Source organism: Carcharodon carcharias, chromosome 14 (genome assembly GCF_017639515.1).
Source record: "Carcharodon carcharias isolate sCarCar2 chromosome 14, sCarCar2.pri, whole genome shotgun sequence".
NCBI lineage: Eukaryota > Metazoa > Chordata > Chondrichthyes > Lamniformes > Lamnidae > Carcharodon > Carcharodon carcharias.
The window spans coordinates 26555759-26627847 of NC_054480.1; positions in this window are offsets into that span (position 1 = coordinate 26555759).

Below are 72089 nucleotides of genomic sequence, written 5' to 3' on the forward strand. Positions count from 1 at the left end.
GGTTCTGTCGACTCTCCATTTTCTGACTTTTGCCTCTTCTTTTCAACTTCCCCCTGCTCCTCAGCTGGACGCTTCACTGCATGTCCATCTGCATTGGGTACAACAATTAAAATGGGTAGGCTGGTGTTGGGATTCTGATTTTTAAGACTTTAGCTGCCTCCTGACTGACCTAAATCTTGCTAAATTTCTCCCTATCGTGTCCAAAACTGTATTAAAACATTACAGAAATCAAACCAAGCAGTTAATCACTGCTTTTTAAAAAAACAATAACTTTCAATAGTAATCTATCTGTAGTAATAGTAATCTCGTAGTCAAAACTAACCCTTCCAATCTGATCATTTCCTGAGAGAGCATCATGGTTAATTTTTCTTCCGTTTAAATATCTCTTACCATCTAAATTCTTGGATTTTTACGTGATCCTACACTGGGAAATGATTCACTGATCAATGTTGTTTTCTTTCTAAATGGTCTTTGTGAGAATTTGGATTGTATTTAAGAGAAAACAGTCACAAGGACCTCTAAGTTTAATAAGTAACTCTCCATCACAGTTAGAAGTTATTTTAAAAATTGAATCAGCCAACTGTCATTAATGTTTACTTAGAATATTAAATAAACAATCCTAAACACGGTCAAATTATTTCCAAGTGCCTAATACAGCAGAATAAATTGAATTTTGTGTAAAAAAAAAACAATGTAGATCAGATTGTACAAATTCTGAAAACTTAAGAAACATATCTGATTCTTTTTTAATAGCTTATCCTGTATTATCATTGTGGAACAGTTTTGGTACAACTGTGGGAATTCAAGAAGCCTCCATCAGTTACCTGGCTGTGAAGTTACAAATGAATTGATAAGTTATTGCAAAATAGATTTAATGAGCTGCCATTGTATTCAGCAGTTATCTTATCTATAAAATCCACAAAATAGGACCGACTTTCTTCTCTGTCCAATTTTTCTGAATTCCTGCAATACTTTCTCAACTGGTAAAAGTATTTTACAATTTCTGTAACCAACCATCCTCATACTTAGCTTACAAGAGGTACCTCAGCTGTAAGGCAAGGTCAACATTTTTTGCAACATATCTAGGAATATGCCTTTCTTGGAATACTAGATTTCTCAGTTGACCATCCATCTGTTGGGGAGGGGGATGTAGGGAAAATAGGTCATCAGGAACTCTTTCATTCCTTGGTTGCAGTAGTTCCAAGGTTACACAGCTAACAGTGGAAGTTCAGCAACAAATTTGTGGAAGCCTCAGTAATTATATCCCTGAAATGAGCAAGCCTGCAATACTTACCTCTCATTTCAAGCACTCTCACCTCACACCTCCATCGCCTCAGGGCCACTGCTCTCTGTTATCTCTTTCCACACCTACCTTCACTCTTTTACAAATCATTGACCATATTTCACTCCACCTCCTTTTCCTCCAAGCTACTGTCTCTGGACACCCTACTCTCACATTATTGCAACCCCCACTTCCTCACACCTCACATCTTGCACTTATCATCTGCACAAATCCACATGGTAGGCATATTCTCACAGAAGGTCACAAAGCTGAGACTAACACCTCCCCTCTCTCTTGCGCACAACATGAAGCAGGATTGCGCACATGCTACCAGCCATTTTTGACACTGAGGGGATGTTTTTATTTGTTCTTAGGATGGGAGAGGCACTGGCAAGGCCAGCATTTATTGCCCATCTCTAATTATCCTTGAGCAGTTGGTGGTGAGCTGCCTTCAACTGAGTGGCCCATGAGATAGGGCAGTTAAGAGTCTATTACGTTTGCATGGGTCTGGAGTCACATATAGGCCAGGCTGGGTAAGGAGAGCAGATTTCCTTCCTTGAAGGACATTAGTGAACCAGGTAGGTTTTTATGAGAATCCTATAAGTGTTGTGATCTAAAGATCAGATGTTCTAATTTAAAATATGAATGCCAATAGGCCCAAATATAAACCAAAAGCTATTAAGCATTTTGCCAAGCCCTTAGATATGGGAAGCATTTCATGAAACATAATCATACCTATTAAAACTGCACATACAAAATGAGGAAACTGATAGACAATTGCAGGTTTCCCACAATCCACACCTACACCTGAGGCACGATTGGGATTTAGTTTGGCAAAACACAGACTTCTCACCAAACCTGAGTGGAATTGTGCATAGCTAGACAGGCAGCAAAGGCTTAATTCCAGATACTCTTATAAACAATCACCAATTGCCTTTGAAAACTGACAAACACTATAAACAACAACCTTCCAATTAGACACTTTATTTGTTTGCAGCTACTGGGCCAGATGTACAAAGTAAACGGTTGACCTCTGCATCCAATTTTTCACTCCACTACGCAAAACTCTCATGAAAGCACAAAGCAATAGTTAATTTACAAGCTGCTTGTTCAGACCAACATAAGTCAATATAGAAATAAGCAAGCATTTTTACACAGAATGTAATCACTTCAGTTGTTTGATAACAAACATTATGAGTGGCTAAACTAAATTTGGAAATGCATGGAACACATTTGCATGACTTCAAAAATTCAAGAGTTATTGCAATAACTGTAATGACAGAATACGTTTGAAGTGTGCTTCAAAGCTTAGCATGTTGAGGAGAAATTTGTCCCAGCCATGTTAATTGTAAATATTTATGAAATCCTCCACAAGATGCAAGCTGACATCTTGCAACAAGGAACTGTGTTCATCATTGACTGCATTCCTTTCCTTAACTAAATTAGGACCAGCAAACTTACTCTTCCCCCTTTTCCAATGGACTGTTTGCTACATAGGCTTAAGTGGCCTGCCAGCATCAGTGAAACAGTTCTCATTCTTGCATGTTTTACAGATCAGCAATGCAACGGTAGTAGAAACATGCTGGAGCGCATTCCAAGTATATAGTTAAGTTGAGGCATTCTGATCAACTCATAAAACCACAGGCGTGGAAATCAAGCATCTTATAAATACAACAGAACCTCAGAATCTATTAGAGGTCTGGCACCCCTTTCGCAATTATGTTACTTTATATTGAATATATAAATGCATTAGTGTGTTTAAAAGGAAAATTTGCTTACAATCAGACTGCTATGAGCGGTGTGATTAGTGTTATGAAGTCAATAGGGAAGACTCACCTGAAGATGTTTTGTGTAAAACAACCAGCATAGTGTAATAATATAGTATATTGGCACTATAATTACTGGTTTATATATAAGTATACATTGTAAGCTTTGCCTCAGACAAGTCTACGATACTTCCAATAAAAAGTGAGAATGTTTATTCAGAAAATAAACTAGCCAAACTTTGAAAAAGAATTCAAATGCTGAAAATCTGAAAAAAGCAGAAAGAGCTGGATGTGTACAGCAGGGCTCGGCAGCATGTGGAAAAATGTCAACTGACAAAAGGTGTCTGCTCTAAACTTTCAGCTATCTTTGCTTTCTCAGCTGCCAACAGACCTATTGACCTCAATTTTACCAGTACAAATGTGGTGGGAACAGAGGCAAAGTGGCTGGTAAAATAGCAGGAGCCATGTCAGGATAACAGCCCCATCACTGTGGATGAGGTAGGGTGTGATTTGGATAGGCTGCCCAGCCCACGTAGGCAGAAACCCTATTAACATAGTTAAGTCACCTATTGGGGCATTAAGCGGGGTTGCTGGCATTTTGCTGGAGGCGGGGCAGCCCCCACCACCCACATCCCCCCCAAACCCCCCACCCCCAACCCCAATGCCCCCCTACGCCCCCACCCCCACACCATGGGGACACAGCCAGCAGGTGGCTTCCCTCCGGCAGCTGTGCCATTGGAACCAGAGGCTCCATGGCCTAAAGAGGAGGCTATGGACAGGAAAGGCTGACCCCATGACTTCAACATTCCCCAGAGGAGTTTCCCTCCGATTGGCAGAGCCTTTTGTCCAGAATTTTAAATAACACTTACCTTGTCACGGACTCCTAGTTGCTTCAGTAGCGACCAGCTCTCCATGTGGGGCTGTTGAGTTTCAGAGCTACCAGCCTTCTGATTGGGGCACCATCATCAGGAGTCCACCTGCCATTCTTAATTGGACAGTGGACGTGGAGACAGCCAACTATGGAGGCCATCTCCAATAAAATCACAGAGTCTGTCCTGCTGCCCAGCAAGTGCAAGTTCAAGACCCCCATTTGGTCCTCATGTTGGGGCCTGAAGCCTGTAGTAAAATTCAGCCCAATGTGTTACTTACAGCATTTTCTGTTTTTGCTTTAGAAGATAAGTGTTTTCAAAGGTGCTGTTTGGCAGCATCCAAATATCTAAATGTTTTTCTTTGGATTATCTTTTTGCAACATGGTGAGGCTCGATAATTCTTGGCAGTTTAATTTTGCAGAGTGTCCTCAGACCTCAGGCCACATAATGCAGGCTTTATGCATGTGTCCCCCGTAGGTATAATGGAAAGAGGCATCCATATTCCCTACTGCTGTTGATTGCATGATCAGACTGGTGCATTTGCAATCTGACTGCTGTCGATGTAAAGGTACAATTTCTTGATGTTGCAAATGAAGTAATTTAGTGATAAAGTAGGAGACACATGCCCCACTGCTGGCAAACCCATTATGGAGGGAAGAGGAGGGAGGAAGGGAAGGAGACGCAGCTTAATGTTTATTCCCAATTGCTGGTGGTGTAGAGACAATATTTACCAGAGATTCTCAGCAATACAGCTGAAGAGATATATCTGTGCAGGGTACCTCATAACGAGTTCTGGCAAAGGGCAATGCTTGAAACATTAAGATGCTTTACAGATGTTATCTGAGTGTTTCCAGCATTTTCTGTTTTTGTTTTGTTTGTTTTACGCTGACCTGTTTGATTGAAGATTATTAGCATTTAATTGGTGTGGAAACAAACATTTGAAACACTTGGGGAGTTAATAATAACACGATCCTAGGAAATAAATTCATTCAAAAAAATATTTCTTCTGAAGAAATTGGCTTCCATAATGAATTTGACAATTTCCATGACAGGTTTAAACAGCATGATGCATGTGTCCAAGTGGCCATTGGGGGAGGGGCCTGGGAGCAGCCGTACTATCTTCTGGGGACTGATCACCAGTAGTGTGGACAGGAGTTGCTGGAGGCCTCAGATGGGCCACTGTGGTTGGGGTGTGGCTTGTGGGGAGTACATGAGCGATCAGCCTCAATAAATGGTCTTCTACATTCTGCAGGCAAAAACAGAGAACAATCTGAGGGAGCACCCGAGGACTGGAGGTGGGCACGCCGTGCTGCAGCACCTCACCATCTTTGAGGAGCAGGCCATGGAGCTGGGGAGGAGGCAGGCGGCCAGGTTGGCAGGTGTCAGTGAGGCTGGGGTCCAGCAGCCCGGCTTTGAGGGCCACAGTCCCATCCATTCTGTCTGCCAACCATCTATAGCACTGATGCTTGCTGCAATCGTTAATGCTGCAACACTGCTCATTCACAGACTGATACAGTCTGATGTGTGGGACATACACACAGGTCCCTCGGCCCCTTGAGGATGCGCATCTCCATCACCTTCCAAAGTTGCCTTATCCCATTTGTGACCACTATCCCCATGGCCTAACATGCCATGGCATCGCTGCTGCACAGCCAAAGATGTTTTGCATCTTAGTGGGGTTGGTACCTCCACCACCCTTTCAGCCAGTGCGTCCCACATTACTCTGTCCAAAAGGTCCTCAGCACCTCACCTGTCAACCTCATGGCACTCAACTTAAATAAACGCCACCATGTTACTCATCCCTGCGCCAAGGGGAAATGTTGCCTTGTGCCCACCCGGTCTATGCCCCTCATAACGGTGTGAAGGTCAATAATGTGACCTGTCAATCTGCTGTGCAAATGTTGCAAGTCTTTTCAATGTTTCCTCAGGACCGCAACTCTCCAGGCCAGCATGTATCCAGGTCAGGTACCTCTTGCACTCTCCCCACTCCAATGGTACATAACATGCCATGCGGCACTCCTGAGCCATCTGACCTCACAGGCTGTCTGTATGCTCGTCTAATGTTTGGGCCTCCTCTTGACTCTTTTCCACCCCACCAATGTTCATCTCCTTAGGGTCTTGAAGGCTGAGCAACTTATGAGGCTGGGGGGAAAGGGGATGAAAGGTGTTACTGACTGAGCGCTAACTGATGCACTGTCCTTGTTGTTAATTTCAGCATCACCACCACATGGCCACACTCAAAGACACTGCAGCCCCCCCTCCACACCTGAGGGCCAAGACATGCAACTTATGGCACATCATTTCAGCCAGCCAGGCACCAGCGCAGACACACACACTTCGGTGGGGAACTTAACGTTGGCTGGTGTCCTGGGTCACAGTGGATAGGGCACTTCACAATTGCTGGAGGAGATGGCACGGACAGAGAGTGCCGATGGCGCCAGTAGCCGGAGGGCTGCAAGAGACCAGGCACATGCTGAGTTGGGCAGTGATGATGTGCCTCTGGAGATGTCACCAATGCAGCAGCTGCAGGACAAGCGGCAGGAATCGCGTTTGCATCTGGCAGGGTTGCATGAGGGTGTGCTTCAGTTGGTCTCTGTGATGGAGGAGTCCAGGCAGAGTGTCAGTGATGGCATGAACCTCAGAACAGAGCTTCACGCTTCCTCCACTGAGAGATTGGCGACTCTCATGGAGAGGGGCTTCGATCGGATGGAGACTTTTCTGATTGGGTTACGCTCTGACCTGCAAGCCCTCACAGCGCTAATGGCAACAGGTGGTCATTTGCAATGTGGGAGATATTCTGGTCACCAAGTGTCGCCGCTCGGTGCCCGTCCATCTGCGGTGAGCAGGGAGGTCCAATGGGACCTCAAGTCGGCGCAGCAGCTGCCTGTCGTCGCTGCGAGCTCCTCTCAGGGCGCTCCAGATGAGGGCAGCAGCTCCTCCACCCCTCTGCCAGTGACCATTGCATCCGTTGAGGCTGCAACAACTGGAGAAGTGTCAGTTCAGGAACTGGCCACTCCCTCCCAGGCGGGGCCATCACAGACTCCACGGGCCAGAGGACGCCCGCCAAGGTCATCAAGGCCAATAGGACAGCAGAGTCAGCAGGCTGTCTCACAAGCCACTCCGAGTGATGGGGCAGCACCGAGACATAGCACCCGCAAGTGAAAGCATAAGTCACGTTCGGTACTCCATGGGTATGTCACTGGTATTTTTGTGTTGGCCTTAGAATAGGGAACAAATATTTATGTTTGTCTTAGAGATGTTTCTGTTTTATGTTGGACAGAATAAAGTCCACTTTTCTGACCATGGCTGAGGGTGTTTCACGTTTCCTTTGTGCTGCATTTGTATGTTTCACAGACATATCATGAGTGTTTGAGTGGACATTGTTGTTTCTGCACTAAGCCCTTAGTTGCAGCTGATGAGGTGGAAGATGTAGCACCTAAGTGCCACGTGTGGAAGCGCCAGGCAATGCTGGTCCTGCTGATCCATGTGTGTGGAGCTAGCTAAAGGTTCATTGGATTAAATTGTCCCGGGTGTCCCTGCCTCCTTAGTGTAATAGTGGGTCAGCATGCAGCCCCTCATCATCACCCTGTGCTTCCTCATCCTCTGAGCCACTGCTGGATTCATCATGTGCAGCCTCATCCAATGCGTCAAGGTCTTCATCGTCAACTGCATCCCCCCTTTCCAGCGCAAGATTGTGCAGAGTGCAGCATGCTACTGCTATCACAGAGACGCGATCTTGGGGGTACTGGAGTGCGCCCCCTGAGTGGTCCAGGCAACAGAAGCGCATCTTGAGAAGGCCGATGGTTCTCTCCATCACAGCCATTGTGGTGCCGTGGCTCCTATTGTAGCGCTCCTCAGCTTCTGTTCTTGGCGGAGAGGCGTCTTGAGCCACCTTCTGAGGGGATAGCCCTTGTTACCCACCAGCCATCCATCCAGCCAAGCCAGAGCACTGAAGATACCCAGCACCTAGGAGTGTCTGAGGATGTAGGCGTTGTGGGAGCTGCCAAGGTACCTTGCACAAACTTGCAGAATCTGTATCCTGTGGTCACACACTATCTGCACATTCATGGAGTGGAAACTCTTCCTGTTGACGAAGGCACCCGGCTCACCTGCTGATGCCTTGATGGCCATGTGTGTACAGTCTATAGCACCCTGGACGCAGGGGAAGCCAGCAATGGCCGCGAAGCCTCTGGCTCACTGTGCCTGACTTGCCTGGTCACAGTGGAAGTGGATGAAGGTCAATACCCATCTGAACAGAGCATCTGTAATCTGCTTGACACAAGTGTGGACAGCCGATTGGCAGACACTGCGAAGGTCACCCACCAAGCCCTGGAAGGAGCCAGAGGCATAGAAGTGGAGGGCAACTGTGAGCTTCAGAGCCGCTGGCATGGGGTGTCCACCCACACAGTTAGGGGAGATCTCAGGGCCAATCATCTGATAGATATAGTTGACTGTCTCCCTTGAGAAATGGAGCCTCCTTCGGCACTGCACCTCAGTCATATTGAGGTAGCTGCTGCGCCGCCTGTAAACCCTGGCAGCAGGATAGTGGCGTCTTCTGTGGCCGCTTCTGCCTTGGACTACCTCTTGGTCCTGCACCCCTTGTGCCTGCGCTTGGCCTCCCAAAGGTGGCTCCCCTGGAGGCTGATTGTCCACTCCTGGCTTTCTCCTTATTCTATCCTTCCCTTCCTCCCCAGAAGAGCTGCCTCCAGTGGCGATGTCAGAACCCATACCCCCAGGCTAAATGGAGGCCTCCGGAAAGCTGCAGACCCGAGAAAGATTACTGTCTGCAGACTGGTTTTCAGAGTACACAAAAAGCTCTTGGAAATCGATGTGAACTGCTAACAATCACACAGGCAAATTTAAAACACTTTCTGCATTAAATACTTCAAGAAAAACACGACGAACCCCTCTGAGACCACATATCCTGCCTGTGCATGACTTTTAATAAAAAATCGCCTACCCGTCTGTCTGTTGGGTCCGTGCACCGAGCCGAAGTTCCCATAGGCCCCTCAAAATCATCGGCAACTGGCAAGTTAAGGGCCTTAATGAGGGCTTTAATTAATGGAGGGTGAGCGTCCCGCTGCTGTGCGTGCCCGCCCACCTAAATATCGCGATGCCGAGCGCTGACATCAGGACATCCAAGCGATGTCAGTGCTGACGTGTGGGGTCCGCCACCCACATGTCAACCAGAAAATTCTGCCCTGTGTTGTCAATTTCCCACTTACAACATCAATTTCATTCCAGAATCACCTGTCAGGGATTTCTGCAGATTAGGAGAAGCCAATCAGATTGAAAAATTCTCATAGACTGCAAGCCAGGAAGTAAAGAGGAAGGATTACCATTCACTTTTTAACCATTTTACAGAGAACAAAATAAAGATTGAGTCACAAACATGGGATTAAGAAACAAGGTGAAATAACGAACAGAATGTTTTTTATGTGATCTTATTTTTATTTTGAATAACTAAACAGCGACTGGGGAGATGCCAGCTGTGCCATTGGCCACTCCTTCCCAGTCGGAGCCAGCACGGCTCCACAGGCCAGAGGACGCCCGCCAAGGCCATCAAGGTCAATAGGACAGCAGAGTGAGCAGGCTGTCTCAAATGCTGGTGCCAGTGAGGGGGGTGCACCTAGATGAAGCATCTGCAAACATAAACGTAAATCACCTTAGGCACACACGGGAGGTTTACTTTTGCCCCCAACCCTCCCCAGTTTCAGTTGTTTTTAAGTAGGTGTGCTGTTCAACACCTTTTAATGGACTTTGATTTCTGTATGCAAGTTGGCAATCATTAAATGTTTTGGTTCTCAACAAGCCACTAGAAGCTTCATTGGTTCTGTAGGTGAAGGAGAACCCATGATGTTATGAGTGACTTGTTTGTCATTGAGCTTAATTGACAAGGCACATAGTTATTGTTCCTGACCAGGCAAATGTTGCTCTCAGGTATCGAGTATTGAGCCTGCAGCCCTGGCATGCGTTGGTGGCTCATCTTTGGTAGGCTAGCGGAAGGAGCATTGGATTAAAGTCTCCCAGGTGTCCCTGCCTCCCTGGAGGTTGCCTGGGTCAGCATCTATCCCCTCAGCATTCATCTGTGCGTGCTCATCTTCAGAATCACTACTGGACTCATTGTCTGCAGCCAGAGCATCTGCATCTACATCGTCTTCCTCCACTGCATCATGAGCCACCTTTGGAGGGGATAGACCTTGTCACCGAGCAGCCAACCATCCAGCTGAGCTGGAACACTGAAGAGCACTGGTACCTGGGAGTGTCTCAAGATGTAGGCATTATGGGAGCTGCCTGAGTATCTTGCACAAACCTGCAGAATCTGCATCCTCTGGTCACACACTATCTGCATGTTCATGAAGCGGAATCCCTTCCTGTTGATGAAGACTCCCGACTCATCCGCTGGCGTCTTGATGGCCACATGTGTGCAATCAATTGCACCCTGAATGCGGGGGAACCCAGCAATCGCTGCAAAGCCTCTGGCTTGCTCTGCCTGGCTGGCCTCGTCCAAGTGGTAGTGAATGAAAGTCAATGCATGTCTGAACAGAGCATTTGTCACCAGCTTGACACAACTGTGGACAGCTAACTGGGAGATTCCACAAAGATCACCCCTGGAAAGGGCCAGAGGCATAAAAGTTGAGGGCACCCATGACCTTCAACACCACTGGCAAGGGGTATCCATCCACACAGCTGGAGCTGATCCCAGGGCCAATTACCTGACAGATGGAGGTCACTGTCTCCCTTGAGAGACAGAGCCTACTTCGGCACTGCACCTCAGACATATTGAGATAGCTGCATCGCTGCCTGTATACCCTGGCAGCAAGATAGTGGTGTCTTCTGCAGCCTCTTCCACCTTGCACTTCCTGTTGGCCCTGTGTCCCTTGTGCCTGCGCCTCTCCTCCCAAAGGCAGCTCCCTTGGACGCTGAATATGGACTCCTGGCCTCCTCCCCCTACTAGCCCTCGATTCCTCCTCAGCGGACGTGCCTCCAGTGGAGTGCACAATCCTCATTCCCAGGGTAAGGGAAGGCTGTTTGATACCTGCAAGGACTCAGGTGTTATGATTTCTCCAGAGTCCTCAAAATGAAGCTTGTTATTTCTGTCAAAGCAGCTCTGAAGAGAATTGAAGTTGTCCTGGTCACACAAGCAAGTAACAGTAAGTTTAAAAGCTAAAGTACTAACAACTCACATTAGCGAGCCCACTCACCCCTCTTATCCTGCCCATGGATGAGGTTTTTAAAAATGGGGCCTACTCGCCTGCCTGTTGCGCCTGTGTGATGCACGGAAAATCACATGGGCTGCGAAAAATTGTTGTCAATTGCTGTCTCAAGGACCTTAATTGGCCCGTTAACTAATGGCGGGCATGCCTCGGAACTCATAGCACAGCCGCCTTCCAAAATATCACAATGGCGCGCGGTAACGTCGGGACACACACCCGATGTCATCACGCGTCATTTTACACATCTGCATGTCGGGCCCGTCCCCACACACTGACCTGAAAGTTCTGGCCCTTACATTGTTATAGTCTCCAATTTTAAGTTATAGATGTTGCTGCCTTTCCTGCTGCTGATTCTTGCTGTGTTGTTTGTAGCCTGACTGGTTTCTTTGAAAACAGTTTTGATCTGGTGATCACATGATCAATACTTCTATTATCCGCCTAGAATGATTTGAACTTCAAAGCCATTGCTGCACAATGGGAGATGGATGGTGGCCATTCACACCTGTTTAGGGTTATTGGTTTCTGCAGCTCTCTTTTGTTAAGTATCAAGGTTGGAAACAGTGGATCTAGGAATCCATAGATTTTGAGTTTTGGGTAACTCCACAAACAATAGTTTATGTGAATTCCACAGGTGGTTTTGTTTCAGTGAGTTAATTCAAGTGAGGCACTCCACTCATGGTCATTCAATTAGGAACTTTCTGAAGACTTGAAATACTTCAGAGTCTATGCAGAAATTGCAAAAATCACCTGACCCTCAGCAGCCTCTTAATGTTCATTTGTAAAAAGAAACGTAGTTCCTGGATAGTCCATGTTTAAAGTTATGAATATGATATGCAATTACTAGGCATGATAGTATTATTAACAGCAACTTACTGATTTCTGTTTATAGCTGCACATATGCAGATGTCAGAAGTGGTTGTCAATTTTACACATTAATGACAGTGAATGCTGACAGTTTCACATCTTTTCAATGCAAATTCCGGACCAACGTGTCTGCAGCACCAGAGCAACACATATTATAAGATGTGTACAGGTTGCATTTAGCACAACTAGTTGTAGACCTACAGAGGCAAGTTTACAATGATCAACATTGGAGAATAAAACAACAGCATGAGCCAAACCCAAACAAAGTGAAGTAAAAATTCATGAGCACAAGCTACTACAACAGAAAAATAATAGGATTCATACATTTTAGGCACTATGGCATCTCACAGAAATAAGCTAATTGGTTCTATTTTTGGAGCAGTTCTGTGCTGCAGACTCATGTTTACCTAGCACTGAGTTCACACTGTCTGGAACTTCCTCAGGCTTCTTGATAAAAAAGAGCCCTTCATATGTTTTGTGTGATCTTTGAAAGGAGAAAATTGAAATCTACCTCATTATGGGAGGCATGACACTCAGCTAACATACAAATGTATGAATTAGGAGCAGGAGTAGGCCATTCGGCCCCTTGAGCCTGCTCTATCATTTGATTAAATCATACCTCATCTGAATGTGGCCTCAACTCAACTTTCCTGTCTACCCCCGATACACTTTGACTCCCTTGTCAGTAAAGAAACTATCCAGCACAGCCTTAAAAATATTCAATGACACTGCTTCCATCCCTCTCTGGGGGAGAAAATTCCACAGACTAATAAACCCCTGAGAGAAAAATTTCTCCTCATCTCCATCTTAAATAGGAGACACTTATTTCTAAACTGTGTCCCCTACTTTTAGTCTATTTTTCTGTTTAGTTTGCGTACCCAACAATTAGGGCTCTAGTGTGTCAGTCATTATTTCCAATCCCAAAAATAGGGACACTGTTGTTTCAAAGTTTGGATAGCATTGTTTTATGATCCTCAATGAAAAGATGCTTCTTCTCAATATCCATTTTGACTTCTCCAGTTGAAAAATCTCTTTATGACCCTAGTTCTTTGGAGTTCCAGCCTTCTCCTTTTATCCAGGGTTACCTGATTCTGTAGACTACCATGCTGCTGTATGGTCTTATATTGCCGCTCCTTCCATTCTGATCTTCATGGGCAAAGACTCATAGAATGGTCAAATACTGTGGCAGAATTTTTATCCCAGGGTACAAATCCTAGCGTTGGGTTGAAATCTGGGACAGGAACCCTGATATGCCAATGGTGGGACCCCAAGGTTGATTTTGGAAGTGGCAGCCAATTAAGTAGCCAGTGGTCACCTCCAGATCTCCATCCAATTAAGGACAGCAGGTAGGTTCTTGAATCTGGAGGGTCAATATGAGGCTGTCCAGCACTGAAAGACTGGCAGTCATGTTGTCACAGGTAGCGGTGCTGAAGAATATGGGGAGGCATGTTGGCGCCTCCATTCTGGTGGCCAGCTAGGAGTGGGGATATACGAAGAGCTAATAGGGTCCAGGGCATTGGACAGGAAAGTGAAAGCCCCCACAGTGACAAATACTGCCACAGTTATAACCGTTTATTATTGTGGCACCTCTCCCATTGGATGGAGCCTCCAACTCCAATTGCTATCCAGCCTGCCACCATTTCATTGACAGCCTCCTGATTCAACAGATACCCTGTATGCTAGTTTGAAAATCCAGACAACGTTGGGAGTGTGCCCATAATTAGCGCTCAAGGGCTTAATTGGCAACCCACCACAGCCAGTTGGGTAATCAGTTCTGTCAACAGTCCACCTCCTATAGAATCCCTCAGAGGTAGGAACGTGTCTTAGGGCCAGCCACATGGGCTTTTTCTCCTATCTTCGGCACCCCACCCCCCTCCACAATCCCTCCACAACCCCTCACTTCACCAACCTCCACATGTCCTTGAAAATTCTGCCCTCTTAGTCTGCTTATTTTTCTCTATTACACCATTATTACAAAGCCTTTCAACTAGCACAGCCCAGGTCTCCCAAATTCTCTTCCAAAATCCTTGCATTTTCCTGCAACTTGCCTCATCTCAGAAAACTCTCAAAAATCACTGACTTTGCCTTTGGCCATTCTCCATAGGCAATTCCTACTCCAATCCCTGTCTTCCTGTCCAAATACCACACCCTCACCAAACACTTATGAAGCACTTTCGGATGTTTCGCTATGTTAAAAGATGCTATATAACATTAACTTGTCCTTGTTGTACTGTATCGTGTTAACTCATTACATTGCCTATACATGTATTTGAGGCAGACCCTACCTCAAAACAGAAACTGAACTGAAAAAGAAACTGAAAGGGGAGCAAGCCAGGTAAGCCTAGAAATGAAATGGAATTTCCCAGTTTCTAAGGAAATCACAAAACAAACTAAGGTTGCGAGACTGAAACCTTGTTGAAAGATATAAAAAGGACACAGGCAGTAGCAGTTGTAGAGTCCACTGGTGCAGTGCAAACAAGCTGAAGAAAACTGAAGAAGACAGTTCCAGTTCAGAAGCTGAGAAATTGGGAAGCTAATATTGGTGGGATTATTCCATCCAGACCCAAGGTGAGCAGGTTCTACAGACATGTGCTATTTGTGGTGAGACCATGCCACTGGAATGTGTGTTGGTTGTGTGCTGCTGTTAGCTGGGATCACACTAGCTCCTAGAAAGAGTGGAGCTGAAATTCTTTGTGAGGAAGACAGACTGCTGAAGGATTTTGTGACTCACTGTGATCACTGAAATCTGAGTGGAAAGCAGTGCCAATTTTTAAGATTTGTCTTTGTTGTATCTGCTATTTAGGGTGCAATTTATAGTTTATATTTGACCACAATTTGCCTGTTAGTTCATGTTCAACTCACATTAATTCTGGATGTTAGAGTATAGGATAGATAGTATTTAGTGTTTACTTTGATGATTCTTGTACAATAAAAATTCTTCAGCTTTAAACAGTGGAATCTTAAGGCTTCATTCTCTTAGGAAACAACTGGGATTTCAAATCTTGTCTATTTTTAAAAAAAGGTTACTGGTCTCTAATAAGGTCACAACACGATCCTGAGAATGAATTTTTAAGAAGAGGTTCTTGGATACTTCAATCACAAATTCTTGCTTCAACTGCCCTAAACTTCAAACATTTCCATCAGTTTAAGGAATTTCTCCAAACAGATTTCTTGAATATTTTTTATTGATTCTGTTTCCCTTTCATTCTCGGAATTTTTAAACAGTAGTTGAAAGTAAAGCTGGAACATAGAGATTTCTGCCTATTTACAGCTAATGTTTGCGAATGTCAATAAGTCCACCTGAACAAACCATGCTGCATTTAGTCAAACGGACATTGGGCAACATTCCCCCCCCACCCCCCACTCCCCCGTCGGGTTCCCAATCGGCGTCCCCAGTTGGGGGCGTGCCGCCATTTTATCCGGACAGGCCAATTAAGGCCCACCCAGTGAGACATCCACCAGGATGCGCTATGTGCTCCCTGTGCAGGTGGTGGGTGGGAGGGAGATCCCCTGAGTCTGGAGTGCGCTCTTTCGGGCACATGCGCACAAAAGAGCAAAGTGCTGCCTCACAGAGATCGGCTCAGGTTTGAAACATTAAGTAAAGATGAGAAAAGAAATTACTGACATGTCCCCTCATGTGCCACTGTCACATGAGGTGGGACATGTCAATTTCTTTTATTTAGAGATTTCAGACAAATTCTAATACCCTCATGAAACCTCATCCTACCCATGGATGAGGTTTCATGTTTTTTCGGAAGGCCGCCTGGGATCCCAGTCTGCCCACCAACCTTAAGGTTGGACGGGCAGGTCCACTAATCACTTTAATTACTTTTTGAATGGCCTTAATAGGCCTTTGACAGTTCGGCGGGCCTGCAGACAAATTGGCTGCACGCCCGCCAAACTGAAAATCTAAATGACGTGGGGTGACATTGGGACACACACCCGACATCACCCCATGTCATTTTACGTGCAGCAAGTGGGCCCCACCCCCGCTCACCGATCGAAAAATACAGCCCATTGAGTTTGCTCAGCTTGGCAAATAAAGCAGGAATACTGCCACCCAGGATCTAGGACTTCTCACAGGCAAGAAGTGCTAAGATTATGCAGTCCTCCAAGCCTAATGATGACAAATCAACCGGCCACCACCGCCCCTCCCCCTCACCCACCCAATCAAATCATCATATAACCAATTCCCATGACTGCTAGTCACATCCACATGTCCATCATTGCTGGAAATTTTTTTTGGCTATTCTTTCATGGGTGTGTGCATCATGGGCATGGCCGCCGTTTGTTGCCCATCCCTAAATGCCCTTGAGAAGGTGGTGATGAGCCACCTTCTTGAACCGCTGCGGCCCTTGTGTGGTGCTGGCGCATACACAGTGCTGTTAGGGAGGATGGAATTAAATGCCCTGCCCCATGGTGAGTTTGGTGGCAGGGGCAGGTGGGGAACCCACCATCTTCCCGCTTCCATCCCAATTAAGTCCATCGTGGTAAGACCCAGATGGTCTTCCTCCCCCACCACCAATTACGGCCCTTAAGTGGGCAATTAATGCCTACTTAACAGCCTCATGCCCCTGCTGCTGATGTTAACCCAGCGGAGGGTGAGGGGGCTTGCCCAGCGGGTACATGACAAGCAAACCCATGCAAGGTTGCATGCAGGCTCCCTCGTTCAAAGGCATTCAGTGCCTGATCATGATAGTTGGCATTGGGAACACTGACAGCCACCCTCCTGTTCTTGGATGGAGAATCCCCTAACTTCACCCCCTCCCAGCAAACCACCACCACTACCGCCACCCCCCCACACCCCCCCCCCCCCCCCCCCCCCCCCCCCCAACCCCACTCCCCCACCACAGCTGCCCCACCATCATTAAAATCTGGCCTGGACTCCAGCAACAACCCTAGGCCTTGGATGGGTGCTGTACCGGCAGCAACCACCAGTGCTCTGGCAGCACTGCCATTCAATAGAGCTGCCACCCACTGATACACTTCCGCCCCTGGAGCTCTTGATCCTGAGGTAAAGCCCACCACTGACCTGTCAAGTGCCTGAGTGGAACAAGACATGGCACGCCTTCCCAAAAAGAGGTGCATGGAGCTCTCACTGGCTCTCCAGTCAGTGGTCGAAACCCTCGTTGTTTCGACAAGATTCTGCCCAAAGTTCCAAGATTTTGGCCAGGTGACAGTAAAGGAATAGCGATATATTTCCAAGTCAGAATGGTTTGTGGCTTGGAGGGAAACTTGCAGCTGGTGGTGTTCCCATGTGCCTGCTGCTCTGTCCGTTCCAGGTGGTAAAGGCCACGGATTTGGAACGTGCTGCCCAAGGAGCCTTGGGGAGTTACTGCAGTGTTGCTGCCACTGTGCACCTCTGGTAAGGGAGTGAATGCATAAGGTAGCCATTTCCTAAGATATTCTCACAGAGTTACAAATTCATGCCACCTTCTCAGAACAAGAGGAACTAAAGCATGTCCCTTGCATTTGTGAACCTTGTACTAAACAACCATGGAATAACATTAACAGCACAGAATGGATTGATTACATTCCAGAATACTTTTTGCCTTTCTTAGCAAGGGTAATATTGAGTGGTTACAATAGTCAGAGAGGACAAACAGTGCAAAATAAAACATTTTTAAAAAGGACAAGCGCAGGATCAGTAAGAGGCACATGATCAATAAGGAGAGACTTAGATCCCAGTAAGGGATTGAGGCAGAGACCAAGTGAGTATATTTGGGAATTTGATTCAAAGTGCATAAGGGGAAACAGGATCGATATGTAAGGTACTGAAAGAAGTGTGACATAGATTAGAGTGCTGGGAGTTGAGTAATTAAGGGAGTTGGGGAAGGAAGGGAAAGAGGTGGTCTTTTGTTTTCTGCTTTCTAACTTTCTCAGCCTTCAGGAAGTGGTCATACTCTGCTCCAGGAGAAGAAGCTAGTTATTTGGTGAGTACCTGGTAAGTGATTAATATTTATTCTATTCCTAAAGCTCAAAATAGACTAGCAATGGGTGGTAAGGTTAATAAAATATATAAAAACAAATGTAAAATATGTAATTGAATAAAATAATTAAACAGTTAATTAGAACACATTAATAATGTCAGGACAGGTGATGTGTCACCGCTGCAGCATGTGGGATCTCCTGGATGCCAGTCTGACCCAGGGCAAATGCATCTGCAGTAAATGTTTGAAGTTTGAGCAACTTCTGTTCAGATAGCTGAATTTTCCGCCCCACTGTGTGGGGGTGGGCAAGAACGAGCACAAACCCGATCGACGCCCCCAATCGGGTCTGCGCCACCATTTTATGTGAGCGGGCCAATTAAGGCCCACCCAGCATGATACTCACCCAGGAGCACTGAGCACTCTCTGTGTGGGCACGGGGTGGGGGGGGATTCCCCGAGTTGGTGCCTGTGTTTTTTCGTGCATGCGCGCAAAAGAGCGCAGAAATTTCCCTGAGGCACCTCTGTGCCTCGCGGAGCTCAGTTTAAGGCTTTAAAATTTAAATAAAGATAAAAAAATCTTTTAAAACATGTCCCCTCATGTCACAGTGTCACAAGAGCTGGGACATGTCAATGAATTTTCAAAATAATTTTTATTGAATTTTAAAACATTTCATGAAACCTCATCCCGCCCGTGGATGAGGTTTCATGAAAAATGCAAAGGCCGCCTGGGCTCTTCTCCTACCCGCCAACCTTAAGGTTGATCAGGCAGCTCATTTAATTGTTTTAATTTGTTTTTAACGAGCCTTAATAGGCCGTTGACAGTTCGGCAGGTGTGCAGCCGAGTTGGCCGTGTGCCCACCGAACTGAAACTCTAAATGACGCGGGGTGACATCAGGATGCCCGCCAAACATCACCGCGCATCACTTTACGTGTCGGTGAACGGGCCCCACCCCCACTCACCAACTGGCAAATTCTTCCCAGAGTTAATGAGCTGGAGGCTGAACTACTGACACTGCAATGCATCAGCGAGGGGGGTTCTTTCTACCAAGGGGCAGTCGCATCTCTTAGGACAGGGTCTTCTGATTTGGTCAGTGGTCAGGGACAGGACAGTGTGACTGCAAGTGAGGCAATGCAGGGGACTCAGATGGCAGGACCGCAGGAGCCTCAGCCTTTACAATTGTCCAACAGGTTTTAGGTTTTTCAGCTTGTTTGGATGAGAGTGGGGGCTGCAGGGTGGATGAGCTAACTGGCCATGGCACCGTAGTAGAGGAAGCCATTCAGGTGTGGGGAGCAAATAGGAAGGTAGTGGTAGTAGGGGATAGTATAGTCAGAGGGATTGACACTATTCTTTGCAGCAAACAGCGTGAGTGCAGATGGTTGCATTGCCTGCCTGGTGCCAGAGTTTAGGACAGCTGTTTGTGACTGGATAGGAACTTGTAGTGGGAGGGGGAGAACCCATTCGTCATGGTCCATGTAGTTACCAACCTATGTAGATACCAATGACATAGCCAGGACAAAGAAGGAGGTTCTGCATAGTCAGTATGAGGACCTAGGCACCAAATTAAGAAGCAAAACCTCAAAGGTGAAAATTGTTGGATTATTACCTGAGCCACGTGCAAATTGGCATAGGACAATTCAGATTAGGGAGATGGATGTGTGGCTCAAAGACTGATGTGGGAGGGGTAGGTTCTGGTTCATGGGGCACTGGCATCAGTACTGGGGAAAGTGGGATCTGTACCATTGGGATGGTCTACACCCAAACTGTGCTGGGACCGATGTTCTTGCAAGCCACATAACTAGAGAAGTAGAGAGGGTTTTAAACTAAAAGTAGAGGCAAGGGATCAAATTTGGGAAGATGTCGTAAATCAAAGAGCAGAGCCAAGGCAAGAGAAAAAGGTATTATTACGGGAAATAAAAAAGCAGACCGTGACAGGAAGGGATAGAGGCTACAAATCTAACAGTAAATCAACAGATGAAAGTAGAGGTTATAAAAAGAATAAAAGGATAAAACTAAAAGCTCTGTATCTAACTGCATGTAGTATTTGAAACAAAACAGATGAACTGAGAGCGCACATAGAAATAAATAATTACGATTTGATGGCCATTACAGAAACATGGCTGCTGGATGGCATGGATTGGGACCTGAATATTGAAAGGTACAGGATATTTAGGAAGTACAGGAAGTGAGGAAAGGTGGAGGGGTGGCTCTGTTAATTAATGAGATGGATGACCTAAGTTCAGGAACCAGGATGTGGAAATGGTTTGGGTAGAAATGAGAAATGGCAAAGGGAAGAAGTCACTTGTAGGAGTTGTCTACAGGCCCCCTAACAATAACCACATGGCAGTGTGGAGAATAAAGGAAGAAATAACTGGAACTTGTCAGAAAAGCACAGTGATATTCATGGGAGATTTTAATTTACGTATAGACTGGAAAAGTAAGATGGGTAAAGGTAGCCTAGATGAATGTTTTGGGAATGGTTTCTTAGAACAGCATGTTCTGGAACCAACCAGAGTGCAGACTATATTAGACCTGGTTAGTACAATGAAATTGGAGTAATTAATTAATTGTAGTAATGAAGATGCCCCGAGGTATCAGCAACCATAATATAGTTGAATTTTACATTCAGTTTGAGGGAGAGAGGAGTGGGTCCCTGACAATGTTTTCAAACTTAAATAAGGGAAATTATGAGGGCATGAAAGCTGAGCAGGCTAAAGTGAATTGGCAAATTAGGTTAAGGGATAGGTCAATAGAGATGCGGTGGCTGATATTTAAAGGGATATTACAGAATGTGCAGAATAGATACATTCCAACGAGTAAGAAGAAGTCCAAGGGATGGAACACTATCCGCGGCTAACTAGAAAGGTAAAAGATAGTATCAAAAGTTTTTAAAAAAGCATATATTTGTGCAAAGACAGGTGGCAGGTCAGAAGATTGGACAGAATATAAGGAACAGCAAAGAATGACTAAAAGACTAATAAGGAGGGAAAAATTAGAGTATGAAAGAAAGCTAGCCAGAAATATAAAAACAGATAGTAAAAGTTTTTATAAATATTTGAAAAAGAAACGAGTTAACAAAGTGAGTGTTGGTCCTATAGAATGTGAGTCTGGAGAATTGATAATGGAAAACAAGGAAATGGCAGATGAATTGTACAAGTATTTTGCTTCAGTGTCCACTATAGAGGATACAAGTAACATCCCAGAAGCAGCTATAAACAGGGAAATGGAAGTGGGGGAGGAAGTCGGGAAAATTACAGTCTCCCGAGAAGTGGTATTGAATAAATTGTTGGAGCTGCCGGCTGACGAGAGTTGACTTCATCCTAGGGTCTTAAAATAAGTGTCTAGTGAGATAGTTGATGCATTGGTTTTAATTTTCCAAAACTCCCTAGATTCAGGGAAGGTCCCATTAGATTGGAAATTAACAAAAGTAACTCTATTATTCAAAAACGGAGGGAGACAGAAAGCAGGAAACTACAGGCCAGTTAGCTTAACATCTGCCATAGGGAAAATGTTAGAAGCCACTATTAAAGAAATCATAGCAGGGCATTTGGGTAAATTCAAGGTCATCAGGCAGTGGCAACATGGTTTTGTGAAAGGGAAATCATGCTTAACCAACTTATTGGAGTCCTTTGAGGAAGTAACATGTGCTGTGGATAAAGGGGAACTAGTGGATGTACTGTACTTAGATTTCTAGAAGGCAGTTGCTTAAAGTGCCACATCAAAGGTTATTGCAGAAAATAAAATCTCATGGTATAGGGGGTAACATATTGGCATGGATAGATGATTGGCTGGCTAACAGGAAACAGAGAGTAGGCAAAAACGGATCTTTTTCAGGTTGGCAAAATGTAACGAGTGGTGTGCCACAGGGATCAGTGCTGGGACCTCAACTGTTTACAATTTATATAAATGACTTTGATGAAGGGATTGATGGGATGGTTGCCAAATTTGCTGATGACACAAAGATAGGTAGAAAAGTAAGTTCTGAAGAGGATACAAGGAGGCTGCAAAAACTTATATAAAAACAAAAAACTGCTGATGCTGGAAATCCAAAACAAAAACAGAATTACCTGGCAAAACTCAGCAGGTCTGGCAGCATCGGCGGAGAAGAAAAGAGTTGACGTTTCGAGTCCTCGTGACCCTTCAACAGAACTTCTGTTGAAGGGTCATGAGGACTTGAAACGTCAACTTTTTTCTTCTCTGCCGATGCTGCCAGATCTGCTGAGTTTTTACAAAAACTTATAGATATGTTAAGTGAGTGGGCAAAGATCTAGCAAATGGAGTACAATGTAGGAAAATGTGAAATTGTTCATTTTGCAAGGAAGATAAAGAGAAGCATATTATCTAAATGGTGAGATATTGCAGAGCTCTGAGGTACAGAGGAATCTGGGCATCCTAGTGCATGAATCACAAAAAGCTAGTATACTATCGGTATACTAATAGAATGTTATCATTTATTGCGAGGGAATTGTATACAAAAGTTGGGAGGTTATGCTTCAGCTGTACAGGGCAATAGTGATACCACATTTGGAGTACTGTGTACAGTATTGGTCACCTTATTTAAGGAAGGATGTAAATGCGTTGGAAGGAGTTCAGAGAAGGTTTACCAGGCTAATACCTGGAATGGGCAGGTTGCCTTATGAGGAAAGGTTGGATAGACTAGGCTTGTGTTCGCTGTAGTTTAGAAGAGTAAGAGGCGACTTGATTGAAACATATAAGATCCTGAGGGGTCTTTACAGTGTGGATGTGGGGAGGATGTTTCCTCTTGCAGGAGAATCTAGAACTAGGGGTCATTGTTTAAAAATAAGGGGACGCCCATTTAAAACAGATGAGGTGAAATTTTTTCACTCAGGGTCATGGGTCTTTGAAACTCTCTTACTGAAAAGGTGGTGGAAGCAAAGTCTTTAATATTTTTAAGGCAGAGGTGGATAGATTCTTGATATGCAAGGGGTGATAGGTTATTGGGGGTAGGTGGGATGCAGATTTCAATTACTATCAGGTCTTATTAAATGGCAGAGCAGGCTCGAGGGGCTGGATGGCCTACTCTTGTTCCTTGTTTGTATGTATTTTTTCAGCTGTAACTTATTTTTGTAATGTCCTTTAGTCAAACACTATTGCACATTTAGCTAAATGTAACGCAGTACTGTAATTCATAGCATCTTAATACAATTAACTAACTCCAGAATAGGAGTCAAATAGCAAGAACACTAAGATCAAACATGGAAGAAAAATTCATGGATGTTCTTGTGGTTGGATGTGCAGCAACACAGATATGTCCTGGGTTTTGAAAACATTGACTATAAACTTGATAAATGCCATACATTTGTTTCTATATTTTCCTCCAACTCGGATCAGCGACAACTCTGAAGACCACACAGGTTAAAATATCCATGTTGTCATTACAATACAGTTTATGAAACTTTATCAGACAGAAGCATATTGCTAAAATAATGTCAGTAAATGTGTTTGCAAATAGACATCTCAGAACAGGCTGCAGGCTAAAAACAAAAATCAGTTTTGTAGTAGTTGTCAAGTTTGCCACTATTATTCAAAGGATTAAGGTAAAGTTAATCTTCAAATAATTGATAGGTGCAAATGTTTATACCTGTCTTATTTTTAAGATTGTTTTCATGGAATTGGTCAAGAAATCATTCGTTTCTAAATTTAGTGGTAGATTTGTCCTCCAGCCATTATCTACTTTTTAAGATATGCCAGTGCCGTTTAAAGTAAGCTGCAACTTGAGACTCTGTTAACCTGGTTGCAACACTCCTGTTCCTAATTCGTATGTTCATATGAGGAGTGGTATCTCATATTTCGAGAAGGTTTACTTTGACTTTCCTCATGGCAGTTTGCAATATGTGACAAAGGACACATATGATAAGAATTTAAGTGGAATGTTGAACCATTGTCATGATTGAAAATTTTATACAGTAACAGGAACAAGAACATTTGCAGAATTCCTTTGGGATTTTGCTTTTGTTTCTATATATTCCTCTAACTGGGATCTGTGTCAACTCTAAGACCACACAGGTTAAAATATCCATGTTTTCATTAGGATCCAGTATATGAAATTTTATCAGACACAAGCATATTGCTAAAATAATGTCAGTAAACTTGTTTGACTCGTAAGTATGTGGGGGAAGGTAGGGGCCCACACCATACAGTGTTCATATTCAAAATTCAGCTGAGACAGGCGTGATCATCATAACAAAAGTAATGTTTTGGAGATACGTGGTAGGGAGTCAGGTAAGGTAATGAGATTGAAGGTAATCAAAGGTTATTGCAGAAAATAAAAGTTCATGGTGTACGGGGTAACATATTGACCTGGATAGAAGATTGGCTGGCTGACAGGAAACAGATGGTAGCCATAAATGGATCATTTTCTGGTTGGTGGGATGTAACAAGCAACGTGCCACAGGGAGAAGTGCTGGGGCCTCAACTTTTTACAATTTATATAAATGACTTGGATGAAGGGACCAAAGGTAGGTTTTCTAAATTTGCTGACAGCACAAAGCAAGTTGTGAAGGAGGCTACAAAGATCAGTGGGCAAAGAGCTGGTGAATGGAGTATAATGTGGGCAAATGTGGAATTGTCCATTTTGGCAGGATGAATACAAAGAAGTATATTAGCTTTTTTTTTTGATTCATTCATGGTATGTAGGCATCACAGGCTAGGCCAGCATTTACTGTCCATCTGTAGTTGTCTATTTAAGAGTCAACCACATTGTTGTGTGGTCTGGAGTCACATATAGGCCAGACCAGGTAAGGATGGCAGATTTCCCTCTCTAAGGTTTTGTGGTCATTATCAGACTTTTAATTCCAGATTCTTAATGAATTCAAATTTCATCATCTGCCATGATGGGATTTGAACCCAGGTCTTATGAGCATTACCCTAGGTCTCTAGAACACTAGTCCAGTGACAATACCACTATGCCAGCACAGATGGAACTGGATATCCAAATGCATGAATCACCAGAGGCTAGTATGCAGGTACAGCAAGAAATTAGGACAATCAATAGAATGTTATCAGTTATTGTGAGGGGAATTGATTACAAAAGTAGGGAGGTTATTCTTCAGTTATACAGGGCATTGGTGAGACCACATCTGGAGCACTGTGTACAGTATTGGTCTCCTAACTGCATTAGAAGCAGTTCAGGGAATGTTTACTTGTCTAATACCAGGAATGGGCAGTTTGTCTTTTGAGGAAAAGTTGGACAGGTACGCCACTGGAGTTTAGAACAGCGAGAGGTGATTTCACAATCTCAGAATCACACAGTGCAGAAGAGGTCTTTCAGCCCATTGGGTCTGCACTGACACTTAAGAAACACCTGACCTACCTACCTAATCCCATTAACCAGCACTTGGCCCATAGCCTTCAATGTTATGATGTGCCAATTGCTCATCCAGGTACTTTTTAAAGGATGTGAGGCAACCTGCCTCCACCACCCTCTCAGGCAGTGCATTCCAGACCATCACCACCCTCTGGGTAAAAAAGTTTTTCCTCACATCCCCTCTAAGCCTCCTGCCCCTCACCTTGAACTTGTGTCACCTCATGACTGACCCTTCAACTAAGGAGAACAGCTGCTCCCTATCCGTCCTGTCCATGCCCCTCATAATCTTGTACACCTCGATCAGGTCGCCCCTCAGTCTTCTCTGCTCCAACGAAAACAGCCCAAGTCTATCCAATCTCTCTTCATAACTTAAATCTTTCATCCCAGGCAACATCCTGGTGAATCTCCTCTGCACCCTCTCCAGTGCAATCACATCCTTCCTATAATGTGGCGACCAGAACTGCACACAGTACTCCAAATGTGGCCTCACCAAGGTTCTATACAACATCAACATGATTTCCCTACTTTTGTAATCTATGCCTCGATTGATAAAGGCAAGTGTCCCATGTGCCTTTTTCACCACCCCACTAACGTGCTCCTCCTCCTTCAGAGATCTATGGACACACACACCAAGGTCCTTTTGTTCCTCAGAACTTCCTAGTGTCATGTCGTTCATTGAATACTTCCTTGTCAAATTACTCCTTCCAAAGTGTATCACCTCACACTTTTCAGGGTTAAATTCCATCTGCCAGTTATCTGTCCATTTGACCATCCCGTCTATATCTTTCTGTAGCCCAAGACACTCAACCTCACTGTTAACCACCCCACCAATCTTTGTGTCATCTGCAAACTTACTAATCCTACCCCCCACATAGTCATCTATGTTGTTTATATAAATGACGAATAATAGGAGACCCGGCACAGATCCCTATGGTATGCTACTGGACACGGGCTTCCAGTCACTAAAGCGGCCTTCTGTCATCACCCTCTGTCTCCTACAACTAAGCCAATTTTGAATCCAACTTATCAAATTACCCTGTATCCCATCTGCATTTGCCTTCTTTATAAGTCTCCCATGTGGGAACTTGTCAAATGCTTTGCTGAAATCCAAATAAACTACATCAACCACCCTACCCTCATCTACACACCTGTCATCTCCTCAAAAAATTCAATCAAATTTTTTAGGCATGACCTCCCTCTGACAAAGCCATGCTGACTATCCTTGATCAAACCTTACCTCTCCAAGTGGAGATTGATTCTCTCCTTCAGGATTTTCTCCAGTAGTTTCCCTACCACTGATGTGAGACTCACTGGTCTGTAGTTCCCTGGCTTATCTCTACAACTCTTCTTAAATAGCGGAACCACATTAGCTGTTCTCCAGTCTCTGGCACCTCCCCTGTGGCCAGAGAGAAATTAAAAATTTGGGTCAGAGCCCCTGCGATCTCCTCCCTTGCCTCCCTCAGCAGTCTGGGACACAAATCATCCGGACCTGGAGATTTGTCCACTTTTAAGCCTGACAACACCTCCAATACCTTGTCACTCCCTATATCAATTTGTTCAAGTACCTCGTGGTCTCTCTCCCCAAGTTCCATCCCTTCATCTTCATTCTCTTGGGTGAAGACGGATGTGAACTATTCGTTCAACACTCTACCGATGTCCTCTGGCTCCACCCATAGATTGCCCCTTTGGTCCTTAATAGACCCTACTCTTTCCCTGGTTATCCTCTTCCCATTGATATACTTATAGAATATCTTGGGTTTTTCCTTACTTTTACCAGCCAGGGCTTTCTCATATTCCCTCTTTGCTCTCCTAATTGTTTTCTTAAAGTCCACCCTGCACTTTCTGTACTCCACTAATGCCTCCGCTGATTTGCTCCCTTTGTACCTGCTAAAAGCCTCTCTCTTCCTTCTCATTGTATCCTGAATATCTCTGGTCATCCATAGTTCTCACAGCTTGTTACTCCTTCCTATCACCCTAGAGGGAACATGATGAGCCTGTGCCCTCCCCATTTCCTTTTTGAATGGCCCCCACTGCTCTTCTGTAGATTTCCCCACAAGTAGCTGTTCCCAGTCTACCTTGGCCAGATCCTGCCTTATTTTACTAAAATCCGCTCTCCCCCAATCCAAAACATTTTTTTGCAACTTGTCTATTTCTTTGTCCATAACAAACTTAAATTGTACCAGGTTGTGGTCGCTATCACTAAAATGCTCCCCCACCAACACCTCAGCCACCTGTCCGGCTTTATTCCCCAGAATTAGGTCCAGCAATGCACCGTCCCTTGTTGGACACTCTACATATTGACCTAAAAGGTTCTCCTGTATATATTTCAAGAAATCTACTCCACCCACAGCCCTTAACACTATGTCTATCTCAATTAGTGTTGGGAAAGTTGAAATCACCTAATATAATTACCCTATTGTTATTGTTTTTACAGACCTCTGCAAATTGTGCACATATTTGCTCCTCAATTTCCTGCTGACTATCTGGGGGTCTATAATAAACACCTAATAATGTGGCTGCCCCTTTTTTATTCCTAAGCTCTACCCACAAAGCTTCATTCGATGCCCCCTCCAAGATATCATCTCTCCTTAGTGCAGTAATGGACTCCTTAACTAATAATGCAATACCTCCTCCTCTTTTACCCCACCGCTGTCTCACCTGAAGATTCTATATCCCAGAATGTTAAGCTGCCAATCCTGCCCCTCCCTTAATCGTCTCTGTGATGGCTAATATATCATAATAACACGTGTCAATCTCTCCATTAACTCATCCGTTTTACCTGTAATACTCCTGGCATTAAAGTAGAGGCCATCCAGCCTTGCCTTATTCCCTTGAAGATTATTGCAGCTGTACTCTCTCTGACTTGATTGTTTTACTGTATTATGATGTGTCCCGATTCTGCTAACATTCTGTGTCCCCTCCTCCTGCCAAATTAGTGTAAACTCCTCCCAACAGCACTAACAAACCCGCCCGCAAGGATGTTAGTCCCGCTCTGGTTCAGATGTAGACCGTCTTGCTTGTACAGGTCCCACCTTCCCCAGAAACAGTCCCAGTGATCCAGGAATCTAAAACCCTCCCTCCTGCACCAACTCTTAAGCCACGTATTCATCTGCGCTATTCTCCTATTTCTGTGCTCGCTAGCACGTGGCACTGGGAGTAATCCAGAGATTACAACCCGAGAGGTCTTGCTTTTCAGTCTACTACCCAACTCCCTGAATTCTTGATGCAAGACCTCATCTCTCTTTCTACCTATGTCATTGGTACCAACACGTACCATGACTCTGTATGTAGTATCTACAAGATGCACTGCAGGGACTCACCAAGTCTCCTTGGGCAGCACCTTCCAAATCTGCGACTGTTACCATTTAAAAGGACAAGGGCAGCAGACACATGGGAACACAACCACCTGGAAGCTCCCCCCAAAACCACTCACCTTCCTGACTTGGAAATATATCGCTGTTCCTTCATTGTCGCTGGGTCAAAATCCTGGAACTCCCTCCCTAACAGCACGGTGGATGTACCTACACCACATGTGGACTGCAGCAGTTCAAGAAGGCAGCTCACCATCACCTTCTCAAGGGCAATTAGGGATGGGCAATAAATGTTGGCCTAGCCACATCCCTTGAATGAACAAAAAAAAAAGATGCTTTCTTTACCATCTTATCCATCTTTCCTGCCACATTCAGGAACCTGTGAACATGCACTCCAATGTCTCTCACTTCCTCAGCCCCTCTCAATATCCTCTCATTTATGGAGTATGCCCCTGCTTGATTTGCCCTCCCCAAAATGCATTACTTCACACTTCTCTGGATTGAATTCCATTTGCCACTTTTCCACCCACTCAACCAAGCCATTGATATTATTCTGGAGACAGCAGGTGCCCTCTTCACTGTCAACCATATGACCAATTTTTGCAGGATCTGCAAATTTCCTAATCATGTCTCCCACACTTAAGTCCAAATCATTAATATGTACGACAAACAGCAAAGGCACCAGCACTGAGCCCGGTGGAACTCCACTAGAAACCGCTTTCCACTCACAAAAAAAATTCCATCGCCCATTATCCTTTGTTTCTTGACACTGAGTCAATTTTGAACTCAACTCACCACCTGCTCCTGTGTCCCATGGGACCTCACTTTTCTGACCAGTCTGCTAGGTGGGACTTTACCAAAATCCATGTAGACAACATCCACTGTATCACCCTCATAAATCTTCCTTGTTACTTTCTCAAAAAACTCTATTGAATTAGTAAGACATTATCTTCCCCTAACAAAACCATGCTGACTATCCCTGATCAATCAATGGCTTTCTAAGTGACACTTTATCCTGTCTCTCAGAATTGATTCTAATTATTTGCCCACTACCTAAGTCAGACTGACCAGCCTATAATTTTCTGGCCTATCCCTGGCACCCTTTTTAAATATTGGTACAATGTTTGCAGATCGCCAATCCTTTTGATTGGAAAATGATCCTCAGAGCATCTGTTATTTCTCCCTGGCTTTCTTTAACATCCTGGGATACAATCCATCCAGCCCTGGTGATTTATCCACCTTCAAGGAAGCCAGAACCTCCTGTATTTCTCTTTAATTACACTTATTGTATCTAATATTTCACACTCTTCCCCTTTAAGTAGAATATCTGCCTCATCCCTCTCCTTAGTGAAGACAGAGACAATGTACTCATTGAGCACTTTCCTCACATCTTCAACATCAACGCACAAGTTATGATGTACATCTCGGATAGGCCCTACCTTTTCCTTAGGTATTCTCTTACTTTTAATGTACTGGTAAAACATCTTAGGGTTTTCTTTGACTTTACTTGCCAATATTTTTACTTTGCTTTCCTAATTTCCTTTTTTTATTTCACCCATGTACTTTCTGTGCTCCTCTAGACTTTCTACAGTATTAAGCTTTTTGTGACTGTCATAAGCTCTCTTTATCTGCTTTATCTTACCCTGTATGCTTCTGGATAACCAAGGGGCTCTAGATTTGGCAGTACCACCATATTTCTTTCGGGGGTCATGTCTACACTGTACCCATAGAATCTTGCTTTTGAATACCTCCCACTGATTTGACACTTCTAGTAGTTGTATCCAGTCTACTTTCCCCAGTTCACCTCTCAGCTTTGTAAAATTTGTCTTCACCCAATTTAGAACTTATAGTCCTGTTCTAACTTTGTCCTTTCTGATAATGATGCTAAATCTAACTGTATTATGGCCACTATCTCCAAAATGATACCGCTACTTCATCTATGTGCCCAGTTTCATTTCCCCCACTGCTACTTCACCAACTTGCCCAGCTTCATTTCCTAAGACTAAACCTAGAATTGCACCCCCTCTCATTGGACTTGTTACATGCTGGCTGAAAAAGTTCTCTTGCATGCAGTTTTAGCATTTTATGCCCTCTGTGCCTTTCACACTGTTTGTATCCCAACTGATACTTTAAAAGTCTGGTGGATTAACACTTTTATAGGTTATAGCGACAGCAGGTTCTCCACGAAAGTTGGGAATGGTTGTTTTTTCTAAGCTTTTCCACAAATGACATTGTTACTAGCATTCATTAGTTCTGTACAGTGTTTACTGGATGAATGGGCTTGGAGTGCTATGAGTTGGCACGGTGAGTATGAGGGACGATTGGGGGTTAGTGGAGGGGCATGAGTTGGCATAGAGGGTGTGAGAGGCCATTGGGGATGGATGGGGACATCAGATGGAACAGAAGTCATGGGTATTATCTTTCAAAGGTTCCCTCATCCACACTATGGTTCACAACATCTCTGAGGAGCTGTGAACCATGAGTCCTTGAGAAGCTGGCCTGACGTCATGAAAATTGTGGGGGGCTAGGAGATGCCAACACATACAAGTGAGCTGGCCAGTTCGAGATTGCAGGGTGCAGGCTCATTGTCCACACCCTTCTCCCACGCTAACATAAATTGGGGGCCCCAGAAGGGGAGCAGGAATCACAGAATCGGGTCCCATTTGCCATTTTTAAAAGTCTGTGGAGTTTCCCTGACTCTGTGAAAATCCAGCCCTATGTGTTTGTAGGGATGCAGAAATGTACTATACCACATTCAATTCTAACAGTAGCTTGTTTTAGAAAATTTCAGGGAGTATGGTTATATAAAATGTAATATTTTAAACAAAAATTGCAAGTTGCTTGGGTGGAAAATAAAACAATTTGCTTCCTATAGGTTCCAGGAAACCAATGTGGTTCCTTGCATATACAAAGAAGAAACTGCCTCAACATAAAGTGGATCGCACACAAAATGCTAGTCCAGTTAGATAAATGGTGGTCAACGCCATAGGCCCAGTCTATGACAGTTAACAGAAATTAGCTGTAAAATTAGACAATAGCTCTATATCAATCAAAAGAATTGAAGCATTAAACTTGTGACTACTAAGTACACCAGATGTCAAGCACAGTCAATGCCTATTCAACATTGCTGTTGGTCTCAAAATTTACTAGGTCATAATTCATATCAGGTGATCAGATCATTTTTAATGTAGATACTAACTTCAAAGACTATGTGAATTGAAGTTGAGCAATAGAGCAGCATATTAGATTAGTCACAAGTAATGCAAGGTATAGAGGACAAAATTGGATAGACCCTAAAATGAGCTCAGTGTTCACAATACACAATTAACTCACACCTGTTGCTTCTGATGCAGGCAGCACACAAACTTTGCGCTGCCTGTTCATTTAAATTATTGTAATGTGCAGCCCAGTTCTAAATGTGCTGTTTGTGGCAACAGAAGCAGAAGTCACCCAATGGCCTGGATTTTGTCGGTCAACGGGGGTCTTGCCCAACAGTCGGGAATGGGTGGGGAATCCTGTCAGTTCCGTGGGGGAGGCCCAATGGAATAATAGGGCATTTAATTGGCTGCCGTTGCACCTTCTCTGCTCCTGAGGTCCCCAGTGGTGGAATTCTCACTCGCTGAGAGCTGCCAGGCAATCAAAGGCTGGTAGCTCAACACTGCCACCAGTGCCAGGGGGAGCGGTGGCTGCTGGCAGCACTACACCTACCCGAGGCAGAGAAAACCCAGGTCATAGGTGAGTGAATGGGGTGGGGGTAGTGGGATTGAGGCAAGGGCAGGGAGGCGGCTTTCTGTTGCCACCTGCCTGCCCAATGCAAAGTCCCACGGAGTGCCTGATAGTGAAGGAGCACCTCATGAGGCCATTGGCAAACCCAAACGGGTTTGCTGGGCAGTCTTCCGAGGGTATGGGAAAGCTGTGCAGCCCCCAGTTAATCCCTGAGCCACCACTAAATTGTGGTGGGCTCAGGCAGAATGGATGTCAACTGATTCATGAACGAGCCTAATTGACATCCCACTGGCAATGGTCAGGAATCCCATGTCAGCCCCTTCCACCCTCCAGTTTAATTTGGGCAGGGGAGGGGGTCTCCCCTCTGCGACGGGCTCCATAAAATCCAGCTCAATCTCCGGGTGCTGCAGCGGAAGCATGGATTGAAATTGCACAAGCTCAGCTTGATGCCACCAATGCTACCATCATCACCATCATCACCCTTATTGCTGCCGTTTTAGCTGCAGATATCAGTGTTTAAAGGGACGTGCAGGATGCCACAGCAGTCTATCAGTCCAGCAACCTGTCCTCCAACACATCGTCAGGATTGAAGTGCCTCCCCAAGGAAACACCAGTGGCTCAGGTGAGCACAAGCCTGTTGTCTACTCTCAACAGGAGAGCATTTGCCCTCCCATTCTTGTCACTCCACCTGTGTCTTTGGTGCTTGTTGGGTTTGTCAATCATGAACATCCAAGTAAGAAAGGGAACATATTGGTTGCTTCCTCCCTTCCTCCCTTCCTCCTCTTCCTCCTCTTCCTATTCTTCAGTTGCTCTCGCTGATGTATTGTTGGTTGCAAGGGTGCACCTTCATAATGTTGAGCATACAGCAGACCACAGTGATTCTTGGCACCCGCTGTGATGAATATTGGGTAGTTCTAGTGGAGACCTGCAGGCAGCAGAAGCTTTGCTTCAGCACCCCAATAGACCGCTCTATTATATTTTGTGTGGCAGTATGGCTTTTGTTCTACGCATGTTGTCCATGTCTGCTTGGGTTGCACACCAGAGCCATGTAGGCAGCAGATAGCCTTTGTCAACCAGTGGCCACCCTCTGGTTTGTCTGGTGGCTCAAATGCAGATGGTAATGTGAACTTCCACAAAACGAAGATATCATGGCATCTGTCGAAATACTGGATATTGGCCTACATGATACATTCAGTATGATCGGACATCAGCTAGACATTGATTTAAGTGAAATCCCTTCTGGTTATGATACATCTCTGAGTTGGCATGCAGCACCTACAAAGTGATGTGTATGCAATCAATGCTCAAAAAGCCTCATGCTCACTCAGCCTGGTTCTCATTGGCAAGAAACAATGAATTGTATTCAGCTCTCTTTGCAAAGAGAGCCTCAATGATCTCCATTATGTAATGGTGGGCAGCATATTAGGGGATGTTGCAAATATCTCCTGCTCCAGCCTAGAAGGGGACACATGGTCACAGGAACTTTCACAGCTATTAGCAATGCCTTCATCTCTCTGCCCTGAGACTGTTGTTTTTAATACAGTAGTGGCAGATTTCAGTGAGCTTCTCCTTGGTGAAGTGGAGGCATGTTGCACACATTGATCCCTGCTGAAGTTAAAGTAGAAAAATTGCTTCCCGAACATACTGAGCTGATAAGGTCTCCTGCTGAGAGCTCTTCTCCCCTCCTTTTCCTCCCACTTTGGGCAGCCTGTCCTCCATATCTGTTTAGTCACCCTGTCAGGCTGTAATCCACGGGGAATGCAACACCTGACAGCAAATGTTTTGTGCAGAAGTCAGGACCAAGTCCTTCAGCATCTGCCACATAACTCCACTGTTAAAGTATTGTACAAATCATCAAATACTTTAATAAACTTTATGAACATGGCTCAGGATGGTTTTTGGCATGACCAGCACTAAAAGCATGCCGCCAAGATTATTTGGGAACCAGAACAGCACTAGTAATTCTGAAGAAAGAGGCGCTATGCAACCATTTTATGGCCATAATCTCCAATTATGAATCCTTTATACATTCTTCAACCTTTAACCTGCAAGTTTAAGAATTAATCTTCACTGACAATCTAGTTTGTCTTGATTTTGTGCCAAAACCTCTGGAATGGGACTTGAACCCACCACATTTTGACTCAGAGATGTGGATACCACTGAGCCATGGTTAACTGGCAACTTACAGGGCAAATTAATATATTGCAGTTTCAATGCACATGGTTATGAATGGGTGAGAGAATATTTTTGCTCATGTGGTGGACAAATGGTCTGAATGTTTGTTATTTTTGTACAGACTAGAGACAGGCGGAATTGGTAGAATTATGCACTGTTGGATGGGAAAATAGGTGCAGACAGGAGTCTGAGTTGAAAAATCTATCTAGTGAATCTTCATTTTTAGCACAAAGAATAGCTTTAGAATAATAAGTTAAATCAAATAATTTTCCCTGACTTGTTGCCACCCATAACAAATTCCATCATCTCATCAGCACTTCCCTTGCCATCTTGCCACTCCTTCCCTCACATTCCATTCCATCCTTCCCATGCCATCTGCCTCATGCCAGCCCCATCCCAATCCTTCTATCCCTCCCATCCCTCCTCTCACAGAAATAACATCTCTAGTCAGGGTAACTTTGCTGTTCAGCTTCCCTTAGATTCTGCTGCTCTCATTCTCCATCAACCCCCCAACCCCACTGTCACTGCCATCGCCAACCACTGGCAGCTCATGTGCATCACCTGCTCCAGTCCACCAATGCCCCTTGTGCCTCCATGTGTGGCAGGCACCACCCAACAGGAAAAGCACCAATGGGCACGCCCTTTAAACTGACCAATCAAAACAGTATAGACAGTCAAAAAACATTTATTATTATTATAGATACACTGTGATTTCTTCTTGTGCCAAACCAAACCTGATAACTTCACACCTTCTCTTCATTTTAAAGTTTAAAACCGATACTGGGAGAATATAAAAGAAAACCTGCAACAAGTGTTCTTTTTTCCTACTGGTTAAACGAAAGTATTGAAGAGTTTTCCAACGTTGCAGGAAACAGCAACATTTCATCCAAATTATCAAAATTACTATTTTTCAGCTTTGATCTCTTAAACCATTCTCAACAGTGAATCACTGGGTATGCAACACCATTGAAAAATCTGCATGCAGTAAATTTGGGGGCTGGTTTTTGTGCGTGATAAGGAAGTTAGATTAATAGGACATGTAAGGTTAGGGACAATTATCTGCACTATTATTTTGGGCACTGGGGAGAGAACTAACCAATGACACTTTATAAAGTTGCTATTCTCAGAGGTACAAGCATCAGGATAGCCAAAATTCATCAGAACAAAGAACTTCAGTATTTTATATTTGTCGCTGAGGTACTTGTCCAACAGTATTTGATTCAAAACACATTACTTGGAACCACTAAGTACATTGAATGTGGTGCATCTTTATCGCCAGTACTAATCCTGACTTCAGCAGTTTAAATGGCCTTTTGTAGCTCTTCTGCTGCATTTCCTGAACATTTTATGGGCAAATCCATGAATCTGAGCAATACTGAGCTGCTCATTTTGAAGAGGACAGGAAATATATATCAGAGCAAAATATAATCAGACACAAACAATATTGCATTTTAAACAATTGAAACATTTGTTACCATCCAAAAATGTTCCATTAGAATTTTTAAGGTAGTAGTTTTGTGATTATGTGGAAGGTGAGCGGTACGTCAGCATCCCAACTTCCAACTCCAGAGCTGAGCCACTGGGGGGGCAATCCCTGCAGGGCACTTAATTCCTCACCATCGGAGGTCATCGGCCTGGGAGGAAGCTGGGCCAGGGATCAGTCGGTCCTGGGGGCCCCATCGAGACAAGGGGTGAAGTCCTCAGCAGGCTATGGTGAAGCCTGAGTCCGGAGCATGGGCTGAAGGGGCAGAGCCAGAAGCCTCATGGAGAGAGAGGGAAAGAAGGGCAGCGGCAAGGAGCTGGAGCAGAAGTTCTGCATGATAGAGCTCTTTGCAAGACATTGCCCCCATTTGGAGAATGAGTGTGTCCCTGCCGAATTAAGAGTTCATATGGCTTCTAATGGAGCAGGCATATGGGCTTGCTTGTGCCAAAAGCCTGCATCCTTTTTCCTTCCAGGTGCCAGAGGTCACAGGAATATGCAATGCTATACAGGTAGTGTTGTGCTTCTGCTGGCACTGATGCTGCAATGTTGTTAGAGAAACACATTTTGTGCAAGTGGGATGTTTTGTTTCAGGTTGGGCTGGGATCACAATACCAGCAGTTTCAAAGTGGAAACATAAAATTTAAAACAGCCACCAGAACATAAGAACAATGGAATGAAACACCAGTTCCCAGACAACAGAGGATTAGAACCCACAGTGTAATGCAGGTATTGGGGCCTCACTCGGCCTGGAACCTGGTGGCGATAAGACTGTCACAGGCCTGTCTGCACCATTGTTCTGTTTTCTGCCGCCACATCCGCAACATCCACTCCCTCATCAGCAGCATTTTCTTCCCCTTCCTCCTCCTCAGAGGAGACATCTGGTTCTTCCATCTCCTCCTCTGCAAAATCATCCCGTCTTTGCTGAGCGAGGTTGTGCAGGGCACAGCAGACCACAATAATCCTGGACACTCTTTCTAGTGGGTACTGAAACACTTCACCTAAGCGGTCCAAGCAGTCCTATCGTCTGCTCTACTGTTGCCCTTTTTAAGCATGGGTGGCATTGTACCTCTCCTTGGATGCACTCTGCCGGTTCCACACTGGTGTCATCAGCTATGTCCTCTGTGAGTATTCCCTGTCACCCAGTGGGCCAGCCCTAGTTGATGTGGTGAAGCAAACACTTATGGCACCTGTGAGTTGTTCAGGGCATAGGCATCATGAGGCTTCCGTTGGTAGCGCGCACTCACCTGAAGGATCTGTTTTCTGTATTCACATACCAGCCGCACATTTATCAAGTGAAACCCCTTTCCGTTAATGAATGCGGTGGGCTGATCCCAGGGAGCTCTCTAGTGCCACATGTGTGCAGTCAATTGTCCCTTGCACTTGTGGGGATTCTGCGAATGCAGCAAATCTCAATGCTCTGGCTGCCTGGCCTTCTGATCCTGCATTGAATTTTACAAGATCATTTGCTCTTCTGAAGAGGGCGCCTGTCACCTCCCACCTACATTTGTGCGTTGGAGATGGGATGTTCCACACATGTCCCCTTGGAAAGAGTCACTGGCAAAGAAGTTCAATGTCGCTGTCACTTATAACGCTACCGGCATTGGATTGCCTCCCAGCCCTTGTGGATGCAGGTCTTCATGGAGCAGCTGGCATATGCGAGTTACCACATCCCATAACTTCCTAAGCTGCTTCCAACATTACCTCTCAGGCATCTGTAGGTAGCTGCACCGTCTGCGGTATATATGGTTATTCACCATTGCACAGGCCATGTCCAGCATCCTGCACTACTTGACCCTCCTATGTCTCTCCCACTGCACTACTTGACCCTTCTATGTCTCTCCCAGTTGATGTTTTGGCCACTGGTCTGCCTAGCCCTGGGCCACCCTCTGGCAGTTCCTCCACAGCTGCAACATTGCTATCAGAAGTGCCCGGTTGACTTGCTGCTTCATCAAGTCTGCCTGAGGTTGTCTGTAAACAAAATTGCAGGGATCAATCTGGTCAGCATATTCTTTGAGGCCTTCCCTTTAGTCTTGGGCATTTCTGCCCAATGGGAGGCCCTATACATAGCAACAAGCACACCCTGGCCTCCACTCACCCCACCTTGATCACTCCCATCCTGGAGGATCAATGCCTAGATCTCTTCTTATTGATGCAACCATGACAATGCAGCCTCCTATCACTGCTGAGCTTCCCTCCAGCACACTCAAGCCACAGTCTGACACCCTTGCGTTAACCTCAGATAAGCTATCAGCCGTGACCAGCATTCTGGGAACCTCGAGGTTCCTAAACAGCACTGTGCCACACTCCCCCACCCTCAACTTGTCAGCCATCATTCTATGCATTCCCTCTATCATCCTTGAGTTTCTCTCCCTATTCTCGAGTTCAGAACCTCAGGAATACCATTCCTAGTATGTCCCTTGCTCTTCCCACAGTCGTTCTGAACCTGCGGACTTCTGGCATTGAGGTTCCCTACATGATCCAGTATCTTCCCTAGGATCCACAGCCCCCCCACCCACCCCTTCACCCCACCCACACTTGAATCTCATGGTGTTGCCAACTCCTCCCCTCCCTGTTTCAGTCAGCAGAAGCTGCCATTCAGCACATACTCTCCTCCAGCTCCAGACCTTGCTGGGATCTCACTGGATGGAGACCCCATGTCAGTCATCAATGCTATTGTGTTTGGAGGGTGACCATACAGAGGAGAACAACCCTGAGCATGACTCTCATCCAGTTGATTCATGATTATTAGGGCATCCCTTTATTCGGCCAATTGTACTCACCATGAACTCCACCCACCCGAAAAAACCCTCCTCCCACTTTGTTGCATCACACTTTCACAGCGATTGCATTGAGACTAAAAAAAGTTGTGCGCATCACCTTTCAAACACATTCCACCTCCTTCCACCCTCCCCATCAACCACTAATTTCTTCTCCTTGAACCCCCTATTCCTTTGGCCCTATAACCATCAACCTCCACATTCCTTCTCTCTGCTCTGAGCTTACACCCATTACTGTCCCCATGCCCACCCTGTCCCTGACCCATCACAATTCCCACGCCGCCAGTTTTTTCTGTTCCCATGACCCGCCCCACCATGAGACCCAACCATTATGCTGGACCCAGTACTCTACTGCACCCCACTTTTCCCCTAGCTGTCACTGTTCCCTCCACTGCCCAGTATCCTCAGTTTAACACCCAGGATCCCACTGTAAACAGTGCTAACCCCACCCTTTACGACCATCTCTTTCCCACCATCCCTGCCCAGAAACCAATCCCCACCAACATTTTCCCAAGACCCTAACACCCAAGACGCAAGGCCCTTCCTTTCTTTCCACTTCCCTGCATCCTTGCCTTCCCTCCCCATCTCCCTTCCTATCCTGGATTCCCTCCCGCTGTCCCTCGGCTAGCCTCACTGCCCCATGTCCCTTAGACTGATACCACCCGATCTCACTCATCGCCTCATTGAACAAAGCTCCTCAAAGGGGGAAAAAAAGTGCTACTCAGTCCAACTCCAGCAAGTTGGCCACCTCACCTGCTGCACACTACTCATATATAGTTGTATATCTGAAGACAAGCATTGCTTGATCACAGATAACTTAATTGGGAAGGGGAGATTAATTCTGGCAAGGTTGCCTTTTAATCAGCATGCATGATGTGCAAACGCATACAAAAGGGCTTCCCGACGCTTGCTGTCAGGTCAGGAAGATCGACCCACCTTCAAACTTCCATGAAATTAGTTTCCACCCTCCATTGGGAAGCTGGTTTTGGTCTCCAGGGAACAGCACAAGATTCCTCCCATGGTGAATGAGTTGACCAGAACTGATTTACATTACACTTTTTACATGGAGAAAGCCATCTCCAGAGCAGCAAATTTATTGCTCAAAGAATTAGAGAAACTCAAAGTTACCAAATTGGATGTCAGAAATTCTCACCTTATTTTTCCAAAATTCAAAAGGCTTTGCAACCCCAAAAAAGGAACCGATTATTTTAATGTTCTCTTTCTTCATTCTTACTTCTCTTCAACCAAAGCTGTTCAACTTGATTTCCTATAAAGCTGTTCAATCAGCGATGCATTCACACCCAGGTTTAATGTTATGAAAAGCGGCTGAGTCTTTGCACTGATAGTAAGCTCGCAGTAGAAATCTGGACGATGAGGTCAACCTGACTCCAGGGAAACCAGAATGATAGCTGGAGAAGCTGTCTCACATCATTTTATTTGACATGACAGCATAGGATGCAATTCCACCTGAGTTTACAGAGTGTTCAGGAGGCCCACTGGACTTTGTAAACTCACCTAACCTCAATCTAAATTGTTAGAAAGTGGAGACTCTTCGCTCTCTGCTTTCTAAGCATTTTAAACTGTCCAGGATGTTTGCCCACGCTGTACCCAGCCTTGCACACAGCTCCCTCCTGAACATGACTTTCACACTTCCAGCCGGACAGGAGACAGGTTTTCTCTGCCTGGAATCTGAATTACAGCTCCTAATCTCAGGTAGCAGATGCAAGAAGCAAAAAATTTCATTCTGAAGACAATGGTCTTTATTTAATTGTTAGCAATAATCACAGAATCACACAGTGCAGAAGAGGCCCTTCGTCCAATCAAGCCTGCACCGACACATGAGAAACACCTGACCTACCTACCTAATCCCATTTACTAGCACTTGGCCCATAGCCTTGAATGTTATGACATGCCAAGTGTTGGCAATATTTTTTCATGAGAAGAATTGGCGATGTATGTAAAAATGTCTTTAAAAATGCAGGCCTGAAAGTATGCAAGAGCTGTAATTCTGACAGTTAAATTGGGATTACATCCAGTATTAGGATAGGGACCAGGAATAGCAGCCCTTTAGTGATTTGCGGGTGCATCAGCATGAGCCCCCACTCCTCCAGATTAAGAGACTAGTAACACCAGAGATTTCTAGGTCAAGTGAATCCCAGCTCTAACTTCCAGAATAATAGTGTGGTACCTCATGGTATGCTTGAAAAGTATCCTCAAGTGGTCCCCTTGTAGACCCTAGGTCACCAGGCTTACTGACAATTACCCAAAGGCAAGTCCTCACCAAAGCTGTCAAAACTAATTGGACATTTTGCGGGAGGTTTCATCACATGACTGTTATTGCTTCTGAGTCAGAGTTACATTTGGTTTATGTTGTAAGGTGGGACAGCTCTAGCCTTCTAGTGGTGCCGTAAGTTTGTTTTAGTTCTTTAATGAGATGCGGGTGTCGCTGGCTAGGCTAGCATTTATTGCTCATTCCTAACTGCCCTTGAGAAGCTAGCTTCTTGAAGCACTGCAGTCCATGTGGTGCACGTACACCAACAGTGCTGTTATGGAGGGAGTTCCAGGATTTTGACCCAGTGACAGTGAAGGAACACGATATATTTCCAAGTCAGGATGATGCGTGACTTGGAGGGAAACTTCCAGGTTGTGGTGTTCCCATGCATTTGCTGCCCTTGTCCTCCTAGATAGTAGAGATCACGAGTTTGGAAGGTACTGTCAAGCCTTGGATTCTGTGGCAAGTAACTCACCTCCTGACTCACCAGAGCCAGTTCACCAATTACAAGACACAAGGAATGTGATGGAATACTGTCCATTTGTCTGGATGTGCCATTGAATGTCATGGGGAGTTGGTTAGGTTCTCTCTTTTTGGAGATGATCATTGCCTGATCCTTGTGTGGTGAATTGCCACTGAATCAATCCAGGCTTGAATGTTGTCCAGTTCTTGTTGCTTATGGGCACAGACTGCTTCAGTGTCTGAGGAGTCAGGAATGGTGCTGAACATTGCACAATCATCAGCGAACATCTCCACTTCTGACCTTATGATGGAAGGGAAGTCATTGCTGAAGAAATGGTTGGGCCCAGGACACTACCCTGAGGAACTCCTGCAGCGATGCCCCAAGACTGAGATGATTGATCTCCCACCACGACACCCAACTTCCTTTGCACCAGATATGACTCCGACCAGTGGAGAGGTTTCCTCCTGATTCCCACTGACTCCAGTTTTGCTAGGGCTCCTTGATGCCACACTCAGTAAAATGTTGCCTTGTTGTCAAGCGCAGTCACTCTCATCTCACCCCTAGAATTCAACTCTTTTGTCCATGTTTGGACCAAGGCTGTAACGAGGTAAGGAGCTGAGTGGCTCTGGCAGAACCCAAACTGAGTGTCAGTGAGCAGGTTATTTCTGAGTAAGTGTCACTTGATAGCACTGTCGATGACCCCTTCCATCACTTTACTGATGATCAAAAGTAGCCTGATAGGACGGTAATTGGCCAGGTTGGATTTTTCCTGCTTTTTGTGTACAGGACATACCTGGGCAATTTTCCACATTACTGGGTAGATGCCAGTGTAGTAGCTGTACTGGAACAGCTTGGTTAGGGGCGCGGCTAGCTCTGGAGCACAAGCCTTCAGTATGATTGCCGGAATGTTGTCAGGGCTCATAGACTTTGCATTATCCAGTGCCTTTGCTATTTCTTGATATCAGGTAGAGTAAATCGAATTGGCTGAAGATTGGCATCTGTGACGCTGGGGACTCAGGAAGAGGCTGAGATGAATCATCCACTCAGCACTTCTGGCTGAAAATGTTTGCAAATGCTTCCGCCTTGTCTTTTGCACTGATGTGCTGGGCTCCCCCATCATTGAGGATGAGGATATTCATGGAGCCTCCTCCTTCAGTTAGTTGTTTAGTTGCCCACCATCATTCACGACAGGAATGTAGCAGGACTGCAGAGCTTAGATCTGAATCATTGGTTGATAGTTCACTTAGCTGTGTCTTTGCATGCACATAGTCCTGTGCTGTAGCTTCACCAGGCTGGCCCTTCATTTTTAGGTATGCCTGATGCTGCTGCTGGCATGCTCTCCTGCATTCTTCATTGTAAGTTGCAGTACCAGTACACCAGTAAGATGATTCAGAGAAAGCACCATCTTCAAACACCAGCTGGGCTATGCAATTTCAAGAAACGTGTGAAACCAGTGAGAATCTGATAACATGATAAATCTGGGGAAACATATGATATTCATTTTGCAAATTCCCTATGATGTTTTTGCCAGGTTGCTCACTGCAGTGCCCAGGAGATTGATCTTATATCCTGGAAACTACAGGACGATCTGCTGGGGGCAGGAAGGAGAGGATTCATCCACATCAGCCCCAAGTAAAGTACCAAGAAGTCCAGCACTCGGTATCCCTGAGCTCAGGCCGGCCTCCTGTGTGTCACTCGTCTTTTCAAAAGTGGCCAAAGGCTTCTCTCTTTGCAAGGCCAATCAGAAAATTCACCAAATCCAGCTTACGCTGATTACACCAGACCCCAGAGAATCTATGACGGTAGTATATCAGAATGAGCATGGATTTTCCAATCTATCATTTTTATATTTTATAACATTTTTGCTTGGCAATTGAACAATGACATCAGACTTACCACTGTAGGAATAATAACCCCTTACATTTACCTAATGCCTTTAATGAAGAAAAGTATTCTAAGGTGCTTCACAGAATTGTTATCTGCCAAAAAAAAATCAAAGCTGATATGAAGAAAGCTATAGGAGGGATGACAAAAATCTTTGTCAAAGAACTGGACTTTAAGGAGTATCTCAAAGGAAAGGATGAGTTGAAGGGTAGGAAGGGCATTTCAGAGCTTAGTGCCAAGGCTTCTGAAGGAATGACCACTTAGCGAGCTGAAAGGATTGAGGGGTGCACAAAAGACCAGTGTTAGAGGAATGCAGAACCCTAAAAGTGTACTAGGGCAGCTGAAGAAAGTTGCAGCAATCAGGAGGGTGCAAGACAATGAAGGGGCTCAAACACAAGGGTTAAACTGGAGGCATTTGGGGACTAGGGGGTCAATGTAGTTCAGCAAGATTAGGGAGGATGAGGAAGGCTTGGAGTAGATTAAGATACTGACAGGAAAATATTGGCATGAACTGAAGTTTGTCGAGAGTGAAAAGTGGGAAGCCAGCCTGAAGAGCATTGGAATAATAGTCTGTAGGTGACAAAGGCAGTAATGAAGGTTTCAGCAAGAAATGGGCTAATGCAATGCCAGAGGCATTTTAGAAGGTAATTCCTTGCTTTGGAATAATTAAAAGCAATACAGCTAACACAGTAAATAATATGGGCTAAGCTTGCACTGTGCAATAATTTAATTTTATGTGACTACATTAGTGACAAAGCTCTCACTGAAAAGTTTCATGGGGTGGAGCTCTGCTTCATATTGCAATTTACCTAAAAGTCAATTAAGCCAGAGCAAAAGATTGAGAAACTTCAAGCTATATCCAGAGCAAATCAAGTCTTTTGTACTAAGTCAAAAAAACATTGTGCAGAAAGTCAGCTGCCACAAATTGGCAACAACCCAAATTGAATTACATCTACAAGGCACAGGTCAGGACAGCAATGGAATATTAGCTGCATTTGTCTGGATGACTGCAACTCCAACAACACTTAAAAAGCTCAACATTCAGGACAAAACAGTCCCCCGAATGGAACCCCATCCACCAGTTTAAAAAACATGAACTTCCCCCATTACTGGTGCAACATGCCTGCAGTGAGTACCAAATACAAAGTGCACTGCAGCAACTCACCGAGGCTCCTTTGTCAGCATCCCCCAAACCCTCAACCTCTACCACCTAGAAAAAAGTGGCATTAAGCACATAGGAACACCACCAACTCCATGGTACCCTCCAACTCACACATCACCCTAATTTGAAACATATTGTCATTCCTTCATTATCTCTGGGTCAAAACCGTGGGACTTCCTATTTAACAGTACTGTAGAAGCACCTTCACCACCACAGACTGCAACAGTTCAAGACTTGCCACTGCATCCTCAGGGATAATCATGGATGGTTGGTCTTGACACCCACATCACAGGAATGAATTTTTAAAATAAAAAATGAGCATGGCTTCTCTCCATTAATTGTATCCATTTGCACTCTTTCTAGGAGTTTCATAAAATTAACTATTTCCTGGTGGAAAACCACTAGAAGGCACCTTTAAAAACTTCTTAAATATTAAAATAATATTATTTTACTAAGAAACCAACAAGTAGATACGAATGAAAGTGGTAAATGGTTCCGAATAGGTTGCTGTTTAGTTATTTTCAGTTGTATCAGATCAAGTTACTCACTGGTGATGGACTGGACACTATTAAAAATGTGTATTTTCTGTGATTAAACCAGGTTACCACTCTTAAATCAAGGAATATTTTTTAAAGCAAGGGCGAAAGAACAAACAATTATGTTCCAAAAATGCTTGTCGGTCATGGAAGATTTTATGTTTTTGTTCATGCAAGTATGGTTGAGCAGAAACTTGAACCATAGCTTCACTTCAGAAAATTAGTGCAATTTTGAGCACAATTTGCATTGACAAAGTGGAAAATCTACCCTGATGCAACTCCACCCTTGACCTACAAGGGAGTCAAGGGTTATGGGGCATAGGCAGGAAAGTGGAATTAAGGCCACAATCAGATCAGCCATGATCTTATTGAATGACAGAGCAGGCTCAATGGGCCAAATGGTCTACTCCTGCTCCTAATTCTTATGAACTTATGATTATGATGCCTTACCAGAGAGAAAAAGTGCTTAAAACTATCAAATCAAAGGCATACCACATAAGAAAAAGGTTTCAGTATTATGAATGATTGAGCACAATGGGACGACAAAAATGGGGAGAGTTAGATAACCTTTGCACTCCTGGATGACCTGCAAAATTGTAAGTGTCAAAAAGAAGCCATGTTGCAGGATGACCAAAACCACCTTTGTGTAAATAAAAATAACAAATATGTAATCTGACTAATGCAGTATGCATTAGATTGATCGTGCTAACATTCAATTTGTTAATTTGGCAAAGAGCGTCATAGCACAGGCAAGAACCTACAGGTGGCTGTTTCTGTAAGAGGTCACTGCTCTCCAGCTCGGCCCACCACCCCAACATACACACCCTCCCTCATTGCAGAAAAGCGCTAGCAAAGTTCAATAAGTCTACACATATCACTGGATTTGGCCTCCTGTGGTAGTGAGTTATCGACCATAAACAGATCTGTCTCCAATGAATGGCATCTGATTAAGAAGGCTGTGGGTCTATTTAACCATCAGAAAAATAAAATCACCCAACAAAATCAATAATGCTACTCAAACTGCAAGTACCATAAAATCTCAAACATTTACAGATTAGAAGTAAGCCAATCGGTCCGTCATATTTGTACCAGCTCTTTGCTTGAGCAATCCAAAACTAATCACACTGTCCCACTTGCTTTCCAGAGGCTTGAATCTTTCTCTTCATCAAATATTGAGCGATTTTTCCTTAAACATATGCAATGGTATGTGAGTCAACCAATCCCTGTGGCAAAGTATTCAACAACACTGTGCAAAAAAATTTCTCCTCAGCTCTCAGCATTTTAAATTGATGACCCCTCATCACCAACCTCGCAAAGGAATTAGTTTTTCCCTATTCAAACTATCAAAGTCCTACAGCATTTAAAAAAACTTTCTGTTAAATTATCATCTTAGTTTTCTCTGTTCCATTGAAAATAATTCCAGTATCATTCTCCACCTACTATAGTTTCCCATCCTTTTAACATCATCCAGGTGAATATACGCTGTCCATGCTTTTAAGAAATTATATATTTAAGCAACTCGCTCTGTGCTTGTCACATTTTTCAATGTTTTTGCAATCTATTAGGTGCATACTCCCCTTTCTTGTGTTTTTCTCACAAAAAATATTATCTCACAGTATCTATATTAAATTGCACCTGCCTTCTGTATGCCCATTCCACTACCTTATGCCTACCTGAAATCTTTTACAGCCCTCCTTGCGTTTGCCGGCTTTTGTATCATCAGTAAGCTTCAAGTTTATGTTCCTCTTATCCAATTCCAAATTTTCTACATATACATAAGGACCCAAGAAATAAGAGCAGGAGTCAGCCATCTGGTCTCTTGAGCTTACGCCATCATTTAATAAAATCATGGCTGAAATCTCACATCAATTCCACTTTCGCATTGACTCCACAGAGAACAACATTAGACCCAGCACTGACACTGGGTAAAGGCTATTTCCAATCACTCTCCAGTTCAACAAAACTGTATTTATCCTAACACTTGGTCTGTCAATCAGCTTTCTCTCCATATTCCTACATTTCCTCTTACACCATATAACTGAATCTTTCATATAAGCCTCAGAAGATACTAACGTGCACAAAAGCTATATTTTCTTTATCTACTTGGTCACACTTTTAAAAAAACCTATCAAATTTGTGAAGTACAACTTTATTTTCACAAAAACAAAAGCTTCAATACTGCCACTGAATATTGCTGAAAAAAGAGACATGTTGAAGTTTTCCGTCTTGCACTCATCAGGACACTTTGCAAGATTACCAATTTAAGCGAAAAACAACAATTTATACTCTTTGTGAAGAGAGCAATCTTTTCACATGCAGCAAAACAAAAAGCTTCAACATGTCTCTTTTTTCAGCAATACTCAAGATCTATACTACCGAACGACTTCCATTGAGGTTAAATTCTAAGATTTCTACTCTTTCATACTTCATTTGCCTCTCAGTGCAAGAATGTTGTAAAGTATATGCAACAGCATATTTTACCTTATCCAAGTATTTGCTTCTGCTGTCTCCAATATATTCCATAGGTTTCTGATGCCAGGGGTTGTGAGGGTGCCTTTAGTGTGTGCTCTCAATCTTCATTGTCTATGGACTAGACATAAGTCGGCATCAGTTATACTGCTCATAGTGTAAACTATACAGATTTATTGCACTTGCATTATTTTAATTCTATTGAAATTTGGGGTTGGAGCGCTGAAGTAGAAATCAGAGAAAACAGTGCCATTGGAATGAGTGATGCAGCATCCAAACTAAAAATCAACCTTACCAAAATTAATAGCAGCAAAATAAATTCTAAAAATTCTGCAGTAGTTGGCTTTAGTTTCGAGTAAATAAATCAACTTTGTCTACAGCAACAGTTGTTACTTCAGTTTCTCATATGCTGCTAACACAAAAAAACGAAGCAGAGAAATTACTTTGCCATAGATTCTTAAATCTATGAAAAGGTACCGCTTTAAGTAATTACACAATTTCTAGAGGTAAGCATTTTAAATTAGTCCACTTATATACATACACAATGGAGCTATTTAGCTCCATAAAAACCATATATACTACAAGGAGTGAAAGCCCTAATGCGATTTAAAATAGCTCCAGTTTATTGTGCCAGACACAGCAAATCACAAATTCTGCCTCAAAGTTCTCAGCGTTCAAATTTCAGTGTTTTGATGGCATCTGTAAGCCACCATTCTCTGCAAATCTATTCTAACAATCTTCCTCTGAATACAGCTCCATCTGCCTGAAAGATCACAGCCAGTTTTAGACATTCCTGGACCTTAGCTACAAATCCTGGGATAAATTTAGTAATCTGACTGTGGCCATCTTTGTCTCCTAGGCTGGTTCTATTAACAAAATTCAATGAATTTCTTTGGATTCAACAAAAGATTTGGAACAGAGTCATCTGTTCAATAGAATGGATACAAGAGCTCAGAATAATTAGTGTTGTCCAGATATTGTCCATTGATGGCAACATAAATCTGAGACAAATATGACATTAACATTATTGCTTAGGTATTGAAAGGTGAGATTTGGAAATGTGCACCCCCTCAGCTGCCAGAGGAACATATTGAGACATCACAGGTAATATGCCCCATGATTTCGCATCCACTTAACCAGGGGTGCATTCCTGATGGGGTAAGGGTAAAAGGGCATTGTTCTGAGATTGACATTTGTGAAACTTAAGCTTAAACCTAAGCAGGGCCATGCCATTGGGAAATCAAAATCTTCCATTCAATATAACTCTATAAAGAGAGTTCTTCTTTTACTCTGGATAGTTATCAGTCATCTTAGTGAGACTGTAACACCTTGAGAATTTTTCCCATTATATTCCTACTTTTCCTTTTTCTGTTTACGCTGTAGCTATAAAGGCGGCCCTCACTTCACGGTGAACAGCATGTTCCACCTGCACACATACACAAGGTTTGTTTAAGTGTGTATAAGCAGCTCTCTGGAAAGTGACCTACATTACAGCACATACTGGGTATATCAGCATGCAGAGGAAACATACCAACAAGCTTACAAGCTGAGCAATGAAAATTGGTTTATGCTGTAGTTTCTGTTGCTGGTTGCCAAAAGCACTTTGTTCAACTTATATCAAAATGTACTGTCTTTGAAATAGTTTACAGTGATTCATATACAAAATTGTATCAGACAAAGTTGATTTATTTACTCGAAACCAGAGCCAACTACAGCAGAATTTTTAGAATTTATTTTGTTGCCATTAATTTTGGTAAGGTTGATTTTTAGTTTGGATGCTGCGTCACTCATTCCAATGGCACTGTTTTCTCCGATTTCTACTTAAGTGCTCCAACCCCAAATTTCGACTAGAATTAAAATAACACATGTGCAATAAATGCTGTACAGTTTACACTATGAGCAGTATTTGAAATAGTTTACAGTAATTCATATACAAAATTGTATCGGCATTGCTACAATTACAATTTCTATGACAGAAAGTGGCTGCTGATTCGGCTTCAGTTATGCCTCAGTAACAAATGAAACAACTTTAAAAAAATGTTTAAATGAAATGTGGTGAATTATCCAAATGTTTAAATAGGATCCTTGAAGAAGCACTTTGCTTCAATACCAACATAAGCCTATGATCCTTCAAGAAACTGTATTGTTACAGTGCTAGCGAGAGAATGGATGTCTGCATAGGGCTGACCTTACCTAGTCTGGCTTACATGTGACTGCAGACCCACAGCAATGTGGTTGACTCTTAAAAATGCCCTCTGAACAAGGGCAATTAGGGTTGGGCACTAAATGCTGGCTGGCTAGTGACGACCACATCATGAACGAATTAAAGAAAAGAACTAGCTGCACTCTTGAGCCAAGCTGTTCCAGTACTGCTACAGCGCTGGCATCTACCAGCAATATTCGAAATTGCCCAGGTATGTTCCATCCACAAAAGGCAGGACAATTCCAATCTAGCCAATTACCGCCCCTCAATCTACTCTCAAACATCTGCAAAGTGATGGAATGTGTCATCAACAGTGATGTGAAGCAGCATTTACTCAGCAATAACATGCTCAGCAATAGTCAATTTGGATCTAGGCCATTTGGCTCCACCTCATTATAATCTTGGTCCAAACATGGACAAAAGAGTTGAACTTCAGAGGTGAAAGGAGAGTGACTGCCTTTGATATCATGGCAGCATTTGACTGTGTGTGGCATCAAGGAACCCTAGCAAAGTTGAAGTCAATGCGAATAAAGGTGTACACTCGCCATTGGGTGACTGGCTATACCTAGCACAAAGGAAGATAATTGTAGTTGTTGGAAGTCAATCATCTCAGCCCGAGGATATTGCTGGAGTTCCACAGGGCTGTTTTTTTTATTCATTCATGGGATGTGGGCATCGCTGGCTAGGCCAGCATTTATTGCCCATCCCTAATTGCTCTTGAGAAGGCGGAGGTGAGCTGCCTTCTTGAACCGTTGCAGTGCACCCACAGTGCTGTTAGGGAGGGAGTTCCAGGATTTTGATCCAGCAACAGTGAAGGAACAGCGATATATTTCCAAGTCAGGATGGTCAGTGGCTTAGAGGGGAACTTTCAGGTGATGGTGTTCCCATATGTCTGCTGCCCTTGTCCTTCTAAATATTAACAGTCGTGAATTTGGTTATGGTTCATAAAAATATGAGACTATAGGAGCACAAATATGACATTTAGCTCTTGAAGCCTGCTCCACCATTCAATAAGATCATGGCTGATCTTCTACTCCAACTTCATCTTCACCCACTATCCCTAAATCCCTTAATTCTCTTGATATCCAAAGATCCATCAACCTCTGTTTTGAATATACTCAACTACTGAACACTCAAAGCTCTCTGGGGTAGACAATTCCAAAGATTCACAACACTTGAATGAATAATTTTTTCCCCATGTCTGTTCTAAATGCTCAACCCCTTATTCTGAAACCATGATACTGTGTTCTAGATTCCCCAGCCAGGGGAAATATTTTCCCAGTCAAGTCCCTTAAGAATTCCCTTTACTGGCACTCACATTCCTCACCTTCAGGAGCATAAAAAATTCAGAAAATGAAATATTTGACATGTAACACACCAATGTGTGCAGATACAATTCAATTTTGTTATGTGTAGGAGATTTAGTTTTCTGCAGTAAACAAGTGGGGGGTAGAAAATGATGCATTCCTGAAAGTGAGTTTGGAGGCCGAAGGCCGTTTGATTTGGGGGACAGTGCAAGGTGGAAAACCCATTACCTTTCCACCTCCCTTCGAATAAGCCTGGAGCACTAGGAGGCCAATTGAGGCCCTTAAGTGGCCACTTAAGGGCCTCATCCTGCCACCTCTGGAATTCTACCAATAGTGGGTGGGAGAGTCTCCATCCATGAAGACCATTAGCGAACCCTGTGTGGCTTGGGGAGGGGGCTGGGGGAGTGTGGAAAGAGTTGTCGTCTTCAACTACCACCGTTCAAAAGATCCAGTTTTGAGAAGGGGGTGGGGGTGGGAGTTGGGGGGGTGGGGGGAGGGGTGGGGCTGGGGGGGTGGTCAGTCCTGAAGGTAGCCAAAGCCAATCCCCTGCTCTTGTTGTTGACCCCCTTCTCCCCACTCACTAGGCCCCCTTCTCAGGGACGCCTGTCCCTTCCCACTTACCAAGCTCCAATGCAATATCAGCAGTGGCCACCACTCCCAGTGATACTGGCAGTATTGGAGAGCTGCCAGCATCTGACTGGACAGCAGCTCTCAGAGGTGGATTTCCGACCCACACAAGAGGGTTCCACAATTTAATGCCCTCAGTGGAGCTGGAAGTCCCAGTGGCAGGGTACCCCTACGAATTAGGCACTTTATTCCATCAGGGCTCGTGGAAATGACTGGATTGGAGTGCCAAAAGGTTTTGGTGCAGAGGACAGACCTCCTGCCACCCACCTTAAATTCCCACCCAGTGTCGCTGTGTGGCTTATATAACTGTGCGTGTTTTCACTCTCATCAAATTCTTTGAATTACTTATGCCTAAAGATCTGAGGAAAGCAGACTGAAGATAACACTTTGAAAACTAGAACTTGGCTATTTGCTAATTCAGTGAGTAAAAATAGCACTGGCTACAGTTTCAAATACGAAATCATGATTCTGGAACAAAGAGTTCATCTATATAAAATTAAGGAAGCCACAGTTAGAAGAAATTTGCATTTTGCACCTTATTTCCCCTTTTATAGAGAGGCAAAGTGTTGGTAAAGAGAGACATATCTAATTTACAGTCTCTTTTCCCCCATTTGACCCAGCTCCAAAGTTGTTCAAGCTTTGCCAAAAGAAAATAGAAAGCCTTTGCCATACTGTTATTTGGGAGACATATTAAAAAGAAAGCAAGTAAATGATGATTAATAGCAATACTAAACAGTGACTATACACTGATCCTTGAATTAATCCATCTTAACTTTCATCTACACTTTGAGTTCTGCCCTTCTTGGCTATCTGTCATTTTTTTTTTACATTCATTCACAGGATGTGGGTGTCGCTGGCTGGGCCAGCATTTATTACCCATCCCCAATTGCCCTTGAGTAGGTGGTGGTGAGCTGCCTTCTTGAACCACTGCAGTCCATGTGGTGTAGGTGCACTCACAGTGCTGTTAGGGAGGGAGTTCCAGGATTTAACCCCCAGGCCATCTGCCAGGCCAGTATGAGCTCCTGCCCATCTCCAGCTAATGTACGTCATGGCATTGTTTAACCGGTTAATCTGCAGTTAAAATATAAGGATTTCATTTCCTGTACTTGTGTTTTTTTGAACAAATTACATGCCTGCACCAAAGCAGAAATGTAAATATTGTTATTGTGTGGCATGTGTGCTCTGCTGAAAGTCAGGCCCATGGTTTATTGTCTGCTGATGCTTCATCCTGAGCCATTTTTCTTGTCAGATTTTGTCAGTGGTGATTTGCCATTGCCTTCCACTCTTAGGGGCAGGGCAAGGAGGCAGATCTTATGTCTACCTCAGCCAGAAGGGGAATCAGCCCTGCGCTGTTGGCATTATTCTGAACCACACGCTAGCCATCTAAGTTAACCAGCCTCCTTTGTAAATATTATGGGTAGATTTTAACTTGGGTGGCCAGTATAAACACAGTAGTAACAGCCAAAAAATACCTTACTGCCCTGCTCATGCTGCCATTTGCAAAGGAGCCTGCTGCTGCATTGTATAGAATGATTAAGCGAGTTGGCAAAACAGTGGTTGAGGGAGTTCAATGTGTGGAAATAGAAAGTCATCCACTTTGGATCTTAATGGCAAGAACTGTGGAGGAGCAAAGGGAGTTAGATTCAATGATGGTTGAAAACAGACTGGCTGTCCATCATACACCTGCCAATTTTTCGCACAAGGCAATGGACAGGGCAATCAGGTTCAAGGCAGTCCCCTACCAGCTGTTTACCAGTCATTTAACTGAAAGTTAAAATCTGTCAGATAATTTTTCTTTTGATTAAGTGATGCAAACAGCGCTACTCTTTAAAGGATCAGTGCAAGAAGGAGGCCTACCTGTCACTAACTTTCATTCAGTGTAGCTGGTAGAAATTAAATGTTATTCATTTTATACACAACTGAGGCAAACCAACATGGAACTGTTTATGAAAGAAATATCTTTTGTTGGTCTGACACACATTGTCTTTTTTTTTGGTTAGAAAAAGAAAGTGATTCAAGCAGGAGTATAGTGTATTAATAACTCGGGAATTTAGGTTTTCTTGCCAATGAGTCCTTTTGTTTAGGGAAAAATAATAGATTTTCCATTCATTGTGTATTTCTCTAAAAAGGTAAAAATACAGTAATACAACATTGAGCACATAAAGCAACTACTTGGAAGAAAATTCCAAATTTCTTGGCCTAGAATTTTGACTTCCAGCCAAAACAAATGTGATGCTAGCAGAGCGGCTGCTCCACCCACCCATTCATGCAGACATGACACCAAACACAAAGGGGCCTCTCAGAAGTCTGACATGATGCGCAGAGGTTAGTGCTTTGTCAATTTTAATGACTGGGCCTAATTAACATTTCATCGACTATCTATCCACCCAAAACAGCTCACCAGCTTTACACCAAAGTGAGCAGAGTGGCAGGCAGTACGTTTCCAGGCAGGGGTGCATGGTAGGGGATGATGATCCCAGATTGTGGGGTGGGAAGTAACCACCCGGCCTCTATGCTGAGGCAGATGGCATTTTGGCTCTTGATGGGAGAATACTTTTAATGGTGATTTGATGTTGGGTTCTTTCAACAGGCTGGCAGCAGACAGTTTTTTTTATGGACTCTGGGGAAAACACTATTGTTTCTTTGGACCCATAAGAGTAAAAACTTAAAATTTCCTAGGCCCAATTTCTGAGTGGCCTCCAATGGCCCCTATAAGGGCCTTTGCTATAAGGGCAGTTCTATGCCAGGCACAACTTGGCATGATGCACGGTGCATCCTCTGCTTGAATTTTATCATCAGAACACTTCAACCGGTGTAAGACCCGATTTGCACACAGAACTGACTGGCAGTTAGGAAATTTCCTAAGTGCCCTATGCTCTGTCAATGGTTTCAGTGCTCCCTGTTAGCCTCAGGAAAACCTGAGGAGGCAAAAGCAGTTACTCAACCTGTGCAAGATTTGGAGTGGACGGGCATTACCACACATGCGTTCATTAGGTAGGTTTTTTACATTTTACATGACAACTCCCAAATCCTTTTAGGGAGCCAGTCTATCTACAGTTTACATATTTAACCAGCCTTAGGGAAATGTCTACAGATGTAGTTTATTTGGACTTCCAAAAGGCATTTTATAAGTTTTCACATAAGATAGTGTTAGCTAAAATTAAAGCTCATAAAATTGCAATACTGTTGCAGGAGATTGTTTAGGCAGAAGAAGGCAGAGAGAATGGATAATCACTATGCACTCGAATTGGCAAGAAGTGACTAGTGGCATCCCACAAGAATCTGTGCTGAGGAATCAACTATTAACTATATTTATTAATGACTTAGATACACAAAAGAGAACCAAATATCTAAATTTGCCAACGATATAAAGAATGGTGCCACAGCAATTAGTATAACTGGAAGCCGACAATTACAACAAAATGTTGATAGGTTAAGTGAGCAGGCAAAATTGTGGATTTTAAACACTGTTAAGCACAAAGTTGTCCATTTTGGATCATAAAAAAGATAGTTCTGAGTACCTTTTAAATGGTGAAAAAGCTAGAAACAGTGAAGGTCTAAAGAGATTTAGGGGTCTATACATACATATCACTAAAATGTAGTAGTCAGATACAAAAATAGTCAATCAAGCTAATGTTCTGTTAGACTTGATATCTAAAGAGGTAGGATATAAAGGGGAGGAAGTTTTGCTACAGTGATTCAAAGTTCTGGTTGGACAACATCTGGAATTCACTGGACAGTTGTGGAACCACACCTCAAAAATAATATATTGGCCTTGAAAGGAATGCAGTGCAGCTTCACCAGAAAGTTACCAAGGATCCAAGAGTTAAATTATGAGGACTGATTATATAAACTTGTCTTGTATTCCTGGAATATAGAAGATTAAGGGTTGATTTGATTAAAGTTTTAGGATTTTGAAAGGAATTAATAGGGTAGATGGAGACCCTTAATGTTTTCTGCTGGTGGGGAAATCTCAGACAAAAAGGGGGCGTAAGCTTAAAATCAGAGCCAAACCATTCAAAAAAGAAGTTAGGCAACATTCCTTCACACAATGGGTGGTAGGAGTGTGAAACTCTCTCCCAGCAGCAGATTCTAGCTCAATTCATAATCTTAAATCTGAGATCATTATGTTTTTCTTAGCCAAGGGCATTGAGGGATATGGAGTCCAGTTGAGTAAATGGACTTAGGATACAGGTCAACCATTATCTCCTTGAATGGGCTGAATAGCTCACTCCTGTTCCTATGTAAGATCATAAGGTCAGAAGAAATGGGAGCAGGAGTAGACCATTCAGCCCATTGATTCTGCTCCTCCATTCATTAAGATCATGGCTGATCTGTGAGTGGCCTGCCACTGTACTGCCTGTCACCCATAGCCTCTGACTCCCTTAAAGATCAAAAATCTGCCTAACTCAGCCTTGGATATAGTCGATCACCTACTTCCACTGCTTGCTGTGGAAGAGAATTGTTCCTCAGGTCTGTTTAAGAGAGGCGAGCTGCTTACTCATTATGAAACCTACCTGAATATTGAACCAAGTGGGCAATGAGTTTAAACTAGCAATGGTGGTACTCTCCATTACCACCTCAATTTTTACCTACTGGCTGTCACTTACCTGGCAGGCACAAGTTGATTTTCTCCCCTTTGTGTTTTTAGATATAATTCTTTAATAAAAATGCAACTCACAGCAGTCTTTGAATAAAAGAATTGCAGCACGTAGCTGAACATTCCAAATTCATTGTTATAAGCTGTTCCAAGATGCTAGAAACCATTGACTTTATTTCTTACAGAGTCTGTAGGAGAGGAAACATTCAGACAGGCAACTGCCTTTAGGTCCGAGCTTAATGTGCCACCTTCCAGAGTTTGCATTAAGTTTCAGCATGAATGCACCAGATGTGCAAAGGAATTTTAGCCCCATACAAATGCAATGAAACAAAATTATGTAAAAAATGAGCCATGTGTAAGGTCAGAATGTAAAAACATCAGTGAATTTGTTGCTTACACAAATGTAGAAGGAACACGAAAAGAGTGGACAGGCTTTGGGAAGTACTCCAGATCAGCAGCACGTGATTCTCTGCTTGGTGAGTCATCAGTCTCACCACACTGTGAGGAACATCAAACAGAAACTAGAGGCTGGATTTTAACTCCTGGCAGAAGTTCTACAGATCTAGGCTGAGGCAGGCAGCAAAGCACCTGATCCCCATGCCTGAGGCCTCGGAGATTTTTACCCTTCCACATGCTAGCAGTCAGTCTCCTGCCCAAACCTGGCAGGAAGTAGCAGGTGGATGGAGGAAAGGTGATTCTGGGTCACAAGAGGCTGCCTGCAAAAACCTGAAGGAATGGTTCCAGAAATGGTTGGCAGAGGAGTCAGAAGGGCATTGTGACTGGGGAAGTGGAGTGAGGCCCAGAGCAAGGGCTTCCTTGAGGAGCGCTGGTTTGTATGACTCAGTTGCTCACTAGATAATCAACTGTATAGAGTTTTTACCCAGCATGAAGTAACACACATTTTAATAAACACACAATGTACTCTGAATCACTGGAAATGCACCAAAAGTGCAAATAAAAAGTCATAAATCAAATATTTTGGAGGGGGCAATTCCCCAGAATCCCCAAAAAGAAATTCTTGTCTATGATGAGCAGTATACTCACTTCTAAAACTGTCACTACACCATTGGTTAAGATATCAGATTATTGGGTTTACCACAAGGTGGTTGACTTGATTCTGAATATCTACCCTCAAGCTACCTTGGTCCCAAAGTAACCAGAGTATATCCCTTATTTATGAATGCTTAAGAAAGCCAGAATGTAGCCCAGTTGCAACATACTGTACTAAATTTAAACTGTCCGTATGTACAAAGAATGCTTGGGCTGGTCTTTATGATCAAAGGACTCCTTTGGTCTTGTTATTAAAAAGAAAAGGGATTGAAAAGCCCCATGCACCAGATCATTTTAACTACAATGAATTGAATTTAGTTCATCTGCATTTTACAAATATAAATTACCAATGCTAACAACATGTAATTGGCGATGTCATAATTTATAAGGTTGACGTTTTTCATCACACCGAAAATTCTTTTACCAAAGGGCTGTGGCATATAATTATTATAATTCTCAAAAACTGCCTACAGTTAACCTAGGTCAAACACAATTTTACATTTTGTTTTATTCCCTTAAGTAAAACTTGATCCCATTTATGGGCTGCCTCATTTTAATACTTGTCTTCTTGCACAGATCATTATATTGCTTTTTGCCAGAATATATCTTTGCTGGGAAATTTGCATACCATAATTTACTAACAACTAAGTATGAAAGCAAGAGGAAATCATGTATGCATGTTCAAAAACTGCTATTTACATTAAATTCTGTTTAATTGTAAGCTTGTCATTTGAAAATAAGATGGTTAGAAAAACAGCCCAAATATCATATTAATTTTGCATGTTTATCAGGATGAGGGAGGACTAGATTGTGCAAAGGGGGGATGCAGCTGCTTTTCTTCAAGCGCAAAAATGCAATGAGTCAACTGAGTACCAGGCTTCTCCCTGGATTGCAATAACAGTATGCCTCAACTCAATTTCAAAAGGCAATCTCCTCATCAGTGTCAAGCCTCTATTTACCACACTATCCAATATTAGTCTACAGAAGTTTACCAATGCCATGACGATATTCCCCACAAACTGGTTCAAAATAGCCTGAACCTCAATCACTTAAATCAGTGAGGAGCTCCAAAGGGATAAGCTGCCCAAGCCAAAACTGAGAAGCAGTAATATAATGCACACCAAAAAGAAAACACAATGGAATCCCATTCCATGTGACAACAATAACAGCAACAACAACAACAACCTGATATTCTATCACACCTTTAACATAGAAAAGCATACCAAGGGGCTTCACAGAGTTATAATCAGACAAAAATCGATACAAAATCAAAGAAGGGTATACAGAGGGGTGATATAAAAGCTTGATTGAAGAGGTGAACTTTAATGAAAGCTTAATAGGAGAAGAGGGAGGTGAAAGAGGCAGAGGGCTTGAGGGAAGAAATTTCATTGCATGGCATCCAGATGATAGAAGGCACAGTGTGGTAATCTAAGGTGTAATTCACCTTTAAGAGAATGTGAGCCGATTGACAATGTGACTGTAAGATCCAATAGCTGTGTAGCATGGGCTACCATGTTAATGTTAGTCTAGAGTAGGGGCTGGTTGGAGAAGTGCACGTCATGTTAGTGCTCTGTTGTTTATATAAATAAATAACATGTGCTTCATTTCATATTGGTCTGTGTTCTGCAGTATATTGTAATTGACTCACCTGCCGACAGATAAGCGTAAAACATAACTGGTGATAAGCCAAAACACGACCAGTCGACAACATCAAGGAAAGCTGCAAAAACTCAACTGTAGTGAATGAACTACGCCCTTCAGGCCAATTGTAAGTACATTACAATTGTAAACCCTCACCATAGTCATCAAAGTTATCACCCTCCAGTATGCCACAATTTGGCTGCATCGAACTCTTTGATCAGACCACTGATGACTGGTCACATTATATTGACCGCCTCATATTTTTATTTTTGGCCAATGACATATCAGGGGAGGAGAAGAGGTGGGTGATCCTCTTACCGACATGTGGCAGTAAAACATACGGCTTAATTCGTAGTCTAATGGCACCCAACAGCCGAGGTTCCAAGAGCTTTGATGAGTTGGTGAATCTTGTGAAAGGCCATTTTCAGCCAAAATGCTCGGTAACAGCACAGCGTTTTAAATTCACTTCGAGGCATTGTGCCCCTGGAGAGACAGACACTTGCTATGTAGCAGCCTTAAAACAACTGACAGAGCACTGAGAGTTTGGGACATTGATTAATGACATGTTAAGAGACCGGTTAATGTGTGGAATTAACAAAGACGCCATTCAAAAAAGGCTGTTGTCAGAAACAAATTTAGACTTCAGCAAGGCACTGGAGTTGGCACTCGCAATGGAAAGCACAGTCAGGGACTCAGAAGAAATCAAGGGAGCACAAAATGGGGCCGTTCTTCACGTTGGGAGGGAGGCATCGGTTAGAAATAGTGCGGAAGCGCAGGGCTGCACGGAAAGGTGGGAAACAGCCACCATTAACAGACCAGCAAAGAGCAATGGCTTAACAGATAAAAACCATCTTAATAATAGCAGAATTGGAACCAAACAGCCTGCAAACGAACAAAAATTTAGAAAAACCGAGTGTTTCTACTGCCATCGCAATGGACACATTATGTGATATTGTAAAGAAAAATTTAGGCAAAATTTCAAACGAAAAAGCAGAAGTCATGAAATTTATATAATGGAGGAACCAGGAGAATCAGAGTCAGATATTTACTCACTACACAACTTAAAAATGGGTAAAACAGAGCCAATCTGTGTGACAGTACAAGTCAACAGAAAACCCATTCGAATGGAGGTGGATATAGGCACATCCATGACAGTCACAAGAGAATGCACATTTAAGTATCTGAGTGGAGGAGGTTACTCACTAAAGCTGGAAAACTCAGATGCCAGACTAAAGCCAGAAACTAGTGAAAACATACGAGTTAAAAGTATATGCAAAGTTCCAGTACAATCTACCCTTCATGGTAATAGTAGGAAGAGGACTGAGTCTCCTCAGAAGAAACTGGTTAAGAGAGATCAATCTTGAGAGATTACTGAGATCTCAATCAGAAGCAGGAAATGTTGCTGTTTGGAAAAGAGGAGCAAGTAAAGACTCAACAAAAGGAACTCGTAGAGCTGATGCTTCAGGACAGAGTTCAAGTTGAAGTCAGTAACCTCCAAAAAGAAAAAGAAAAACTGCTGAAAGACTTGCACATATTGCAAGATTCCCTCAGATCCCAATTGTACCACTGAAAAGGTATGAGGAAGAACAGGAAGAATTCCACATATCTCTGGCCCAAGCTGAAGAATCAATTAGCCGAGAAAGCATTACAATACTTAATTCTCCAGGAAACAACTAACAAATATAAAAATGAAATGGAAGAACTGAAGAACCAGCTACGTGGCAGCCAAGAAGCCTTAAAAATAGGGACCCCTGAGTTTTCAAAGGAGCTGACAGGTGAGGAAATGCTGGAAGACTCAACCAGCGAGTTAATTCAAGCTGAGCTCATACTTAAGTTCAATAAGGAAACTGAAGAGGAAGCTGAGATTAAAGTCAGCGTTGCCAAGAAGAAAACCCATCAAAAGAAGACACATAAGAAGAGAAAGTGAAATTACTAACAAGGCTCCGAAAAAAAATTTTACACAACAGGAAGCTGATCATTTCATGTTAAATTTAGCCTTGAACTTGGAGTGGAGGGGCGGCAGGAGTGCATGCGATTGGGCCCGAAAGAGGATTAAAACATTCCCATTGGAGTCTACAGCACAGGTAGAAGGAGCTCCTCTGGCTTTGGAAATACCTATAGGCCCTGTTGAGCCTCAGAGGGTTGAAGAGGCAAACGTACAGGTTCCTACTGGGGAGCCTAGTGAGCAGGAAATGCCTGAGAGGGAGGTCTCAGATAAACCATCTAAAGTCGTAGAACTACCATAGTCGATACGTTTGAAAAAGCTTCCTGAGAAACTGAAATAGTTTATTTATGTAAATAGTTAATATATTGTAAAACGCACTTTCAAGTAAAGGGGGAGAGATGTGGAAATCTTAGGTGCAGTACACCTTTAAGAGAATGTGAGCAGATTGACCACGTGACTGTAAGACCCAATAGCTGTGTAGCATGGGCTGCCATGTTAATATTAGTCTAGAGTAGGAGCTGGCTGAAGAAGGACACGTTATGTTAGTGGTCTGTTGTTTATGTAAATAAATAACGTGATTCATTTCATATTGGTCTCTGTGTCTGCAGTATATCAGATAAGCATGCAACTGGTTCGTGAGCAAAGCAACCCATAGTAGAACATAACACACAGCCAAGCAAAGGGAGATGCATGAAAGGCCAGAAGTGACAGAGTCTTGGGAGGATGTTAAGAGATAGAAAGAAAAAAAATCCATGAAGGGTTTAAACATATGAATGAGAATTTTAATCTGGAACCCCTGAGGGACAGGAGATCGATGTATGTCAGCAATGACAGGTGTGATAGGTGGCCAGGTCCTGGTGCAAAACAAATTATAGGCAGCAAAGGTTTGGCTGTACTGAGGTTTATAAAAATAGAAGAGAAACTGCAGGCTGCTGATAGCTGAGAAAAATAACAGTTGGCAATACTCTGAAATACAAATTGCAAAAACTGACATCTGAAATCAAAGTAAAACAAATGGTGAGAGCATATGTACGGCACCTTACAAGTGAAATTAGATTAACCTTTCAGCCAAAGGTTCACATCCAACATATTACTGCCAACTTCAACACGACAGGCAATTTTCCAACAGTGTATACGATGATATGCCAATGGATAGTAATGGATACAGCAATGAAATTTACTTTTCGTGTAAAGGAAAATGAAAGTCTGCAGCTGAGAAATGAAATTAGTATAAGTTTGCAACAGTCCATTTACACCCTGTACAAACAATCCCCCTCAACATAATTCTGTACATAACCTCAAGCAACAGGTGAAATATGACCTCACTCCGCCTACAGGAAAGGGACTTTCAGTGTTCCAGAGCAAAATGACAAATTGCCTGAGGTTTAACGATGTATACAAAAAAAAATTACTACCCATCAAATCTCATCATGCCAAACGTATAGAGAAATATATTACCTACCCAATTTTCTGACAGGCCAAATAGACATGGGAAATTTATTATCCACAAACACTCTTTTAAACACTGGTTTGCCTGTTCCCTCAGGCTCCCAACAAATATGATGTATGTGCATGAGGCACAATGTGGTCTTGACTGCAGTATAAAACTCACTTTGTCATACGTCCAGTATTATTTTGCGGAAACATGGCAATTATCCTGGCTACTATATTATCGTGATTTTGACAATGGTACAGACCTTGCCCTTGGTTAAAATTCACCAACAGAATTGCACTACCCAGAGGCTAGAACAGTTATTGTGTTCACTGTTATTAAATCAGAACACTGTACTTGGGTGTCTCAAACCGCAAAACTACATTATACCAAAAATTGGCCATGGTGGGTTAAAAAAAATGTTGAAATGGTGTTTGAAACAGCTTCAGACAGGTCAACTATCTGCTGGATAAAACATTACCCTAGAAATAGCGTCACTAGCTTATCAGTTTGTGAAACAATTATAGGGACTAATTTGATGTGCCCAGGCCGCCTATTTCTGCAAACCCATCTCTTCACCAGTCACTATATTAAACTCTCCTCCACCTTTTATTGGAATCTGCACCAGCCAAAATAAAAAAGTTGAGCAAGGTGCATTTGCACAGGGAAGATCTATCATCTTATTTTTGTAAGGTATTTGATGGCTTGTTCCTACTTAGAATCAGATATAAGATTTTAATATACGGAGCTGGATTTAGCGGAGCCTGATGTCAGGGGTGCCAGGAGAATTGGGTGGGAGTGCCCCCAACGGGTTCCCGACATCAGGAAAATTGTCCCCAATTAGGTTTGGTGGGTTGGGGAGGGCCGTTGTGGGAATCCCACCCACTGCTGGCAGGAAGGCTCATTAAATGAGACACTTAAAGCCAATTATCCCTGAGCCCACCTGAGTGGTGGCTCAGGGATTCTCTCAAACTTGCATAGCTTTCCCGTGCCTCCTGAAGGCCATCCAGCAAACCCTAAGGTTTGAAGTTTGCCTGCAGCCTCATTGGGGTTGTGGGGGGAGGGGTATGTTGGGGGCCGCGAGTGGTCCCTTGTCGACAGGCATTCAGTGCCTGTTCAAGGGACCCAGCATCAGGAAGGGGGTGGTGAACAGAAAGACAACCCCTGCCATTGCCTCCAACGCCCCTCCCTTCCCCGGAGGCAAACCCCTCTCCACAACCCCCATCCCGCCATCACTTACCTGTGTCCTGTGATCCGGCATCGATCCTGGGGCTGGGCCTTGGTGCATAACTGGCAGCAGCCACCGGTCCCGGTGGCACTGCCTGTAATGGAGAGCTGCCCGCCTCCGATTGGCAGGCAGCTCTCAGGGGTGGGGATTTCCACCCTCCAGGAGCCTTAATCACACAGGAGGCCCAACGCTGGCCAGTTAAGTGCAAGTAATTATTGTCAGACCATCCCCTCAGAAGCAAGGTGGGGTGTGGAATTCCTGCCGGTTCTCTAACCGGTCAGATGAGGAGGAAAACCATGTCACTGGAACAAAATCCAGCTCATGTTGTGTGATTGTAGATATGTTTCTGGCCACAAAAACGGCCTTAATTACAAAAAGCTACATTGCATGGAACCTGAAATACTAAAGCAACCTTGATGTTAATCCATTCATAGGGTGGAATCTTCCAGTCGTGGTGAGATTGTCAGCAGCAGGGCCGGAAGTGCACGGTACTTCCACTTGAAGAAAGGGCAGCTGGCCATGCAAGATCGCGCAGTGGACAGCAAATTAGGTACTCATTGTCGTGGGGTGTGGCAAATCATGCAGCAGGGGTGGACAGGAGTCAATGCCCCCAGTCCTGGACCTTTGACCTCATGGGGTCAAAGGCCCAGGAGCCATATTTAAAGGGCATCTGGACAGGCATTCATGTCATGCAAGCCAGGAGTATCGTTTTCATTGTTTTGAGGAGCTTTTGGTAACTGCAATAGCTGCCACTCCATCTCAACCTGCCACCCCTCTCCACCTGTCACCTCTTTACCTCCCTCAGTCAGCCATGATCCATTCCCCTTTGACTGACACTGCCCGATCTCAATCCTCAGTGCCTCCTCTCTAGTAGTTTAACAAAGATCCCCATCCCAAGAAATTACTCACTCCAAATCCACCAGGAAGACCATCTCGCCTGCTGCACACTACCTTTAAGCAGCCGTGAGTCTGAAAGCATGTGTTGCTCGTTCGCTGATTACTTAATTGAAAAAGTGCACTTAGTTCTGGTGAGGTTGCCTTATAATGCACGAGTATGACATGCAAATGTATTAGAAAGAGATTCCCAACCCTTGCCATTGGGAAGCTCGATGTTCTGTCAATCTGCTGCCAACTGAATACCCGTAATTTCATCCCGCCGTCGAGAAGCTGACTTTGGGCCTCCCACATTATTAAGCACCCCCGCTCATCTGATTTCCGCTCCCGGGAGTTCCACAAGGTTCCGCCCACGGAAATCTTCTTTAATTTACTCAAGGCCACTTTCATACTATCAACACTCATCTCCACATATCTCACTTTGTTAAACTGTAATCACATGTTCCTTTTGAAATATTTACTGACCTGCAGAGGGCTCTATTGGAAACCAGCTGACTCCTGCTGACCCCCTTTCTCTTAAGCACAGAAAGGCATAATGAGACATGAGAACATTTCCTCTAATTTGTCTGAATTGATGTCTATTCACACATTCCTGTGTTTTTGTTTGGCTAAAATTCACAGTTGCATGCATTTCAATCACAAATTTGGGGGGATTATTATCAGAAGAGCTGCGTAGGGAGTCAGAAGAATATTTGTTTTCTCCACATGGGGATATTAGAATGCTCCACCACAAGCGGCTCATGAACAGAAATTCCATTATCATTTGGAAGAGAAATGGATAAATATTTGTAAAGAATATCAAGAAAGCACCAATACAATTATAACAAGCCTGTGTTATGATTTCTGTAATTTTTATGTGTTGTAGAAGTTTTACTGTGTGGGCTATAGCAAGGTGATAAAATCATAAGAAATAGGAGCAGGAGTAGGCCATTTGGCCCATTGAGCCTGTTCTGCCATTCAGTAAGGTCATGGCTGATCTGATTGTAGTCTTAAATCCACTTTCCTCCTGCCTTCCACAACCCTTGATTACTTTGCCAATCAAAAATCTGCCTAATTCAGCCTTGAAGATATTCAGTGGTCCAGCTTATACTGATCAAATTCCAAAGGCTAACAATCCTCTGAGGAGAAATTCTTCCTCAACTCTGCCTTAAATGGGAGATTCCTTATGCCTCTTAGTTCTCATGCAAACAGATCCTCTGTAGGAAAGGTGTCCTGACTCCTGTCTGGGAAATTAGGGAATCAACCCCAGACAAGCTGTGGACAATGCTTGAAGGAGATTGCTGCAAAAGTTAATACAACCTCCAGTAAAACCTGGATATGAAATGACTTATATAGGACTTTCATGGCCTGAGATGTCCCAAAGCACCTTACCATCAATTAAGTACTTTTGAAGTTTAGTTACTATTGTAATGTAGGAAATGGCAACCAACTTTCACATAGCAAGGTTCCACAAACAACAATGTGATAATAGCCAGCTAATCTATTTTAGTGGTGTTAGTTAAGAGATAAATATTGCTCAAGACTCACTCGTAAAACTCACACGTTCTTCTTCAGATAGTTGTCATGCGATCTTTTACTTCTACCTCAGAGGGCAGACGGGGGGTGCGGAATCATCCCAGATTTGCACGAATGTACAACGTTTCACCCACCTGCCGCGATGGTGGGTTTTCAGGCCATATCGTCCCAAACCCGCCACATTAATTATGCATTCCTGGGAAACATGCTGATTCCATGTTGGGCGGGGCTCTGATTCACCTGCCACTCCATCACCTCACCACTTCATCATGCCAGGCACCACATTTAAAGTACAGCCGCGCTCAGTGCTTCCAGCCCAGGACTGCAGCAAACAAGACATGGCCCCGAAAGACAAGAAGACTGCAGCCTTCAAAACACCCTTTGGACACCGTGGTGGCCCACTGTGATGTCCTCTACCACCGCTCTGGCTGAGGGGCAGCAACATTACCACTGCAGCTTGATAGGTGATGGCAGTGGTGATCATTGCCAATGTCACACAGAAGAGATTGCAGATAAAGGATGAATGATCTCATCAGTGCAGCCAGGGTATGGCAACCATGTCATCACTTTAAACTCACACACTCAAGCCCATCACACATTCACTGGCATCTCACTCACTGCCAGCTCAAGGGACATCACCACCCATTCTCATACACATACCTTCCCAAGTCCATCTGGCCTCATCTCCTCTGGAGACTGCCTCCTCAGGCATCACCATCTTGAGGCCACTTGCATAGATCAACATGTGCCCCCGAACACACCCTGGGATAACCCCCCTTCCCCAGTACAGCCCTAGCCCTGCAGCCTCTTCCCTTGCCTGCGGCCACTTCTGCACCTTCACCATGTAAGCCCTGAAAAGCCACCAACATATGGCAGATCTGGTAGATAGAGGCCTGCCTTGAACCCCCCTAAAAGTGATGTGGTTCTGTCTCTGAAGCCTGGCACTGATGACTGTGAGTGCTGACCAAAGCAAGGTAGGCAAACAAACCTTGAAGTCCCAAATGAAGTCAGCCCGGCCAAACGCATGTCTCTTACGTGCTGTTGTGAAACATGTCAGTGTGTTTTCTCACCGGCGTGGGTGGATGATCCAGCAGGGAGGTACAATTCCGGCAGGCTGGCCTAATAATGATTATGCTAATGTATTACAATGAGGTTCTTGATGTCTGATGACAGAGAACACAGCCCACCATCGGTGGGCTGAGCGGACGATCGCAAACTGGTTTCACGCCATCGTGAAACTGATTGCACCACATTGCCACTCATGCCACCGAACACGTTCGACACCGGAGGGCACAGAAAATCTTTACCAAGTTTTAAAATCTCACCTAAAAGATGGCACCTAAGGCAGTACAACATTCCCTCAGTACTGCGCTGGAATATCAACCTTGATTTTGTGCTCAAATGTAACTGTCTGACTCAAATCTGAGAGTGATACCAACTGGGCCATGGCTGATACTATATAAATGAAGAAGTAGACTTGAGCAGAATAGTGATGTAAGGATGCCGTATAAATAAGAGCACAAGAAATATGCACATGGGCAGGCTCCTACACTATCCCCATGTCACTTAATTCCCTTAGTGTTCAAAAATCTATCAATCTCTGCCTTGGATGTACTCAATGACTGTGCATCCACTGTGATCTGCAGTAGAGAATTCCAAAAGCTCACAACTTTTTCAGTGAAATAATCATCCTCTTCTCAATCCTAAAAGCCAAGCCCTTATTCTGTGACTGTGGCCCCTAGTTCTACACTCCTCAGCCAAGAGAAACATCCTTCCAGCATCTACTCTATGAAGTGCCTTAAGAAGTTTATATGTTTCATCTCATTCTTCTAAATTCTAAGGAATATAGGGCTAGTCTACTCAATCTCTCCTCATAGGACACAAAACACAGGAGCAGGAATAAACCATACAGCTCCTCAAGCCTGCTTTGCAACAATCCTCTCATTCCAGGAACCAGTCTCGAGAACCTAAAGCTTAGGTAAGGAAACCTAGTTGCTAATATCATGAAAGCATGCTTCATGTCAAATAATGATTTTTAGTCCACCAGCTGGATACCTGAATTGAATTTTTAAAAACAGATTTTTTTTAGACAGAGACTGAGGTGACTTGAGATTACAACCAAAGATGGTAACCCCAGTTTGCATTGTTATATGCTCCAATCCACTGGAATGGAGACTCTGTCTGCAAACCCCAAAGACAATGAATTCAGGGGAGTGCAAAGGCCTACCATCTTCTGTCCCATTAACAAGGTGTTAAGACAATCATCTGAGGTATTCAACTGTTGGAGAAGGGACTAGTCACTTGAATAATGAATGGGACCCTGGCTAAGAACAGCTTTCCAGACATGAGCTGTTAAGCACGTTTTTCTCAGAACAACTGAGGATAAGCAGCTTAGTAAGAAGACTCAAATGGGGTCCCTCCTGCTTCCTTCACTCTCCAACCCACCTAGTAAGCTTCGAGCCCTGTTTGCTGACTGTGACCATCCAATGATGCCCTGCTGCATACAGAAATTTCTTAAAAGAATTCAACCCAGCACTATCATTTCTAGATGAACAACCTTCACTGCCACTGGGTCAATATCCTAGAACTCCTTCCTTAACAGCACTGTAGGTGTACCTACAGCACAAGGACTGCAGTAGTTCAAGAAGGCAGCTCACCACCGCCTCCTCAAGGGCAATTAGGGGTGGGCAATAAATGCTAGTGTTATGACAACAGCTGATGTTATTCGCTGAGCACGCCAAATCCCAGAGGGAAACTTGTCCTACTGATCATAATTTTTTTTGTATTTTGAAAATGAGGGAAAGAACTACTGATTCCAGAAGCATAGAATCACTTCCAGGATTTTAAAATTATATGATTAATTAACAAGAAGAAAAAAACTTAGGTACACAGGATTAAAGTTACACAGTTAAAACAGTTTTACAAAACATCCCCAAAAATCCCACTTGGTTATTACACAAGTAAACTACTTGGCAACAGCTCCCTTATTGATTTTTGACCATAAAAGTCAGATAATATTACCCAAGGCAAAAACTGCTGTCACTTTAGTAAAAGGTATACCACACAACTTCTCACTCTCTTCCACTCTGCTGCAACAATCCAAGAAAATTCAGGAACAACCTGCCTTCTGAGACAAAGACTTTTCTGGTTTGACTGGATGGATGTTTCAGATTTCACACCTTCTATCAGCACAGAGCAGGTCTCAGAACATCTCCCCCACACAGTCAACACAACTCAACTAAACATCTTCCATTAAATATATCTTTTGTCCCTTTCATCTTAGATTCCATTGTTCTCAAACATCTCTTTTAACCCAACTTTGCCAAATATAAAAATCTTTTGTGTTTTCCGATTGCCTCCACTTTTGGGTCAAATAAACTTTAATAACCTTCTCTTGTTTACTTATGGAAACTTATGAAACCTTTGTAATTGTCATTTCTAAACTCCCCTTTGAAATTTAACAGCTGGAAAGTCAAGTCCCTACCTCGCGCCTAATGCAAATTTTAAAACCCAACTTATTTACTCGTAAATCCACTTCACCAGAGCCTCTCATTACAAATGCATGCATCTAGCCCCTTTATCTTACATCTCTCAGTTCCGACAGACAAGCTGCTTTACTAACCTTCCCCCAGTTTAATTAATCATGGACACACGCACGCATGCATGCACACACACCCTTCTTTACAAAATACCACCATACTCTCAAAATATTAAAGTAATAACATTCATCTTCACACTGCCCTAGCCAGTGACGCTCACATCCCATGAGTGAATTTTAAAAAAAACAAACTAGTCATCTACATCTTTAAGTCGGGAGCAACAAGACCACTGAATTCAGCCCGAAGCTAGCTGAATCACCAGACTACAGACTGTATACTCTTTTACCTTTTTTCTGGACTCTAATTTGGCCAAACTGTCCTTCCCCATTCTGTAATCGGTATTTGTGTGTGTGCGAAAGTTGGAGCATAATTTATTATTTTACTTAGATCAGTTTACGAATAATGAAGCTAATGTCTTTCTTTGTTAAATTCAAGAAAACCAGTCCTTTTTTTATGACCACGGTGCATAAACAGTTATGTACTCATTAAAAAGGATATATTTGCTGATTCAAACAAAAAGACTTACAGCGATCAAATGAGGAGAGGGAAAGGAAGAAGCTATGTGACCCATCCTTACCTGATCATAACACTAAGCATAGTATGTGTGCAACCAATTCCTCTGAACCCATCACATCTATTCTGCAACTACATGAAAAGCCCTCCAGACAACATAACAACAATTGTAATATTTGCCATGCATAGCCATATAACAACGGGACACATTATCAAACTTCAACTTCCATTTTCACTGTTGTCATGGTTACGTTTTAAAAGGTGTTCACACCAGACACACTTGTATTACAATGTAGCTGCATGATGACTTTCATTTTCTCCTGTGCACGTGCACACAGTGGTACTTAATTCAGGTGATGGGGGCCACACCCTCTGGTTGGAGAGGTGGCAAGAGCCTGTGTCGCCTCCTTTGGGGAAGGCACATCGTATTAAATGCCAGTCAGGCACTTGAGTGACCAAGAACTCCAGGGACAGAAATCCGGGCCTTGAAAAGCTGGCGGCCAATCAAAGACCAGCAGCTCATCATTGCTATCAGTGCCACTTGGGGGCGGTGGTAACTGCCAGCAATGCATCCACTACAGCCCAGGATCAGCAAGGGACCCAGGCCACAGGTGAGTGAGGGTGGGATGGAGGTTGTGTTGGGTTGGGGGGGAGTCACTGGCTGGGTGAAGCGGGGGTTCATAAGAAAGGGAAATGGGGTGGCTCTCATCAAGCCCCCTTACCTGATGCCAGCTCCTTCAATCAGGCACTGAATACCAGCAGCGACAGGATGAGGCCCTCAAGTGGCCATTCCTTTCCTGGACTTAATCAGAGCAGAGGCATGAAGGCGAACAGTTTAAGTCACTGAAGGGCTAAAAATTGGTTCAGACCAAAACCAAAGTAAGTCCTATTTAAAAACAACTAACTTGCTTTCATGATTTTCTCTTTTTGCCCCTAGCAAACAAAAGGTCAGCAGGAGCCACCCCTGTTTCAAAATACATCTGATTGTTCTGTGTGGTGTAACTACTACTCTGAATGGCTAAAGCTGCCAAAAAAAAGGTGCATCAAGACAAAGCTGGAACAAGCACAAAAGAATAATTTGTCGAAGGTGCCTTCTAATCATGCGCTTGCTTCCCTCATTTGGGTCTAAGCATGGCATTAATTCTGCATGTCAAGAATGAGCAATATGCATGATAAACGCATGCAGGAAGCATGTTTTAGCCTTTAAGCCACTGAGCAATGGAACACATAATGGAGTGCTATAATTGATCTGTCCTATTTAAACAACGTTAGCACGGAAAGCGGTGATGTGACTACAGTTCGGCTTCTACCTCCAAGGATAGGGAGGATAGAAGAATAAAATCATTTAGTGCTCACACTTTCAATAGCTACCCAGTAACCCCAGTTAGAAAGACTACTTATAAGGGTATTGAGTGAGAATAGGATTGGATGCAGTTATAGCATCCCTGCCAAATATTCTGCCAAGGCCAAATGTCCAGATCTACACATGAAGAGTTGCCATTTGGGAAAACTAACTGAAGACTTCTGGTGCTCATAAAGCAGTACTGCAATTTGTAGAAAGCCGCAGGAAGAAAAAAAATTAAGGTCAATTTTTTTTTTACTTTGCTGAAAAGAAAGCTACTCTAGACTCACGAATGGTTAATCCAGAATGGAGATTGCTCTATTTGCAGAATTTGCAGCAACCAGAAAAGCTCATAGGGAAGAATTTTCCCACTGGCGAGCGGGGGCAGGGCCCACTCGCCGACGTGTAAAATGAGGTGCGGTGACGTTGCGCGGGCATCCCGATGTCATCATGCGTCATTTAGATTGTTAGTTTGGCGGGCGAACTGTCAAAGGCCTATTAAAGGCCATTACCAAAGTAATTAAAGTTGTTAAGAATGCTGCCCATCCAACCTTTATGTTGTCGGGCAGGCGAAGAGCCCAGGCAGCCTTCGCATTTTTTATGAAACTCATCCAAGGGTGGGATGAGGTTTCATGAAGGGTTTATTATTTAAACAAAAATTTTGATAGTTTCACATGAGGGGA